This window comes from Bombina bombina, chromosome 3 (assembly GCF_027579735.1).
Source record: "Bombina bombina isolate aBomBom1 chromosome 3, aBomBom1.pri, whole genome shotgun sequence".
Classification (NCBI taxonomy): Eukaryota; Metazoa; Chordata; class Amphibia; order Anura; family Bombinatoridae; genus Bombina; species Bombina bombina.
Window position 1 is genome coordinate 772,206,563 of NC_069501.1, and position 72,089 is coordinate 772,278,651.

Genomic DNA, 72,089 nt, shown 5'->3' on the forward strand with positions numbered 1-72,089 from the left:
AGCTACAGCTCCAAGAATTTTTACAAAGGTTCTCGGTGCCCTGCTGTCTGTAATCAGAGAACAGGGTATTGTGGTATTTCCTTATTTGGACGATATCTTGGTACTTGCTCAGTCTTTACATTTAGCAGAATCTCATACGAATCGACTTGTGTTGTTTCTTCAAGATCATGGTTGTAGGATCAATTTACCAAAAAGTTCTTTGATTCCTCAGACAAGGGTAATCTTTCTGGGTTTCCAGATGGATTCAGTGTCCATGACTCTGTCTTTAACAGACAAGAGACGTCTAAAGTTGATTACAGCTTGTCGAAACCTTCAGTCACAATCATTCCCTTCGGTAGCCTTATGCATGGAAATTCTAGGTCTTATGACTGCTGCATCGGACGCGATCCCCTTTGCTCGTTTTCACATGCGACCTCTTCAGCTCTGTATGCTGAAGCAATGGTGCAAGGATTACACGAAGATATCTCAATTAATATCTTTAAAACCGATTGTTCGGCACTCTCTAACATGGTGGACAGATCACCATCGTTTAATTCAGGGGGCTTCTTTTGTGCTTCCGACCTGGACTGTAATTTCAACAGATGCAAGTCTCACAGGTTGGGGAGCTGTGTGGGGATCTCTGACGGCACAAGGAGTTTGGGAATCTCAGGAGGTGAGATTACCGATCAATATTTTGGAACTCCGTGCAATTTTCAGAGCTCTTCAGTTTTGGCCTCTTCTGAAGAGAGAATCGTTCATTTGTTTTCAGACAGACAATGTCACAACTGTGGCATACATCAATCATCAAGGAGGGACTCACAGTCCTCTGGCTATGAAAGAAGTATCTCGAATTTTGGTTTGGGCGGAATCCAGCTCCTGTCTAATCTCTGCGGTTCATATCCCAGGTGTAGACAATTGGGAAGCGGATTATCTCAGTCGCCAAACGTTGCATCCGGGCGAATGGTCTCTTCACCCAGAGGTATTTCTTCAGATTGTTCAAATGTGGGAACTTCCAGAAATAGATCTGATGGCGTCCCATCTAAACAAGAAACTTCCCAGGTATCTGTCCAGATCCCGGGATCCTCAGGCGGAGGCAGTGGATGCATTATCACTTACTTGGAAGTATCATCCTGCCTATATCTTTCCGCCTCTAGTTCTTCTTCCAAGGGTAATCTCCAAGATTCTGAAGGAATGCTCGTTTGTTCTGCTGGTAGCTCCGGCATGGCCTCACAGGTTTTGGTATGCAGATCTTGTCCGGATGGCCTCTTGCCAACCGTGGACTCTTCCGTTAAGACCAGACCTTCTGTCACAAGGTCCTTTTTTCCATCAGGATCTGAAATCCTTAAATTTAAAGGTATGGAGATTGAACGCTTGATTCTTGGTCAAAGAGGTTTCTCTGACTCTGTGATTAATACTATGTTACAGGCTCGTAAATCTGTATCTCGAGAGATATATTATAGAGTCTGGAAGACTTATATTTCTTGGTGTCTTTCTCATCATTTTTCCTGGCATTCTTTTAGAATACCGAGAATTTTACAGTTCCTTCAGGATGGTTTAGATAAGGGTTTGTCTGCAAGTTCTTTGAAAGGACAAATCTCTGCTCTTTCTGTTCTTTTTCACAGAAAGATTGCTATTCTTCCTGATATTCATTGTTTTGTACAAGCTTTGGTTCGTATAAAACCTGTCATTAAGTCAATTTCTCCTCCTTGGAGTTTGAATTTGGTTCTGGGAGCTCTTCAAGCTCCTCCGTTTGAACCTATGCATTCATTGGACATTAAATTACTTTCTTGGAAAGTTTTGTTCCTTTTGGCCATCTCTTCTGCCAGAAGAGTTTCTGAATTATCTGCTCTTTCTTGTGAGTCTCCTTTTCTGATTTTTCATCAGGATAAGGCGGTGTTGCGAACTTCTTTTGAATTTTTACCTAAAGTTGTGAATTCCAACAACATTAGTAGAGAAATTGTGGTTCCTTCATTATGTCCTAATCCTAAGAATTCTAAGGAGAAATCGTTGCATTCTTTGGATGTTGTTAGAGCTTTGAAATATTATGTTGAAGCTACGAAATCTTTTCGTAAGACTTCTAGTCTATTTGTTATCTTTTCCGGTTCTAGAAAAGGCCAGAAAGCTTCTGCCATTTCTTTGGCATCTTGGTTGAAATCTTTAATTCATCTTGCCTATGTTGAGTCGGGTAAAACTCCGCCTCAGAGAATTACAGCTCATTCTACTAGGTCAGTTTCTACTTCCTGGGCGTTTAGGAATGAAGCTTCGGTTGACCAGATCTGCAAAGCAGCAACTTGGTCCTCTTTGCATACTTTTACTAAATTCTATCATTTTGATGTATTTTCTTCTTCTGAAGCAGTTTTTGGTAGAAAAGTACTTCAGGCAGCGGTTTCAGTTTGAATCTTCTGCTTATGTTTTTCGTTAAACTTTATTTTGGGTGTGGATTATTTTCAGCAGGAATTGGCTGTCTTTATTTTATCCCTCCCTCTCTAGTGACTCTTGTGTGGAAAGATCCACATCTTGGGTAGTCATTATCCCATACGTCACTAGCTCATGGACTCTTGCTAATTACATGAAAGAAAACATAATTTATGTAAGAACTTACCTGATAAATTCATTTCTTTCATATTAGCAAGAGTCCATGAGGCCCGCCCTTTTTTGTGGTGGTTATGATTTTGTATAAAGCACAATTATTCCAATTCCTTATTTTATATGCTTTCGCACTTTTTTATCACCCCACTTCTTGGCTATTCGTTAAACTGAATTGTGGGTGTGGTGAGGGGTGTATTTATAGGCATTTTGAGGTTTGGGAAACTTTGCCCCTCTTGGTAGGAATGTATATCCCATACGTCACTAGCTCATGGACTCTTGCTAATATGAAAGAAATGAATTTATCAGGTAAGTTCTTACATAAATTATGTTATTTTAAATTTTTTGTAATGTAATATTTTTTTCAGTAATTGTAGTTTTTTTTTACGTAAGATTAGGTTTTAATTTAATTTTACAGGTAAGTTTTTATTTTATTTTAAGGTAGTTAGGATTTTTTAAAGTTAATTTATTGGTATTTTAATTTGGGTTAAGTTAGTGGGTGTTCGGTTAGGGGGATTAAATAACAGTTTATTACTTAGCGTTGTGAATGGATGGCGGTTTAGGGGATAATATTTCATTTAAGTAGTTTGCGATGTGGGGGGATGGCGGTTTAGGGGTTCATAGTATTATTAAGTGTTTGCAATGTGAGGGGATGGCGGTTTAGGGTTAACAGTTTATTTATGGGTGTAAGTGTACTTTGTAATCTATTTTTGTTGTGTTTTATTTTAGAAACACAGTTTACCACAGGTCTTAGATCGCGGTATGGATTGAAGCGGAAAAAGCTATTGCGCTGGCGCAATCACAATTTCTCCTGACTTGTAATATCAGAGGAAGAAAAATGGATTGCGAAATCGCAATTGTGCTAGTGCAAAACCGTTTGCGCCTCACTTGTAATCTATCCCTATATTTGGAATTTCCACAAAAATTTCTGCTAATATGGGATCACGTATGAGAATGCCCAATAATTATTTATAATGTCCCTAAGTTCTCTACCCTGAGTACTATGTTGAAATATCAAAGTATTTGCCTTATTACCCTCATGTTCTCTATTTCTTCCTCTTTTATTCTTATATAAAAGGAGTTATTTTCTATGTATCTCTGATACCTCCTCTATTGCTTTGTTTAAATCACATTCGGGATAATTCTTTTCCAATAAGCGATTTTTTAAGATATTGCTTTTTCCCCTATATTGATCAATTTCTTTACAATTTCTTCTCACACAGAGAAATTGTCCCTTATTATAGCTCCACTTCACATGAGTAGTAAATCGGCCAATGAGATACAAATTATTATCATTTGTCAGTATTGCACTATATTAACCCTTAGATACAGGCTAGTGTTTCGGAAATGCTACATTTTACCATCACTTTAAGCATAATGTATTCCAACCTTATTTCTAATCATTAGTTAGACAAAAAAGAGAAAGTATGGGGGCTTACAGCACTATTCCCTACTAATAAAACATAGCCTTTATAAACAAATTAAAATCATTGACAGAAGGTCACATCTAATCACCCTGCCCACATACCACCCTCTCACTGGGTAAGGTTATATAGTATAAAAAAAAGCAGGGTGAATAAGAAAATAAACAGAAAAAGTTAAAAAAGAAAGCATCACACTAATCCCAAAGAGTCCTGGCCGATATACTGGAACCTCAGCATCAGGTGGGATAGTAGAGAGGCAATTTAGAAAAGATAGGCAGCAAACAAGTTTCGGCCATACACTGACTTTTTCAATGCTAAAATTCCAGTATATCAGACAGGAATATTTTTTTGTGTCATTTAATTATTTTTGAGGATTAGCACCTTACGTCATAGAAATATTTTTATTTAATAAGTTTTTCCCACTCTTTTGAATTGTAGTGCCGGTCAGCTCTTATCTGTTAATTAAATCTTCTCATCAGAAGTATCTTTAGAAACAACATATGGGACACTTCCCAAAGATCCCAGCCTTTGATTTTTAGGCAGGGCTGTGACAGGAGGGGCATAGTCAAGGCATGTAAGGGGGGGTCGTGGGTTCTGTTGTTGGGGCCAAACATGTAGTGGGCAATTCTGGGAGGAGTTGGGGGACCTGGTGGAAAAACAAATAATGATCACTTTTGGAAATTGTCAAAGCATACAGAAGCCCCGTTTTTTTCCCAACAGATGTATGAAATGTGCAAATAAAAAATTTTATAGATACAAAAACTATTGACTAGATTACGAGTTGTGCGTTACGGTTTTAACGCTGAAAAAATGGCCATTTCAGCGTAAAAAAAGTAATGCAGCCATTACGAGTCTTGTCGGTATAGCTATAGCGCAAGCATTCCCGCACTCAAAAAAATGCTTGCGTTCCAGCCTATACCGACATGGTCCATTCCGCTATCTGAAAGCAGTAGTTATGAGTTTTGTGCCTCAAATTTTTTCACAAAACTCATAATTAAATTGTTACAAAGTACACTAACACTCATAAACTACCTATTCCCTCCCTATTCCGCCACCCTCCTGCATCACAAACACTATTTAAAACTTATTAACCCCTAATTTGCCACCCGCTCACATCCCCACCACTATAATAAAGTTATTAATCCCTATTCTGCTGCTCCCTGCCACCGCCGCCACTATAATAAAGCTATTAACCGTATCCCGCTGCTCTCCAACATCGGTGCCACTACAATAGTTATCAACCCCTATTCTGCCGCTCCCCGACATCGCTACCATTAATAAAAGTTATTAACCCCTAAGCCTCTGGCCTCCCACATCACCCACACTAAATATACCTATTAACCCCTAAACCACCAGCCCCCGCATCAAATAACTAAATTAAATTATTAACCCCTAAACCTAACAACCCCCTAACTTTATATTAAAATTACAATATCTCTATCTTAAAATAAATAAAAACTTACCTGTGAAATTAAAAAAAAACTAAGTTTAAACTAACAACCTAACATAACTATATTACTAAACTATTATACTGAAATTAAAATAAATACCAATAAAATAAAATAAATTACACATTAAAAAAACTAGCACTACTAGAAAAATTTAAGTCTAAAATTACAAAAAATAAAAAATACTAAATTACGAAAAATAACAAACACTAAATTACAAAAAATAACAAACAAAATTATCAAAAACAAAAACAATTACACCTAAGCTATTAGCCCTAAAAAATAACCCCCCAAAAAATTAAAAAAACACCCCCTAGCCTACAATAAACTACCAATATCCCTTAAAAGGGCCTTCTGTAGGGCATTGCCCTAAAGAAATCAGCTCTTTTACATGAAACGAAATACAAAGACTCCCCAACAGTAAAACCCATCACCCAACCAACCCCCCAAAATAAAAACCTAACTCTAACAAAAACCAAAGCAACCTTTGCCCTGAAAAGGGCATTTGTATAGGCATTGCCCTTAAAAGGGCATTCAGCTCTTTTACATTGCCCTTAAAAGGCCATTCAGCTCTTTTACATAAAGCCCAAACCCTAATCTAAAAAAAACCTAACACTAACCTCCAAAGATCCACTCACAGTTTCTGAAGTCCGGACATCAAGGCGGCGAGGTCTTCATCCATCCATCAAGGCATCGTCGTCTATCTTCATCTAGGCGGCATCTTCATCCTGGTGGCATCTTCTATCTTCATCCCAGCAGCGTGGAGCGAGTTCATCCTTGAAGACATCCGGTGCAGAGCGTTCTCTTCATATGGTCATCGCCGTACACTGAATCTTCAATGCAAGGGAGCCTTTTCAAAATGGCGTTCCCTGGACTCCTATTGGCTGATTTGATTTTTGAAATTCAAATCAGCCAACAGGATGAGAGCTACTGAAATCCTGAGAAAACAACAATATGAGGGAAACACTTCTAAGACTCAATATAAGCTACACCTAAAAATTACAACCTTCCTCAAGATGCAAATAATAATAATGAAAACAGACAATAAAGTGAGCGCTAAATTAATAGCAAATTGAGAAAATAAAATATGTGATAATCTATAAAAAAATGTATATGATACCTAACATATAAGGTGATCACTAAATGAGATAGTATAAAATGTAATAATGTATGAAAACAGTTATACTATATAAAGGACTAAAAGAGACCTAAAGCTATGTTTAAAAATGTAAACACTTTAATATGCAGGTGAGTAAATTCATATAAACATTAAAAACAGTAAACCCATGCAAGGTATTAGCTAACAACTAAAATGGCATTGAGTGAGATGCAATATGTCAGGAACAATATTTTGAGAACAATATGTGCAAACAATTAAACTAACAACAATATCTAAAAAATCTATAACATTAGAAGTGCGTTTCTTGATAGGAGTACAACGCAAGTCTAAAATAATGTCTCTTAGAACGGTGGTTAAATAACCGTAAACAGTACCTTAATAGACCAGGAGCCCAAACAATACTTTTGCGAGGATGAGCAGTTATATCTTTCAACAACCGCTAATGAAAGAACAAGGATAAAAAAGTGTTGATTTTGATGATTTTGCAGGTTAGGATGAGCAGTTATATCTTTCAACAATCGCTAATGAAAGAACAAGGCTAAACAAGTGTTGGTTTTGATGATTTTGCAGGTTAGGATGAGCAGTTATATCTTTCAACAAACGCTAATGAAAGAACAAGGCCAAAAAAGTGTTGATTTTGATGATTTTGCAGGTTAGGTGGAGAACGTAGATCGTGTAATTCACTCCAGAGTGTGTCATAGGAGGAAAGAGTGACAGCTGAGTCAGCTCACAATCCAAATCTTGGGATTGGTGGTTTACTATAAGCAATAGCTTCAACAGACAGCGTCTGTAATTGAGTGCTGCAATTCCAGCAGACAGCGTCCGTGTGTGTTTTGATATTCCAGAAAGACAGCGTTTGATTGATAGTTTCCCACAGGTGATGAAGCAATGCAGAGGCTGTAGTGACTTCTTACAGACAACGTCTGTGTAAAACAATGGATTTCCTGACAGACAGTGTCTGTTCTAAGTTCTAGTAAACTGCGAGATCCTGCCAATCACTAAGTTAAAGGTGATTTGCGCTGAGGACTCCTAAATGCAGGGTTATTTAAAAGTTCCAAACAAATGTCAAAGAACAATGAACTCTCTACCAAGACTAGCATTTAAATTGCCAAAAAGGAAATCTTATTGGTCCTTTTCAGAATACAGTAATTAACCTATCAACACATCTTTGATACAGCTTTGATTGACAGTCATAGTAGCCAATCTGAATAAATAACAAAGAACCACACAATGTTGCAATTTAGGAATGATACAAAGTAACATCATGGTTAATTAATGTAGTTCCTTATAAGGAAGAATTATTAATATAAAACTCTGATACAATATGGTTTATAAAATACATATGAATACCACCAATATGAACTAATTCTCGCTATTTATTTAGAAGATATATATGATAATCAAACATAGGTGAAAAGCAGCTTCTACTGATAAATAAACTCACTATGAAATAAACCTGTGTACTTAAGTGTCGTGAAATAATGTGTAAGAAATATATAAGTAAATGTGCTATTAATATAAACATATACACATATACGGCATAAACATGTAAACATACACCTATACCCACAAATATATAAAATATACAAAACATATGTGAGCAAGGGAATTAATATAGATGAATAAATAGTTGTGCTAAAAATGAACGGATGTGTTTAATGCACAAAATATTTATGTAAGAAACAGAGCTAGGGGTGACTGTGTTAATATATGTTTACGTTTACACAAAGAGAAATGAAAGAAAAAAAGATTATTTTAAGTGATTTACCTTAAATATATATGGTTATGTATATACACAAAAACATATATTCAAGGTATCTCATATTAAGAATGTATTAATTTTTATTTGTATTTTCATATTAAAAAATTCAAATCAAATTCGGTATTAAGACCTAAGGGATGTAAAGTTTTAAAATTAAAAATACACTCAGCTTCTTGTAATTGGGCCTCCATATTGCCACCTCTAGTGCTAGATTGTACTTTTTTTAAACCCCAAAATTTGAAATGTTTTGTGTCTCCATTATGGACTTCAGTGAAATGAATATTGTAGGTGGCAAGTGCATTGGATACAATAGGTTATGTTCTTGTCACTACACCTTATTACACCCCTGATTTTAATTGGTTTATCTGTATTATGAGATTTTATCTCCTTGATTTTATTGCTATGTTTGCAAGCTTTGCAAGTGTAACAAGGGTAAAAACCCACTAATTTTGTTCCTAAAAGAACAGTATCAAAATTTTTCTTTTTCTTTTTTTTTTTTTTTGATTCAATAAATTTTCATTGGGTATGTATGTTTCACATCAAGGTTACTTACAATACAGAGTTTTATAACAAACAGAAATAAGTCATAATAGTATTGTCATTAAGCCCAATAGTTTTTACTTTTTTTTTTTTTGAGAAAGTGAGCTGTTTAACAGAAATATCACAGCTAACAATAAATTGTAGAGTAAGAAGGAGAAAAAAGGGAAAGAGGGACGAAAGGAGTCATGAGGGAAGGGGGGAGGAAAGCAAAAACATAAAACATTAAAAACACAACTTTCTGTAAGGGTTTCGTCTGGATAGTAAGATATAGATCCTAAATATAACTAAGTATTACCTATTTAGAGAGGGGTATGTCATTGGTGTGTATCAATAGCTTAGATGCCCTGCTCCCAGAGAAATATAATGTCCACTATAAAGTCTTGTTTGTCATTGTAGCAATAATACATTTTCTCGAGTGCTAAAATATGTTCTACTTTGGACACCCACTGATCATGTGTAGGGGTTATCTGGGTCTTCCATAGTCTCGGGATTAATCTCTTTGCACCAGCCAACATTAGTTGGAGTAGTTTTGTTCGATAAATGCAATGAAGAGGTGGAATGAGATTGAGGAGAATGAGACAGGGGTTGAGAGTTATTTGAGTGCCTAGGATTCTATTAATACTTTGCTCTATCTGTATCCAAAAACCAGTAATGAGTGGGCAGGTCCACCAGATGTGGGTCATAGTTCCTGTATCCCCACAGCGTCTCCAGCAATTAGAAGATGCAGACGGGTATATGTGTCTGAGACGCTGTGGCGTCAGATACCAACGAGCTAAAATTTTATAGTTCATTTCAGACAGAAGCAAAGAGGTGGAAGTTGAGTGGGAGGCCCTAAAGCAGCAACTCCAGTTCTCATCACTAACGATATCTAGTATTTCCACATTCCATTTCCGCAAATATGTAGGTCGTTGATCTGGGAAAGTTCCCTTGAGCATTTTATATATTAATGAGAGATGTGCTCTCTTAAATTGAGGGTTTATACATATCCGCTCAAATGTCGTTAGCGGTCTAGTAACGTTAGATTTGTGTACCCTGTTGTAGAGTGCATGTCTAATCTGCAGGTATGAGTACCAATTATGAAAGGGGTAACCTAGATCATTATTTAATGTTACTCTGTCTTTAATCTTCCCTGATTCTAGTAGTAGGTAAATGGGCAGATCCTGTAAGCTATCTACTGCATTTGTGTGTGTAAAGGAGGCATGTTTTAGAAAAATCTGATTGTGTAGTAGTGGTGTCAGGGGAGAGATCGGAGTAGAAAATCCTTTGAAATGTGTGACCACATAATCCAAGACGTCAAGGTTAACTTTGGTATAGCTATTCAGATATGCTGAGGATGGTCTGTGAATTTTAGGGAGCCATGCAATATCTCTCATACATCTTATCTCCAGCAGAGAACTCTCAACCCCAACCCACAAAGATGAGTGTTGGGAGTGGTTCCATGCAATCACTCTTGCCAGGTGTACAGCCCTATAATAATTTAAGAGGTGTGGGACATTCAGTCCCCCATCTCCCTTGCTTAGGTAAAGCGTATCCTAAGATACCCTAGGTTTCTTATATGACCAAATAAAGGAATTGAGCATCCTCTGCTGAGCGCACAAATACCAGCTTGACAGGGCCATCGGCAGTGTCTGGAAAAGATATAAATACTTTGGTACTATCATCATTTTAATAGTATTTATCCTTCCCATCCAGGACAAATGTCCCTGCCTGTGCCAGTTCTCCAGTAAAATCTGTACTGAGCATTGGAAAGAGGCATAATTAGCTTGATAGAGATCTTGAGGATTTTTGGTAACCATTAATCCTAGGTATTTAAGTTTGTCAGAGACCTTAAATGCAGTGTGGTGCGTAATAAAGTCAATATCCTGAGGTGTTGTGTTTAGGAGCATTATTCCCGACTTTTCCATATTAATGGAAAAGTTAGATACTTGACCGTAATCTTTTAAGTTTGTATCATGGCAGGGAGAGTGGTAGAGGGGGATCAGAGGGTAAAGATCACATCATCCGCAAACATCAAGCATTTCTGGGTAAAAGTTTTGTATTGTATACCAAGAATATCTGCATTTCCCCTAATCTCTATTGCCAGAATTTCAATTGTTAATAGTAATGGTGACAATGGGCATCCTTGTCGGGTGCCATTCATTATGGGGAAAGATTGTGATACAGTGCCGTTCACTTGAACCCTTGCTCGGGGCCGCGAGTAAAGTGCCTGAATTCTGGAGACAAAGACTCTGGAAAAGCCAAACCTCAACAGGGTCCCCCACATAAAGTCCCAGTCAACCCTGTCAAAGGCCTTCTCTGCATCAGTTGATAGGAGAGTAAGACTGGTCTTATTGTCCTGTGCAGTCTGAAGGGAATGTAAAACTCTGATGGCATTGTCCTTTGCTTCTCTACTCTTGACAAATCCCACCTGATCTGGATCTATTATGCTTGGTATAATGTTGTTCATACGTTTTGCGAGAATTTTGGCATAGATCTTTATGTCAATATTTAACAGAGATATAGGCCTGTAGTTACCCGCTTGTTTGCTGGGTTTGTCAGTTTTCAGTATAACTGTAATGAGAGCTTCCAATAGTGGTTGGGAGAAAGCCTCACCATTGTCTATGAAGGTAAATAATGTATGTAATTGAGGGCTCAACTGGGATTGGAGAAGTTGGTAAAATTTTGCAGTTAGTCCGTCCGCTTCGGGGGACTTACCGCTCGGGAGTGTTTTAATAATGTCTTTGATTTCTTGCAGAGTTATAGGGGAATCTAATGAATGTCTGTCCTCATCTGTAAGCTTTGGAGTGTGTAAGCTATGCCAAGTTTATCATGAGTTACCTGTGGGTTTAGGTTATAGAGTTTGGAGTAGTAGGAGACAAAAGTGTCCGCTATTTCTTCATTTTTGTTAACTAACCTACCCAATGATTGCGAGAGAGATCTGATAAAGGAGGTGTATCTTTGTTTTTTGAGTGATCTGGCTAATAAACGATCTGCTTTATTGCCTTCAGCAAAAAATCTCGCCTTAGAAGTATTTTCTTTTTATTTTTATATTCACTGGGCGATAGGTAGTTTTTTAGATTTTTTGCTTTTTTAAAAATACTGAATATTTTTAAATACTGAAATCCTATTGGCTGTTCAAATCAGCCAGTAGGATGAGAGCTAATGAAATTCTATTGGCTATTCAAATCCGTGCCGCTGGAATGAAGATAGAAGACGCCGCTGGGATGAAGATAGAAGACGCTGCCTGGATGAAGATAGAAGATGCCACCTGGATGAAGATAGAAGACCTCGCCGCCTGGATGAAGACTTCTCGCCGCATGGATGTCCGGACTTCAGAAACTGTGAGTGGATCTTTGGGGGTTAGTGGTGTTTTTCTTAAGATTAGGGTTTAAGCTTTATGTAAAAGAGCTGAATGCCCTTTTCAGGGCAATGTAAAAGAGCTGAATGCCCTTTTAAGGGCAATTCCCATAAAAATGCCCTTTTCAGGGCAATGGGTAGCTTAGGTTTTTGTTAGAGTTAGTTTTTTTATTTTGGGGGGTTGGTTGGGTGGTGGCTTTTACTGTTGGGGCGTCTTTGTTTTTCAGGCAAAAGAGCTGATTTCTTTAGGGCAATGCCCAACAAAAGCAGGGTCGGCTCCAAGTGGGGGCATTGGGGGGCAATGCCTGCCCAAATGGAATGCTGTGCCCCCTCCCCAGCCCACTGGCACTGCTGACATACAAACACTTCATTAATGTTGTTCTGTTTTATTTATTTTTTAAGCCGGGTTGTGCCCGATCAGGCTGTATGACATCAGTCTGTCTCCGGAGTGAGTCTAAGCTCTGCCTACCATAGCGTGCGCCCCTAATAATAAACTTTTAATCCGCTGATGGTTATTTTTGTCCACACTGCTGGAGGGATTTCTATGGCTTACAAATAAGGAGTCTGTATTGGAATTCTTTTTTTTTTTTTTTTTACTTTAATTAAATTAAATTACTTTAATTTGAAGGTAAAATAGTAGGGGTGTGGTCTTTAGTTTTAATTAACAAAATTACATCTGTGGAATTGGTTTGGCAATTCCTTTGTTTTTTCACAATGATGATGGAAAGAAATGAGAACTTATGAAACCCATTTGTCATTAAATAATTCTGCAGCTCGAAATGCAATAAATGTAACATGAAATACAATGCACAGATAATGATTGATTTGGTGTCTGGAGTCATTCTAGGGCTGCATACAGTATATATGGGAACACTACCCAGATACACTACCCAGATACACATATATTACATGAAATCTTAGTGTACTTTATAAAGATATTTAAAAGGACATAAAGGATGAGTAATAGAATGCTTGCGGAGAACTATGCTGGATTGGCAATAAACTGCTATCCTGTGCCGATCATGTGGCTACACACATATCCCACCCCTGATTGGCTAGGGGGCTGTGCTCAGCTCAGGACCAGTAATGTGTAGTCAGTTTGAAGCAGATTTTAACCACGTGTTTAACACTTTTGCATGAATTAAACATTTAGTTCTCTTTAAAGAATTAGAGCATTTTATCATCACCTCTTTGGGTTAGATTTATCAAGCCCTATTCAACACTTTGACTGCAAGTTCGCACAAGAGACCCTGCAGTCAGGACTTATCATGCAGTGGTCATCAGGCCACTGCTTCCCAGCCCTATTCTCCACCTCTTAGGGGGCGTGGTTGAATGCGAGCGCAAAGGAGTGCTAGTCAGGGTCGGCCCACCCAAATGCCCCCCAGGCTCGGTGTTTGCAGCAAGCTAGGTAACCGCCTAATTGGAGAGCAGTGATTTTTTAAAAATTTTTTTTTTACATTTTAAAAGTGACGTAGCTTCCAGGGTCCCAAAGGTTGCATAAACCATTTGCGGCCACCAGAATCTGCAGAACCGCCACTTAGGAGGGCCCAGCACCACCGTTTCCTTTCCCTCTAAGGTGCCAGCAGTCAGTGCCGGTATAAGCTCCTCCTCCACCCTAAAGCACGCACTGCGCTCTGTCACCCACCAGCACTCATGGCCTGATCTCTCAACACCTGCACTGCCACAGATATGTCAGATATAACTCCTGCACCACCACCAGAGATATGTCAAATGTAACTCCTGTACAGCCAGACATCTAATAAATGTAACCCCTGTACTCCTTGAGATTTGATAAATGTAACCCCTGGACTGCCACAGTAGGTCTGCTCTTATTGTGACTCTTATAAATGCTTTGTAAATGCGTGCCCCCTCGTGAAAAAAAATGCCCCCCCATTTCATTCATTCTGGAGCCGACCCTGTACAAAAGGCCCATTTAAGGTCTATTGGTAGTTTATTGTAGGCTAGGGGGTGTTTTTATTTGGGAGGGGCTTTTTTATTTTTATAGGGCTATTAGATTAGGTGTAAATGTTTTTATTTTTGATAATTTCGTTTGTTATTTATCGTAATTTAGTGTTTGTTATTTTTCGTAATTTAGTATTTTTAATTTTTTGTAATCTTAGACTTAATTTTTTTTAGCAGTGTTAGTTTTTTTATGTGTAATTTAGTTTTATTAATTGGTAGTTATTTTAAATTTAGTATAATAGTTTATTATAATAGTTATGTTAGGTTAATTGTTACTTTAAACTTACACCTAAATTTAGAGTTTTGCGGCCAAAGGGGTGCGTTAGCTACAGCGTGTTTTTTTTTCTATCGCTGCTTCTAAACAACGCTGGTATTTAGAATTCTCTGAAGGGCTGCGTTAGGCTCCAAAAAGGGAGCATACAGGCATATTTACCGCCACTTCAACTCTCAATACCAGCGTTGCTTACGGTAGCTGCTAGCTGGAAAAACGTGCTCGTGCACGATTCCCCCATAGGAAACAATGGGGCAGTTTGGGCAGAAAAAAAACCTAACACCAGCAAAAAAGCAGCGTTCAGCTCCTAACGCAGCCCCATTGTTTCCTATGGGGAAACACTTTCTAAGTCTGCACCTAACACCCTAACATGAACCCCGAGTCTAAACACCCCTAACCTTACACTTATTAACCCCTAATCTGCCGCCCCCGCTATCACTGACCCCTGCATTACACTATTAACCCCTAATCTGCCGCTCCAGACACCGCCGCAACCTACATTATACCTATGTACCCCTAATCTGCTGCCCCTAACATCGCCGACCCCTATATTAATTATATTTATTAACCCCTAATCTGCCCCCCCAACATCACCACTACCTTACCTACACTTATTAACCCCTAATCTTACGACCGGACCTCGCCGCCACTCTAATAAATGTATTAACCCCTAAACCGCTGCACTCCCGCCTCGCAAACCCTATAATAAATAGTATTAACCCCTAATCTGCCCTCCCTAACATTGCAGCCACCTAACTTCAAGTATTAACCCCTAATCTGCCGACCGGACCTCGTCACTACTATAATAAATGTATTAACCCCTAAAGCTAAGTCTAACCCTAACCCTAACACCCCCCTAAGTTAAATATCATTTTATTCTAATGAAATAAATTAACTCTTATTAAATAAAGTATTCCTATTTAAAGCTAAATACTTACCTGTAAAATAAACCCTTATATAGCTACAATATAACGAATAATTATATTGTAGCTATTTTAGGATTTATATTTATTTTACAGGCAACTTTGTATTTATTTTAATTAGGTACAATAGCAATTAAATAGTTATTTACTATTTAATAGCTACCTAGTTAAAATAATTATAAAATTACCTGTAAAATAAATCCTAACCTAAGTTACAATTAAACCTAACACTACACTATCAATAAATTAATTAAATAAAGTAACTACAATTACATACAATTAAATAAACTAAACTAAATTACAAAAACAAACAAACACTAAATTACAAAAAATAAAAAAAAGAATACTAGAATTTTAAGCTAATTACACCTACTCTAAGCCCCCTAATAAAATAACAAAGCCCCCCAAGATAAAAAAAAATCCCTACCCTAATCTCAATTAAAAAAGTTAACAGCTCTATTACCTTACCAGCCCTTAAAAGGGCTTTTTGTGGGGCATACCCCAAAGAAATCAGCTCTTTTGCCTGTAAAAAACAACACAATACCACCCCCCAACATTACAACCCACCACCCACATACCCCTACTCTAACCCAAACCCCCCTTAAATAAACCTAACACTACCCCCCTGAAGATCTCCCTACCTTGAGCCGTGTTCACCCAGCCGGGCACCGATGGACCAAAAGAAGACATCCGGAGCGGCAGAAGTCTTCATCCTCTCCGGCCAGAAGAGGACATCCGGACCGGCAGACATCTTCATCCAAGCGGCATCTTCTATCTTCATCCATCCGACCAGGAGCAGCTTCATCTTTAAGACCTCCGGCGCGGAAAATCCTTCTTCAAGGACGACTACCCGACGAATGAAGTTTCCTTTAAGTGACGTCATCCAAGATGGCGTCCCTCGAATTCTGATTGGCTGATAGGATTCTATCAGCCAATCGGAATTAAGGTAGGAAAAATCTGATTGGCTGATTGAATCAGCCAATCAGATTCAAGTTCAATCGGATTGGCTGATCCAATCAGCCAATCAGATTGAACTTGCACTCTATTGGCTGTTCAGAAAAGCCCTTAACGCTGCTTTTGACGGCTACCGCAGAACTCTAAATCTAGGCGTTAGTTTTTTTTTTTTAATTCACAGGCAAGTTTTTATTTATTTTAAGATAGGGATATTGTAATTTTAATATAAAGTTAGGGGGTTGTTAGGTTTAGGGGTTAATAGTTCAATTTATTTTTTTGCGATGTGGGGGGCTGGCGGTTTAGGGGTTAATAAGTTTATTTAGTGGTGGTAATGTGGGAGGCCAGCGGTTTAGGGGTTAATAACTTTATTTAGTGGAGGCGATGTTGGTGAACGGCAGAATAAGGGTTAATAGCTTTATTATAGTGTCGGCGATGTTGGGGTGAAGGGGAATAGGGGTTAATAGCTTTTATTAGTGGCGGTGATGTCGGGAGCGGCAGATTAGGGGTTAATAACTTTATTTAGGTGTCGGCGATGTCGGGGGTGGCAGAATAGGGGTGTTTAGACTTGGGGTTTATGTTAAGGTGTTTTTTTTCCCCATAGACATCAATGGGGCTGTGTTACGGAGCTTTTCATTCCGCGATTACAGGTGTTCATTTTTTTTCTCACACTCTCTCCCCATTGATGTCTATGGAGGAAAGCGTGCATGAGCATGTCAAAGCATCCCTTGAATTTTGTGCGGTATGGAGCTTATCACCATCATACTGCACGCACAAGGCGGCTTTTTAGAAACTTGTAATGGCAACGCTATGGAGGGCGAAATAACGCAACTTTTTGTTGCGTTAGTTTCGCAACCCTCTATAGCGCAAAACTCTTAATCTAGGCATATGATTTTAATTTACAAATGTAAAAATTAATTTAAAATTGTGTTTCTATCTTTTTCAGATATAAAAATGTCTTCTAACAAATATTAATTTATTAAGCCTGAACAGACCTGGCCTGGCTTATGGAAAGCCTTCTGATACTTATTAGATGGGTTGTGGAAGCTGTTTTAATTGCAACCAATTTATATCCAGTTCCATCCCAACCCCACAATAAACCATTTAAAGGGATAGTCTAGTCAAAATTAAACTTTCATGATTCAGATAGAGCATGTAATTTTAAGCAACTTTCTAATATTCTCCTATAATCAATTTTTCTTAATTCTTTTGGTATCTTTATTTGAAAAAGCACGAATGTAAGCATAGGAGCGATGGTGCCAATCGTTGGTGACGTGGGAGGTATAGGCAATATTTAGACACCAATCAGAAAGTGCTACCCAGCTGCTGAACCAGTCAGTAGTTTTATTTAGCTGTTTCTAACATTTTTTTAAATAATTAGTTTTTTCATTTTTCACCTTCCAGCTGTTGAAAACAATTATAAGTGAAAATGATGTAAAGTTCTTGTGCATGCTCGATAGGAATCACCTTTGCTAAAAAAAGATTGTGTTCCAACCAGTGTTCAAGGTGCATTTTAATATTAAAATGCATTTGTTTCTGCATTTCATTTTTAACTAGAATGTTCCTTTAACGTAAAGTACCTGCTCAATTTTAACTCTGCTGTATTCATCATATCATTTCACATTTGTAATCTATACATTTTGAAAATGCTCTTGGAATATGATCATTTTAGCAACATATATTTAGCAATAATGTAAGCATTAAAATATCATTATAATGCAGTGATTGAACATACAGTTGCAAGAAAAAGTTTGTGAACCCTTTGGAATTACCTGCAGCATTTATTTCACATATAAAGTGATAATAAATGTGATATAATACATAGTAGATGTCAAGGGTAAAATAAAGGATATGTCCATCAAAATAGCGATGACAAATAAAGTTATCTAATGATCTGAATAATTTTCAAAGGAAAAGAAACACAATACGTGAAGTGTAGCTATAATAAGCTCTCTGATACGCACACCTACTTTAATACTGGTAGGCAAACAGTTTCCCACAACATTTATTTTAAAAGCATTATACAATGTATATAAATGTAAAATGCTCAGTGTATACAAATACAAAATATACAAACACTGTTCAGAGCTAACCTCCGATATGGATGAAAGTGGATTGAAGGCAGTTAGAATTCTGCTCCAAACACTGCTGCAACCAACCAGCGAGGTTACGCTCCGCCGCTGATGTCACTGGCACTTAGTGACGTATTGCATGGGTAATAATCTGACATATGTTTCCCCATGTACTAGCGGATTTTTCCAGGAATGAAGTGCACATGTGTTGTTCATCTTTTATATCTCCTAATGGGTGTCATAACAGGAAGTCCCTTCATCTATGTCAGCCACATTTCATTTCCATATCACCCAGCGTATTCTCAACATCTCCTCCTCTCCAATTTTTATCCAATATCCCCATAAATTCCAAATCTGCAACATTTCTATTGTGTGTCTTGTTAAAAATGAGCAGATACAGAATGATTAAGGAAACCCCTCTCTATATTATAGAGAAAGAGAGTGTGGAGTGATATGTAGATAAGACTCAACTGGCTTCCCCAAATCTGATATGCTCCCAATATCAGATATGTTGAAATGTGCAAAAAAGTGGGTGTGGGGAGCGCTCTAAAAGAGCTGTGAGTATAAACTGTGATTAGAATATGTATAAACTGTGATTAGAATATGTATAAATATTCCAAAATTATAATATCTCACAAATTTGTGTTATATATATAATTTTCTTTATATAATTTTCTTTAAAGCGTGTTGGGAGTGTATTGATTCAGATGCAATTTTACAATGTGTCGGTTTGTTGAAAAAAAGTGCGTGACTCGTGGTGTTAATAAGTGTCTCTTCAAAATTCTTAAGTGTATAAAATAAATAAATAAATAAATAAACAAAAGCTAACTTGCAAAAATCTTCAAAGGCTAACTTGCAAAAATCTTCTATTTCTTAGAGATATATATTGGTAACAGGTGTGTATCCACCGTGTATTATCACTATACTTCTAAATGGATTAATCAACAAAATAGTACTTCTAAATGAATAAATAAACAAAATTGTTATAGGTTTAAAAGATGTTTACTTAGATATTTAAAAAGACAATATTAAAATCGTATCTACTTTCATATATGATAGTACCATACAGGCAAGTGTATCTGTTTAGAGCATATAGGGGTACATCCTTATCATAAAAAATTGCTGAGAGTTCGGATTTGTAATCCTTGTGATTCCCTTAAGTTGTGGCCACAACTAATTCTGAAGCAGTTAAAATCCAAATGCAGTACTTTGCTGGTGGAAGTTTACAGTTTATTCTCCCCCTAACCGGACCTCTGATATTCCTTACCTTCGTGTTTGTATTCTTTGTTTTACCTTGGGTTCTGGGAAGAGTGCTTGTGTAAATAGGTTGAGTTCTCCAAGCGGCTTTACCGCTGTTTGAATTTCCTCCGCAGCTACTTCCTACCCTGGTGTGCGTGTGACGTTGACGTTGTACACGGAGGACCTATCAGGCAACCGGATCGTGGGGGGAGTGTTTCTTGTACTGGAGCCAATCTTTCCACACTCGATGTCAGGTTTTCTACGCGTTTAAGCGCTGTAACTTGCGCCTTTATCAAGATACAGTCTTGATAAAGGCGCAAGTTACGGTGCTGAAACGCGTAGAAAACCTGACATAGAGTGTGGAAAGATTGGCTCCAGTACAAGAAACACTCCCCCCACGATCCGGTTGCCTGATAGGTCCTCCGTGTACAACGTCAACGTCACACGCACACCAGGGTAGGAAGTAGCTGCGGAGGAAATTCAAACAGCGGTAAAGCCGCTTGGAGAACTCGACCTATTTACACAAGCACTCTTCCCAGAACCCAAGGTAAAACAAAGAATACAAACACGGAGGTAAGGAATATCAGAGGTCCGGTTAGGGGGAGAATAAACTGTAAACTTCCACCAGCACAGTACTGCATTTGGATTTTAACTGCTTCAGAATTAGTTGTGGCCACAACTTAAGGGAATCACAAGGATTACAAATCCGAACTCTCAGCAATTTTTTATGATAAGGATGTACCCCTATATGCTCTAAACAGATACACTTGCCTGTATGGTACTATCATATATGAAAGTAGATACGATTTTTAATATTGTCTTTTTAAATATCTAAGTAAACATCTTTTAAACCTATAATGATTTTGTTTATTTATTCATTTAGAAGTACTATTTTGTTGATTAATCCATTTAGAAGTATAGTGATAATACACGGTGGATACACACCTGTTACCAATATATATCTCTAAGAAATAGAAGATTTTTGCAAGTTAGCCTTTGAAGATTTTTGCAAGTTAGCTTTTGTTTATTTATTTATTTATTTATTTTATACACTTAAGAATTTTGAAGAGACACTTATTAACACCACGAGTCACGCACTTTTTTTCAACAAACCGACACATTGTAAAATTGCATCTGAATCAATACACTCCCAACACGCTTTAAAGAAAATTATATAAAGAAAATTATATATATATAACACAAATTTGTGAGATATTATAATTTTGGAATATTTATACATATTCTAATCACAGTTTATACATATTCTAATCACAGTTTATACTCACAGCTCTTTTAGAGCGCTCCCCACACCCACTTTTTTGCCCTCTCTATATTATACCATATGTTCATTCAATCTGGTCTTTAATAGTCTAGAGCAGGGGTGCCCACACTTTTTTGTGTTGGGATCTACTTTTCAAATGACCAGCTTAACGAGATCTACCCACTAAAAATGGGCCAGCTCCTAAGCTTACATTCCTGTTTTTTCAAATAAAGATACCAAGAGAATGAAGAAAAAATGATAATAGGAGTAAATTAGAAAGTTTTTTTTTAAAATTGCATGGTCTATATCTGAATCATGGAAAAAAACTGTTTCATATCCCTTTAAGGTTGCATGATTTAGCAACACATGGATGTGCAAAAGCATAAAGATACAACAGATTAACCCTGACGACAAAAGTAGCACTGACTTTAATTCAGATTATCTGGAGCAACCCCTTGTGCCATGTTACAAAACACTGCATTCAAATTACTGCCACTGACCCCCTTTACTTTGCGCTACGGGCTTGGCCTCATATGACCCAGTTAGGCTTACACAAATATATTTCAATAGCGCGCCATGCAGACCATTTCTTACTGGTAAACATGTTAATTTGCCAGACGTCAATCAGACTTGTTGCTTTAGCATAGCACAGCAGCCTCCGTCTTTTTCTATCTATTGAAGCTTATCCTCCTATATAAGGCTCCTATAGCCTTATATCCCCTAATTCGCCATTCCCCCACATTGCAAACACTAAGTAAAAGTATTAACCCCTAAACCGCCATCCCCCTACATAGCAAAGTATCTAATCTATTAACCCCTAAACCGCCATCCCCCTACATAGCAAAGTATCGAAATAATCTATTAACCCCTAAACCGCCATCCCCCTACATCGCAAAGTATCTAAATAATATATTAACCCCTAAACTGCCAACCCCTCACAACACAAAATAATAAACTATCTAAGCTTCTAACTTAACCCAAATTAAATCCTACCATTTACAAAAAAACAACTTCCATTTACCAAAAAAATAAACTACAATTACAAAAAATAAAAAACCTACCATTACTAAAAATAGCAAACAAAATTACCAAAATAAAAAAATGTAATCCTTTCTTTCCTGTAATTGGCAAGAGTCCATGAGCTAGTGATGTATGGGATATACAATCCTATCAGGAGGGGCAAAGTTTCCCAAACCTCAAAATGCCTATAAATACACCCCTCACCACACCCACAATTCAGTTTTACTAACTTTGCCTCCTATGGAGGTGGTGAAGTAAGTTTGTGCTAAGATTTCTACGCTGATATGCACTTCTCAACATTTTGAAGCCTGATTCCTCTCAGAGTACATTGAATGTCAGAGGGATGTGAAGGGTGTATCACCTATTGAATGCAATGGTTTTCCTCACGGGAGATCTATTTCATAGGTTGTCTGTTATTGGTCGTAGAGATTCATCTCCTACCTCCCTTTTCAGATCGACGATATACTCTCATATTCCATTACCTCTACTAATAACTGTTTCAGTACTGGTTTGGCTGTTATATGTGGATGGGTGTCTTTTGGTAAGTATGTTTTTATTTCTTATAGATCAGCTATGGTTTGGCACTTTATGTATTAATGTAAAGTTCTATGTATATGTATTGTATTTATATTTGCCATGAGTCAGGTTTCAGTATATTTCCTTTTGCAGACTATCAGTTTAAAAACTGGGAAAAACATATTTAGGAAGTTATTTTTTCTTACCTTGGGTATAGTCTTTTCTTCAAAATTGACTGTTTTCATTAATTTTAGCATGCAAAATTTAGGCTCATGAGGCCGCAAAATGCTGATATTTATTGCGTCATTCTTGGCGTGAGAATTTTTTTGGCGTGAAGGTACGTTTGGTGACGCAAATTCGCCATTTAAAGCGTCTTAGTTGATGTCAGGTTTCCTTGCACAGGGTTGCGCCTGCCATGATGCGAGTTGCGTCATTTCCGGATGTTGTTAGCACCAAAAAAATGTGTTTTGCGTTGCGATTCATACTTGGCGCCAAATAATTTTATTATTTAAACCCCACTTCCTATATGCTTCTTGCCTTTTTTTTATACTCAGAGGGCTATGCTGTTTGCATTTTTTCCCCATTCCTGAAACTGCCATATAAGGAAATTGATCATTTTGCTTTATATGTTGTTTTTTTCGCTTACATTTGCAAGATGTCTGAATCTGATCCTGTCTCAGAAACCACTGTTGGATTCCTGCTGCCTGATAAACAGTTCTACCAAAGATAAGTGTATCTGTTGTAAGTTAGCGGAGATTATATCTCCAGCTTTAGTATGTAATAGTTGTCATGATAAGCTTTTACATGCAGAGAATGTATCTATCAGTACTAGTACAATGCCTGTTGTTCCTTCAACATCTAATGTACATGATGTCCCTGTGAATATAAAAGATTTTTATTGCTGATGCGATTCACAAGGCTTTGTCTGCCATTCCGTCTTCTAATAAACGTAAAAGTTCTTTTAAAACTTCTCATAAAGATGATGAATTTTCAAATGACCAAAAACATACTGAATTATCCTCCTCTGATGAGGATCTATCTAATTTAGAAGATCCTACCTCCGATATTGACACCGACAAATCTACTTATCTCTTTAAGATGGAGTATATTCGTTCCTTGTTGAAAGAAGTGTTAATTACTTTGGATATTGAGGAAACTAGTCCTCTTGATATTAAAACTAGTAAACATTTAAATTCTGTTTATAAACCTCCTTTGGTTACTCCAGAGGTTTTTCCAGTTCCTGATGCTATTTCTGATATGATTTCAAAGGAATGGAATAGGCCTGGTACTTCTTTTATTCCTTCTTCTAGGTTTAAAAAGTTGTATCCTTTGCCAGCAGCCAGATTGGAGTTTTACGAAAAAATCCCCAAAGTTGATGGGGCTATTTCTACTCTTGCCAAATGTACTACTATCCCTATGGAAGATAGTACTTCCTTTAAGGATCCTTTAGATAGGAAACTTGCATCTTATCTACGGAAAGCTTATTTATTTTCTGGCTAGCCTGCAATTTCTATAGCTGCTGTTGCAGCTGCATCAACCTTCTGGTTGGAAAGCTTAGCGCAACAGGAAACAGATTCTGATTTTTATAGCATTGTTTGCTTGCTTCCACATGCTAATCATTTTATCTGTGATGTTATTTTTGATATCAACAAAATTGATTTTAAGTCTATGTCTTTAGCTATTTTAGCTAAAAGAGCTTTGTGGCTCAATTATTGGAATGCTGACATGGTATCTAAGTCTAGATTATTATCTCTTTCTTTCCAAGGTAACAATTTATTTTGTTCTCAGTTGGATTCCATTATTTCAACTGTCACTGGGGGAAGGGAGTTTCTTTACCTCAGTATAAAAATTCTAAAGGTAAATCTAAAGCTTCTAATCGTTTTCGTTCTTTTCGACAGAATAAGGAACAGAAACCAAATCCTTCCCCCCCCCCCCCCCCGGAATCTGGTTCCAATTGGAAGCCATCTTCATGTTGGAATAAATCCAACATGAAGAAGAAACCAAAGCCAGCCCCCAAGTCTGCATGATGGTGGGGCCCTCATTCCAGTTCAGATGGTGGGGGGCAGATTACTTTTTTTCCAGAACATTTGAGCAGATTCTGTCCAAAAATGATTGGATTCATTGCATTGTCTCTCAAGGGTATCGAATAGGATTCAGAATAAGACCTCCTGTGAGAAGATTTTTTCTCTCACGCGTTCCAGCAAATCCAGTGAAGGCTCACACTTTTCTGAAGTGTGTTTCAGATCTAGAGCTTTCAGGGGTAATTATACCAGTTCCGTTTCAGGAACAGGGTCTGGGGTATTATTCAAATCTATTCATTGTCCCAAAGAAAGAAAATGTATTCAGGACTATTCTGACTTTTGTTCAGCAAGGTCATTATATCTCCACGATAGACTTACAGGATGCATATCTTCGATTTCCGATTCATGCAGATCACTATCAGTTTCTGAGATTCTATTTTCTAGACAAGCATTACCAATTTGTCACTCTTCCATTTGGCCTAGCGACAGCTCCAAGAATTTTTTCAAAGGTTCTCGGTGCCCTACTCTCTGTAATCAGAGAACAGGGTATTGCGGTGTTTCCTTATTTGGACGATATCTTGGTACTAGCACAGTCTTTACATTCTGCAGAATCTCACACAAATCAACTAGTGTTGTTTCTTCAAAGACATGGTTGGAGGATCAATTTACCAAAATGTTCCTTGATTCCTCAGACAAGGGTCACCTTTTTAGGTTTCCAGATAGATTCAGTGTCCATGACTCTGTCTCTAACAGACAAGAGATGAATAAAATTGGTTTCAGCTTGTCAGAACCTTCAGTCTCAGTCATTTCCTTCAGTGGCTTTGTGCATGGAAGTTTTATGTCTCATGACTGCAGCATCGGACGCGATCCCCTTTGCTCGTTTTCATATGAGACCTCTCCAGCTTTGTTTGCTGAATCATTGGTGCAGGGATTATACAAAGATAGCACAATTAATATCCTTAAATTCCAATTTTCGACTCTCTTTGACTTGGTGGTTAGACCACCATCGTATAGTTCAAGGGGCCTCCTTTGTTCGTCCAAACTGGACAACAGATGGAAGTCTTTCAGGTTGGGGAGCTGTCTGGGGATCTCTGACAGCACAAGGGGTTTGGAAATCTCTGTGCTATTTTCGGGGCTCTTCAAGTTTGGCCTCTATTGAAGAGAGAACCATTCATTTATTTTCAGATGGACAATGTCACAACTGTGGCATATGTCAATCATCAGGGTGGGACTCGCAGTCCCCTAGCTATGAAAGAAGTATCTCGGATACTTGCTTGGGTGGAATCCAGCTCTTGTCTAATTTCTGTGGTACATGTCAACCTTGGCCACTTCCTGTAAGACCAGATCTTCTGTCTCAAGGCCCATTTTTCCATCAGGATCTCAAATCATTAAATTTGAAGGTATTGAAATTGAATGCTTAGTCATAGAGGTTTCTCTGACTCAGTGATTGATATTTTGTTACAGGTTCGTAAATCTGTTTCTAGGAAGATTTATTATCGAGTTTGGAAGACTTATATTTCATGGTGTTCTTTTCATAAATTCTCCTGGCATTCTTTTTAGAATTCCTAGAATTTTACAGTTTCTTCAGGATGGTTTGGATAAAGATTTGTCTGCAAGTTCCTTGAAGGGACAAATCTCTGCTCTTTCTGTTTTATTTCACAGAAAGATTGCTAAACTTCCTGATATTCACTGTTTTGTTCAGGCTTTGGTCCATATCAAGCCTGTCATTAAATCAATCTCTCCTCCTTGGAGTCTTAAGTTGGTCCTGAGAGCTTTACATGCTCCTCCTTTTGCATTCTTTGGATATTAAACTACTTTCTTGGAAAGTGTTGTTCCTTTTTAGCTATCTCTTCTTCTAGAAGAGTTTCTGAATTATCTGCTCTTTCTTGTGAGTCACCTTTTCTGATTTTTCATCAAGATAAGGCAGTTTTGCAGACTTCATTTAAATTTTTACCTAAAGTTGTGAATTCTAACAACATTAATAGGAAAATTGTTGTCCCCTCTTTGTGTCCTAATTCTAAGAATTCTTTGGAGAGATCCTTACATTCTCTGGATGTTGTAAGAGCTTTGAAATATTATGTTGAAGCTACTAAAGATTTCAGGAAGACTTCTAGTCTATTTGTTGTCGTTTCTGGTTCTAGGAAAGGTCAGAAAACTTCTGCCATTTCCTTGGCATCTTGGTTAAAGCTTTTGATTCATAAGGCTTATGTGGAGTCGGGTCAGGCCCCGCCTCAGGGAATCACAGCTCATTCTACTAGATAAGTCTCCACTTTGTGGGCTTTTAAGAATGAAGCTTCAGTTGACCAGATTTGCAAAGCAGCGACTTGGTCTTCTTTGCATACATTTACTAAATTCTACCGTTTTTATGTATTTGCCTCTTCGGAAGCAGTTTTTTGTAGAAAAGTTTTTCAGGTAGCTGTTTCAGTTTGTTTCCTCTGCTTATGTTTTAAGTTTTTTTTCCTTTTCAATTATAAGAAAAACATATTCTTTTGGTTGTGGATTTAATTTTTCAGTGGAAAATGTCTGTTTTTATTTTATCCCTCCCTCTCTAGTGACTCTTCTGTGGAGTTCCACATCTTGGGTATTACTATCCCATACATCTCTAGCTTATGGACTCTTGCCAATTACATGAAAAAAACATAATTTATGTAAGAACTTACCTGATAAATTCATTTCTTTCATCTTGGCAAGAGTCCATGAGACCCACCCTTTTTATGGTGGTTATGTTTTTTTTTGTATAAAGCACAATTATATTTCAAAATCCTTTTTTTATGCTTTTTACTCCTTTTTTTTCTATCACCCCACTACTTGGCTATTCGTCAAACTAAATTGTTGGTGTGGTGAGGGGTGTATTTATAGGCATTTTGAGGTTTGGGAAACTTTGCCCCTCCTGGTAGGATTGTATATCCCATACGTCACTAGCTCATGGACTCTTGCCAATATGAAAGAATTTAATTTATCAGGTAAGTTATTACATAAATTATGTTTTTCTATGCTGCACTACCACTGTCTGATTTGTTATGCAGCACTACCACTGTCTGATTTGCTATGCTGCACAACCACTGCCTGATTTGCTATGCTGCACAACTACTGTCTGATTTGAATTTAGCCACCAATCAGCAAGCGCTACCCAGGTTCTAAACCAAAGCTCCTAGGCTTACATTCCTGCTTTTTAAATACAGATACCAAGAGAACAAAGAAAAATTGATAATATGAGTTAACCGGATAGTAAAGTCCAAATTAAGCTTTCATAATTCAGAAAGGGCATGCAATTTTAAACAACTTTCTAATTTACTTTTATCATCAAATTTGTTTTGCTCTCTTGGTATTCTTAGTTGAAAGCTAAACCTAGGTAAGCTCATATGCTAATTTCTTAGCCCTTGAAGGCCGCCTCTTATTTGAATTCATTTGAAAGTTTTTCATAGCTAGATGGCGTTTGTTCATGTGTTTCATATAAATAACATTGTGCTCACGCACGTAAAGTTATTTAAGAGTCAGCACTAATTGCCTTAAATGCAAGTCTGTCAAAAGATCTGAGATAAGGAGGCAGTCTGCAGAAGCTTAGATAGAAGGTAATTACAGAATTAAAAAGTATATTTCTATAACAGTGTTGGTTATGCAAAATAATGGTAAATATAGGCATTATCTATCTTTTTTAAACAATAATATTTTTGGTGTTTACTATCCCTTTAATTAGAAAGATGCTTAAAATGTCATGCTCTATCTGAATTATGATAGAAAGAATTTGGCTTTCATATCCCTTTAACTAGCAATGGGATGGTATGTAATCGGGGCGGGGGGCAAAATGTATCTTCGCCTGTGTGTCCAAAAATCCTAGCACTGGCCCTGTGTGTGTGTGAGAGTATGTATGTTTGTTTGTATGTGTATACAGGTAGCCCTCAGTTTACGACGGGGTTAGGTTCCAGAAGGAATGGTTGTAAATCGAAACCGTTGTAAATTGAAATCCAGTTTATAATGTAAGTCAATGGGAAGTGAGGGAGTTAGGTTCCAAACCCCTCTCAAAATTGTCAAAAGTAACACCTAATACATTATTTTTAAAGCTTTGAAATGAAGACAATGAGGTTGAATTATGAAAGGTCTTGCGGACCTAATCCGACAGTGCGGATCAGGTCCGCAAGAACTCGCTGAATGCGGAGAACAATACGCTCACTGTGTTCAGCATTGCACCAACAGCTCACAAGAGCTGCTGGTGCAACGCCGCCCCCTGCTGACTCGCGGCCAATCAGCCGCCAGCAGGGAGGTGCCAATCAACCCGATCGTATTCGATCGGGTTGAATTGTGGCGATTCCTGTCCGCCTCATCAGAGCAGCGGTCTTTAAGCTCCATACGGAGCTTTATAAATGGGTCTCATTAAATGCTAAACAGCATTATAAAAAGTATCAAATAATCACACAACACAGAATATATAATTAAACTAAGTTAAATGAACAAAAACATTTGCTAAACTGCATTATAAACCTGATGAAATAATCACACAACACAGATTTTACTTGCAATTTTTTTTGCAAACAGTTCTTTCTATGCATTCCAATCTGGACTGATTTTTTTTTTAAAATAGGTTTTTTTATTGAGGGGAAAAAAAACAATTACAAAGATACCAAACAGTTTGCTCAAGTAAACTTATGACGTGCAGTAAATGCAAAAACAAATCATATACACAAGAAGTACATAAGAACATATTTAGGGATAGATCCCTTATCATAACAGTTGCATAGTGTACCCAAGTTGAAACATAACTCAAATGAATAGGGACTGGGGAGCAAACCTAAAAGCGCCCTCTTTTTATCCTCAAAGACACCTGAGGCCACTTATGGACCCCAATAAATTTAATTTGCTAATCAGAAGGTCTTTGAGTAGCACAGGCCCAGTTAAGGTCTGCACTTGCAAGCTCCTTCATATGTCTACTAGGACCACGGGTAGATCCTGAAAACTAGTAGTAAAATTGAAGGAGATGGTAAACTTAAACATAACAACATTAAATATTCTCATACTAAACATTATATCAGAAAAATAAAGCTGCAGAAACTGCTTCACCAATAAGTCTGTACACTAAGAGGTAGAGGAATACAATTAATCACAGTCACGTTTAGTTACTTTATGCTAAAAAACGAGCAAATATTTCACCCAAAGGTAATAATATATATCCAGCTTATAGTTAAGATTTAACCAATGGCTCTATTGATCATCAGTCGCCCCAACAGGGTCCTATGCTGTGAAGAACGCGGGAAATACTTATGTAGATTACCTTAGGCCCTCTAACCCCTAATCATCTTACCAATGAATCTATTGCATACATTAAGTGCATACAGAGACTGATATGTATACAAAAATTATAGGGATGGACAGTTTGCAGACTTTAGTACATAGAATAATAGTCATAATAGAACGTTCAATAATAAGATCCGGAGAGCCATTCTTATACACATGCGGGTACAAACCAAAGCAAAGGCTCTACGAATAGGACAGAGACTACATAACTCTGTCAAAAGGGGAGTATGGAGGGTAAACCATTCATCCTTTACCACACAGTGAGGGGGGGGGGGCAGACTCAGGGCTGGAGATAAAGTCCCCTTCCTTGGGTAGGCCATGTAACCTAAATTATATGTGGCGTAAATGCTCTCAACAACACAACATATATTATTAGAAGGGGACTGCTGTAATTTTAAAGTAAGTGACAATATTAACCTCCTATCTGGTATAAGGCACTTTAGTGAGGGCAATGTCTACTAAGTTTACTACTAGGGACATAGAGTTAAAACAGTAGCAGTGCATGGCAGGTGCATTATAATAATCAGAAGAAGTAGCATACTGTATGAATCAAAGTAGACCCTGGCAGTTCCCTTAGTTAAATTCTTACACAACTATTTTTAAGCACAAACGGAATAAAAATATACCTTACACTGTGCCAAAAGATAAGTTAGGTACATATGTTTGCTAAACGACCATATTATGAGCTCATCCAGATAAGAGAATTCATATTTGTACACTCAGGGACTAGGAAAAAGTACAATATCAGGTTTGATAGGTGGAGTACCAGTGCTTACTAAAACGGCCATAATGTAAGCTCATCCATATAGTAGTATATGCATTTGTGTACACAGGTACAAAGAAAAGGTACAATATCAGGTCCTGTATGGTACGGGACAATAGAGCAGAGGGGGACCTCAAGATGTAAGGCTATCCAGGTGGGTTTAGCACGCCCAAAGTCTCTTTCCCACCCGTGTATCCTGCCTATCCCGTTTGCATGCGGGAAAAGTTGTCACATAGAAGGGTAGTTGTCCAGACCTGTATGTGCAGTCTGGCCGCAATGGACTGTGCATGAATGGGCGGTCTATGGGAGAGTCGCTCTTCCCCGCGGTCCTCAGCCACCAGCTTTATGCGGGAGATATTAGGTGGTCCTTGGTGGCAACTGGATCCGGCTTGCTTGAGGGGGAGCCAAGTGTTGTTGAGACTCACCCCAGACCTTATTTGAGCTGGAAAAATTGGCTGTCTGGAGATGTGATCCTCTGAGAATTCTGTGATCACAGCAGCCACCAAGAGTGATCCACCAGTCTCTTGCCAGATATCGGCCGCACCTCCCATGGTGTAGGCGGAGGCAGGTGATGTGGACTCCGCATAACTATGTTGTGCTTCATCAATAACCTCATCCTCACTTGCTTGTTCACTTGACTGAACTTCTTTCCTCTGCTCGTTGGGCCCGGTAAAAGTCCCTGTGACAAGTCGGGCCGTCTCCATGTGTGTGTCTCTTAGCTTAGACACAAGGCCATCAATTCTCTCACATATGGACTGTTCAAATTTGAATACATCAGCCTTAGTCTCCTCCATGCTCAGAGTTGTATAATCCCTGCCTCTGTATATAGGAAAGTCATTAATGATTACCAGCTCCACTGCCTTCAGATTGTTGCGTGGTCTGGAAAATGCCTGCTTCCAGGGATGCCTAATGTAGATAGTCGCGTTCAGAGAATATGTAAAAATTATTTTCTCGCTGGGAATTCTTAGTCTCTGGGTTTCCAGCAATAACTCTACAGGTCTATAGGCATCCTAATATTATATTTGAAGCCAGGCTGAGCGGTCAAATATTTAGTTAAAGATAAAATATAGCCGGAGCTATACTGACACACAACCGCTCAGCTCCAGAGATTGCTCCGCCCCCCAATCTGGACTGATTTATAGACAGGAAGATCTTGTTCCTATGAAACCTGCTCGGTAGCTCATGTCTAGCTAGCTACACTGATTCATTTCAGCCTTCTTGTGTGTAATCTTTGCTGCAACACAAGCGGACAGCTCCACCTGCTGACAATTTTAATCAATGCAATGCTTATCAATGCTTTCCAATAGCAGTCACATGACTGAAAAAAAAGGTTGTTATTCTGAAACAGCGCAAATTGAACCAGCATAAATCGAGGCCACCTGTATATCTATCTGCGTATAGGAGTGTTTGTGTGTATGTATGTATCTGTGTGTATGTATATATCTGTGTGTTATGTGTTTGAATGTATGTATCTGTGTGTATGTTTGTCAGTGTGTGTGTATGTATCTGCGTATATGTGCGTCTGTGTATCTGTGTGTGTATTTGTATGTACATATGTGTATATTTCTGTGTATGTATGTTTGTGTGTGTTTATCTGAGACTGTATGTGTGGCATAGTGCATTCTCCCTTTTCCTTCTTTTCCTTGATGTAATATTTTTCTGAGAAAGGCCCCATACTCTTATACTGCCTTGGGGGCTAGGGCCAGTTCTGGTCATGGATATTTAATAGAATTTTACTCATTCAGAACTTGCAGTATTGCCCAAAATTCTTCACTTATATTTATATTTTATTTTAATACACATAAATAAGATTTGACTCAAATAATTTAAGCGATCTGTGTTCCATTCAAACTGAGCACTTATAAAAAATATAGTTTTCTTTTTGCACAATTTTACTTAACTGTTATTTAAAGTTGAAAAATACCTTAACCTATTAAGGACAAATACTTAAGGCTCGATTATAAATCAGTTTTAAACAACTGAAATCTTCAGAGACTATAATGTTTTTTTTACTATTTGTAAACCTTGCAACCAGTATATGATCTACACATTTTTTAGAAATAGATACAAAGGAAAGTTATTTTTCTGTTAGTAAAATTGTCATTAGAAACAGGTCTTGCATAATCTTAAATGCAAAACCACAACTGCTCTTTCAAAAGAGCACATTTGTCACTTCCTTTTATTCTGCATTGTTATAAACGTCAACACACATGACAAAAATGTTTTAAGATGTTGTAAGTTATATTTCATTCATAAATAGAAAATATTCATACGTGAACACCCCGAGAAACTGAGTAATACTGGATATAAATAAAATAAAACTTTCTTTTAAAAAAGTGACATAAAAGAGCAAAAAGAAAATGTTCCAGTGTGTTACAGCATTTTACTTTTGCACTTTTTCTTGCATATAACCTCTACCAACAGGTTAAACACATTGTTAAAGTCAGCTCCAGAACAACAATTCTCTACTGGGACCTAGATGAACACATCTGGTGAGCCAATGACAAAAGGCATTTGTGTGTCACTGCTAATCAGCAGTTAGCTTCCAGTAGTGCATTGCTGCACCTGAGCCTACCCCGGTATGTTTGTTTTCAACCAAGACACTTATGTAAAAAAAGTAAATTTGCTAACCGAAGCAAGTTGAATAGTCTAGGTCAGGGGTCGGCAACCCGCGGCTCCGGAGCTGCATGTGGCTCTTTTACACCTTTGCCGCGGCTCCCGGGCGGATACTAGCGAGGGGAGAAGGCGCATTGTGTGCCCCGACACTCCCCACTGTGGCGGGCGCTGTACTGGCTGTGACGTCGCATGGGGCGGTACGTGTGTTAGTCACGCACCGTCCCGACGTCACCTTCCCGCCCGCTGTCAGATCGGAGGGCAGCGGCGCGCATGCAGGTCTACGACTGCGAGGAGGAAGATGACGTCCGACCAGACTCCCGTCAGCAGCAGCGTGCCAGGCACCAGTGTGAGGTAAGTGAAGTGATGCCTCAGGGGGGGGGGGGAGCCCGGCCCACACACTGCATTGAAGGGGGCATGTATGGTGGTCTCTGCATATTCAGGGGGCATGGAAGTGAAGTGATGCCTGGGGGGGGGGGGAGCCCGGCCCACACACTGCATGTATGGTGGTCACTACATTGAAAGGGGGCATGTATGGTGGTCACTACATTGTAAGGGACATGTATGGTGGTCACTACACTGTAAGGGACATGTATGGTGGTCACTACATTGAAAGGGGCATGTATGGTGGTCACTACATTGTAAGGGGCATGTATGGTGGTCACTACTACATTGTAAGGGGCATGTTTGGTGGTCACTACTACATTGTAAGGGTCATGTATGCTGGTCACTACATTGTAAGGGGCATGTACACTGGTCACTGCATTGAAAGGGGGCATGTACGCTGGTCACTGTTTTGAAGGGGAGTGAAGAACACACACACAAAAAAGGTAACTTGTTAATTTAACGTTTATTTCTATGAGGAGGAGTAATTCTGAGGGATCAACCAAAGAAATAATAAAAAGGAGCAAAAGTCCCATTAACCAGGTAAATTAAATATTTTAATTAGCTATTAATTTGCAAAAATATATTTTACATTGTTAAGTGAAAGTCCTTTTTTTCTTCAGATTGACAGCTGACTGCACGATCCTGCATATATAGCATTAAGGTAAGAAACAATATATGCAGTGTTATATTTGTTTTAAATGTCTCAATGGTTTTGCGGCTCCCAGTTTTTTTTTTCTTCGGTAACGGGTCCAAGTGGCTCTTTTTGTCTTAAAGGTTGCAGACCCCTGGTCTAGGTGATGCTGAGGGCCTGATATTCAAAACCTCACCAGCATGAGAGAAATCACACCAAATCTATGGGATTTTTTAGACCTTGTATTGTAATGTAGGATTCTCTGTATCACATAAAGAACACTACATAGCAACAGAAACCTTTCTCAATATAAAATTTGCGTTTCTACATTTTTTCTAAGGTCCTCACTGTACTGACGAGACTTCTTAGAATATCTCACCTGAAAGGTGAGGTTTAGAATATATGGCCCACTATCCGAACCATAAAATATTAATTTTGACTTTCATGTCAATGTCATTGCTGCTGCTACAAAGCTCTCACAACATTATTTTATCTGCCAATTGAATCAGCAACACATAACATAGCAACAGTTTTTTTTTTTCGTTTTTTTTTTTCATTTTCAAAAAAGCTTTATTGAAAAGACTTTCAAAGATACAAACTGGGCTCCTATTACAATTTGAGCCGCTTTCTTTTTTAACATCCAAAACATTTATTGTATACATTACAAGGCTCCAACTATAGAAGTAATCAAGTCCCGATTAAGTCTGCATCTCCAAATAAAGTGTGAAGGGATCCCACTTTCCTTGCCCATTGTTGTGATGATTTGCCTCTTTTGGGCCAGAGTCTATATGTCCATAATATGATACTAGGCGGGTGGGATGGAAGACTATCATCATGTACATATGAGCTCAATATACAATACTTATGCATGCTTTGTGAAATGGTACAGTCCCATTGTGGGCCATCTATTTGTAGTTTATCAATTATTTAAACCTTTTTATTCAGACCATTCCACGTCTACTAACTTAAATATTACATGAGTTTGTGATCCCTACCAATTTTAGAAAGAAACATATATACACGTATGTGGGGTAAAGGGAAGGGGAAGGAAGGGAAGGGGGGGGTTAGTCTACATATACCAGGCTAACGAGTATGCTTGTTCAGCAGTTTTCCAGAGGTCTGCTTGGATTTTGTCAACACCTATGTATTGTGCATCTCCAACTACTAGGATTTTAGTGTAAAGTTAGGTTGTGGTTCTGTATTAACGGACAAAGGGAGCTGCTATTGTGTCTGTCCCTTGTATCAGCCACTGTCCCTATTTGCGTTCCACCTTAATGTCATGTATTCATGCGTATCTATTTTGCCTAATTTAAGAAAGCGATATCTTTCCATGACAAGTTGTTGTTCTACCTGTTGCTTCCATGTTGATAGATCTGGAATCTCTGTAGATTTCCAGTTTAGGGGAATAAGTGCTTTCACGCTGTTGAGCATGATGAATAGCAATGTTTGCTTTATCTCATCTTTAAAATTTGGCATGTTGTGGTATATTAATAGGCTTGGACTGTCAGGGATGTTCGTGTCCAGCGTGCTGTTGATATGTTTAATTACGCCTTCCCAGAAGGGCCTAATTCTGTTGCAGCCCCACCACACATGATGCATATCAGCTACCTCCCCACACCCTCTCCAACATAAGTTCAAGGCTTGCTTGTACATTGGAGTCTCACCGGAGTGAGGTACCAGCGGGCTAGATATTTAAAGTTTGTCTCTTGTGTTTTAGCCGAGACTGATGCTTTTTTATGATTTCTAAATATCTTTAACCACTCTGTGTTGTCTATGTCTATGTGTAGTTCCCTTTGCCATTTATGGCAAAAAGAAGGGAGCTGTTCCCCTTCAGTGTTGAGAAGCAGTTTGTATAGCTTTGAGACTATATGCCGGGGGTACAAGGATGACATACACAATGTTTCAAACTGGGTTAGCTGTCTCGTCATGTTTGGTCTCTGTTTGTGCGTTGCTATGTAATGTGACATTTGGGCTTGCATAAACCAATTTAGAGGTGTGTTTCCTGTTATTTCCGCTAGCTCTTCACTTGTGACTACCTTATCTCCTGATAGGATACTTTTAATGATATATTCCTTTAAATGCGGGGCTTTTCCAGCTTCTGCAGTGACCTGCAGTGAGATGGGCAGCTCTGGATTCACTATTAATGGTGTAAGTGGGGCTGGTTTGGTAGTGAAACTTGTGTTTGTGTTTATCATTGCATCCCACTGGGTGAAGATTTCGTCCAGTAATGGAAACTTTTGGATAATGCTTGGTCTGAATTTCGCCTGAAGCCAGGCCAGCCAGCCTACATTCTCCGTTTGTAATATTTCTCTGTCTATCTGGATCCATTGTTTGTATTCAGAGTTATGGCTCCAATCTATTATCCTCTGTATTAGTATGGCTAGTCTATATTTGGTTATGTCTGGGAGTCCTAAACCCCCATTATCTCTAGTCATATATAATGTTTTCCTAGGAACCCTTGGCTTAATTCCGTTCCATATGAATTGATCTATGTTATGTTGTATTTGGGTAAGATATTCTTTTGTTAGAGCGATTGGTAAGGTCTGTAGTATATAAAGTATTCGGGGAAGTACATTCATTTTTATAACATGTATCCTTCCTATCCATGAGATAGTCTTATTCTTCCATCTAGAAAGGTCATTTGTTATATCTTTTAATAGTGTTCTGTAGTTTGCTGTGAATAAGTCTTGTGGTTTGCGTGTGATCTGTATTCCTAAATATTTTATTTGTGTCGGTTGGTATTTGATGGGACATGTTTGTCTTACTTTGTTTATTATATGTGTCGGGACGTTGATATTAAGCAACTCCGATTTGTTTAGGTTTAAGTGGAAGTTTGATAGTCTGCCATACTCCTCCAGAGTCTTCAGGAGGGCTGGTAAAGACTTATCTAAGTTTGTTAAAGTTAGCAACACATCGTCTGCATACATTGCCAATTTGTATTCACTCTCTTTGGTGCGTACCCCTTGGATGTCACTATTGTTTCTAATTCTGCACGCAAGCGCTTCTATTGAGATTGCGAATAATATAGGTGAAAGGGGGCAGCCCTGTCTCGTGCCATTGTTTATTTTAAAGGGTCTGGAGAGGGCCGAATTTGCTTTAACTCTAGCCGTTGGGTTAATGTATAGTGAGAAGATTTTTCCTATGAAATTAGCGCCTATGTTCATGCCCCGCAGGGTGGCCCTGAGAAAGCCCCAGTCCACGCTGTCAAAGGCCTTTTCTGCATCTGTTGAGACTAATGCTAGTTCTTGGTGTGTATTTTGGGCTAGGGCGGTTAATTGTAGTATTTTGAGGGTGTTATCCCTTGCTTCCCTGCCTGGTATAAACCCTACCTGGTCTGTAGCTATCAATTGTGGTAAGAAGTTGTTCAGCCTATTTGCCAGTATTCTGGCATAGATCTTTACATCAGTATTCAGCAATGAGATAGGTCTGAAATTCTCTGGCATGTCTGGTGTTTTACCGGGTTTTGGCAGTACCGTTATGTGGGCTTCAAGCATCGAGGCTGGAAAGCCTTTCATGCTGTCTATAGAATCGAATAGATATACCAGTTTAGGGGCTAGAATATGCATGTATTTCTTATAGTATTTTGTGCTGAACCCATCTGGGTCTGGGCTTTTCCCGGTGGGTAGCGATTTGATTGCTATTTTGACTTCTGTGATACTAATTGGCGCATCGAGTGCTTCTGATTGAGTTTTGTCTAGTTTAGGTAATTGTGTTTTAGCAATATAATCATTTATAATTTGGCTTTTGTTGGCTAAGGTTTCATTCTCATTTGTGCTAGCTGAGATGTTGTAAAGAGATGTGTAGTATGCGTTGAACTCCTCCACCATTGAGAGGCTGTCATGTTTGTGCTGACCTGACTTGGTTTTTATTCTGCGTATATGGGTTTTTAAGCGTTTACGCTTCAACATTCTGGCTAGTAACCTCCCCGCTTTATTTCCCTGTTCATAGTATCTTTGTTGCATTTTTAATGTTTTATTCTGCTGTTCTTTTTGTAATACTGTGTTTAGTTCTGACCATACTTCTTTTAGCCGTATACAAAGTCCGTTGTCTTTTGGGTTTTGTTTGTGGGAAGTTTCTAAGTGTTGCAGTTCTGTAAGAAGGGCATCATATTTTATTCTGTGTTGTCTAAGAAGATTCACTTTGTGTTTTAATAGTTCCCCTCTTATCACACATTTATGTGCTTCCCATATGTTGACCCAGGTTGTATCCAATGTTGTGTTTAGTTGGAAATATTCCTTCAAGGCTTTTTCTATGTTAATTTGAATGAGGGGATGATCTAATAGTCCTTCCTCTAATCTCCATATATATGGTGTTACTGGGACATTAGGCCATACAATTTTGCACACCACCGGTGCGTGATCCGACCATGTAGAGGAGTGTATTGTCACGTCTTTTATGAGCGTGAGTCTCACAGAATCTGTCAAAATGTAAAAGATTCTGGAGTATATTTTGTGCGGGAAAGAGTAGAAGGTGTAATCTTTTGTTGTAGGATTCAATGTGCGCCACGTGTCGTGCAATGTTAGAGATTGTATTTGGGCATTGATTTGTTTAATGTCTCTTTTGGTATGCTAGTAGAGCCTTCAGATGTATCCATCTTTGGGTCGAGAGGGGTATTAAAGTCTCCTCCCAGAAACACCACTCCTTTAGCTACATCTAATATTTTGCCTGAGAGTTTGCGCATAAAAGTGGCTTGTTGTTTATTTGGGAAATAGGCACTAACAATGGTAATGGGTTGTCCATATAGAAGTCCTATTAATATAAGTGACCTCCCTTCTGTATCTTTTTCTGTTTGCTTTATTTCTATTGGAATGCTTTGTCTAATCAATATCCCTACTCCATTCTTTTTGGCTGGACCCGAAGAAAAAAAGGCTGTATTGTAAGTGTTGTGATGCCATTTTGGTTCTGCTCCTTTTTTAAAATGTGTCTCCTGTAGCAGGATTATGTCACCTTTTTGTTTGTGAAGGTCATTTAGTATTATTGAGCGTTTATGTGGTATGTTGAACCCTTTCACATTGATAGTGATAAGATTTATAGGATGTGTTAGATTTGTCTTATTCATTTTCCTTTAATGAGTCGTGTATTATAGGTTTTAGTGCTATTATGTTAGTGTGATTAGTTGGTTAGCGCAGGTCTCTGGTTGATATAGTTTTCTCCTACTCTGTTGTAAGAAATTGTTGTCGGTATAATGAGTCTATGGTAGGGTTAGGAGAGGAGGAGGGTACAAGTGTGCAAATAAAAAACTCAATAACAATAACTGATTATAAATCACTGTACTTGAAAAATAATAAGAAAATAGAATATATAAAGACAAAGGGAAGAGGAAAAAAAAAGTAGATAAAATATATATATTCGAAGTGATTAGAACAATCTGTATTATATAAAAACAAATCAATAGTACAGTATCCTGTATTTTCAATTCTAGTTCAAAACTTGAGGGCTGTGGCCATATCCTCCAGTGGCACTTAGATAAAACTGAAACATTAAGTATAACAGCAAGGTGTCATAAAGGGTCAAACTTAGTGTAACTTTTTTTTTTTCTTTAAACTCTATGTTATATATTTAGCTTTTACTGTCTCAGTCATCAATTTTCTACTATCATACAGATAACTTTGCTTCTTGAGGGTGGAAACCTATATGGGGACACATTTTGCAGATAACAAACAGTCAATGTCTTTATTATACTTATCTGTCCGTTGCAAGTGATTTCCACCACATATGTTAGGGTCCTCTATGGCATGGCGGGTCTTGTTGATGAAGTTGCTTGAGATATTGTGTTCTTAAGAGTTTCTTCTTCTCTTTGACCCACTTGTCTTTGCGTTCTTGTGTTTGCTTGATCTGTGGGGGTTGGAATTTGTATCTGTAGTATTTCACAGAATGATGAGAGGTCCTCTATGTGGCGAAGCGTTGCTGACTTGTCTCCTTTCGTGGCTGTGAGGCTCACCAGGAACCCCCAGCGATATGGTATTTTCTGGGATCTCAATACCGACGTCACAAATTGTAGGTCTCTGCGTTTTTGCAATGTGGTGGGGCTTAGGTCAGTAAATATTTGAATCGCTATTCCAGCATGTGTGAGTTGGTTTTTCTGCCTGGCATGTTTTAGTATTTCTTCTTTATCCAAGAAGTTGAGGAATTTTACAATTATGTCCCTTGGTGGCGCTTTGGAGGGTGGTTTTGGTCTTAGTGCCCTATGGGCCCGTTCTAGTATGACGTCAGGTGATGTGTTGTTACCTTTTACTGTTCTAAAAAGATCTTGCAGGTAGCCAGGGATTGCCGGTGGTTGTATGCTTTCAGGTACACCTCTGATTCTTAGGTTGTTTCGGCGCCCCCTGTTGTCCAGATCTTCTACTTTTTCCATGAGGTTCTGTATGATTTCATCTTGATTGTATGACAGTTGAGATAGATGCTGGATATCTTGCGTTGCAATATTATGGCCTTCCTCTAGTGTGGAGACTTTGCGCTCAACCTTCTTGATATCCTTTTTTATTTCGTTGAACATGTCACGCATGTCGGTCATTGCTGTTTTAATATCATCTTTTGTTGCTAAGAGCATTAAGTCAGCTTTTGTGATTTCTCCCGTTTTACTTTCCTGCTGTGAGCTTACTGCCTGATAGTTTATTTGCGCCATCTCTTCCGCTTGTCCGTTACTCTGTGCAGAGCTGTCTATTGGTTTTAGATATTGGTTGATTTTCTTCGCTTTTGTTGTAGTTTCTGTCTTTGTTTTTTTTTGCTGGCATGCCCACTATTCAAATCCTTTCTTGTCTTGTGATCTAGTGAGATATTGTGTAGGTGTTTTATGTTCTGCTGTTTTTATTCTGCTTAGAATATTTTTTATTTTTAGCTTTATTGCAGGTGATGATTATTTGTCTTATGCAATGCTGTGCTGTATCTTGCAGCCAGATTCTTTCAGTCAAGGTTGTGCCTTTTTAGGTTTCCCTTCTAACTTCCTGTTCTTTATCTGTGTTCAGCAGTTGTCTTGTTAATTTATAGGAATTTTATGTCACTTTTCCCCTCCCCCCCCCCCTTCTGTTCTTGTATTTTTTTTTATTTTTATTTTTTTTGTTGTCATTTTCTAACATTTTTTTTTTTTTTTTTTTTTTTCCAAAGAGCTTTATTGTCATCCAAATAAAAGAAAAATATACAGGACATGGAAGAAAAAAAAATGAATGTCATCAAATACATAAAATACATAAATATAATCTTTTACAATCTTCTCCAAATGTGTTGGCTTGGATGAAATTAACATATGGATGCGTAAATTTGTTGCTCAAAAAAATTGTTTTTTCCTTTTTTTTTTTTTTTTTTTTAATCATAACTTTATAACTGTAAACTTAACCATAAACTTTGGAACCACCATTCCTTCCAGGGGGGAGATCCCCAGAAATAAGTGTCAGCAAGAGAAGTAGGAGGAAACGGAGAGAGGGTTAGGTAGGTAGAGACAGGAGGTACTCTATGTTATTGACCCAAGTAAGGGAGTCTATCGTGTAGTTAGTTCTTCCCAAAGAAATTTGATGTCTGCAAAAGTGCCAATCTGTTTCCTTTTGTAGTAGCCATATTCCTCAAGTGTTAGCATGTCCGTGACCTTATTAATCCATTCTAATAGTGTTGGCCTGTGCTGTGTTTTCCAGTGATATGCTATTATGGATTTAGCGCTTGTAATGCCTATTTGTAATAGTCTAAGTCTCAATTTGCAAGGGAACGGGGGGAGGTCATTTAATAGCGCTATTCTGGGTGTCAGCACAAATTTCTCGGTCAGTATCTGCCTATAAAAAATTTCTATTTCGCACCAGAGTGGTCTAATTACATCACAATCCCACCACATATGTAAGTATTGGCCTCTAGTAGGGCAACCTCTCCAACAATTGCTGCCTGCCTCTGGGTAGATGGAGTGTATGCGTGAAGGGGTTAAGTACCATCTCATTAGCACTTTAAAATTAAGTTCTAGCATTTGGGGTGAGCATGACGACTTTTTTGTGTTTTGAAAGATCTTCTTCCATTCTTTCCCATTCGGATCACATCCTAATTCCTCGTGCCATTTGGTTGTGTATGAGGGGAGTGTGAGTGTGTGTTCTATTTGTAGAAGTTTGCGTGTCAAGGACAGCGAGTGCCGTAGCGGGGTTGTATTTGTGCAAAGAGTTTCGAACGGGGTCAGTTCCCTCAGAAAGTCTTTCTGGTGTGGTGAGGTGTATATAAAATGGTGTAATTGAGAATATTTTAGCCAGTTAGAATATCGTCCCCCTGCTACTGTACTCAGATTTTCTCTCCCCACCAACTTCCCATGAAGCGTGAATTCTTTTAATGGCACTGTGTATCCCCATTCAGTTAGTCTCTGTTGTCCTTTATCTAACCCTCCTATCATCTCAGCATTCAGTGGTATGGGAAAAAGAGGAGAGCGAGCTCCAGTAAGATACGTCTGGTGAAGATTAATATTATCCCATGAGTCAAAAACATGCTTATGAATCGTTAAATCGTAACACTGTGGGGGCCGTAATGATTTAGGCACCCAGCAAAGAGCGCCCACTGAAGGGACTCTAAGAATGTTAGAGTCTAGGGATACCCAGGCTTTCGAGTCACCTGCTCTGTGCCAGTCTAGGATTCTTTGTAGGGTGACTGCGTTATAATATACTGTTATGTCTGGTAGCCCCAGTCCTCCATTTATTGTGGCTCTGTACATGTTGGATTTGTTAATCCTAGGTTTACCTTTTCCCCAGATAAAGGTGTTTATATGTCTTTGGAGTTGAGCTAAGTACCATTTGGGAAGAGCTATGGGCACCGCCTGAAGTAGGTACAATATCCTGGGTAAAGTGGTCATTTTAATGCATTGTGTGCGTCCCCACCAGGAAATTGGTTTTAAAGACCAAGTGAGAAGATCTTGTTGCATTGTTAATAAAAGTTTGGTGTAATTTTCTTTAAATAGTTGTGTGTGGTTGGGGGAGATATGTATCCCTAAGTATTTTATGGATCTGTCCCGGGCAATCATTGGGCAAGTGTTTGAAATATTAAGGAAATCAGCCTGGGTCATGGAGACATTTAGTATCTCTGATTTCTGCGGGTTTATCAAGAAACCCGAGTACCAGCCAAAGGTGTTAATTTCCTGTAAGATCATAGGTACTGTGTGATGTGGGTCGGTGATTGTGAATAGTACGTCGTCCGCGTATAATGCAATTTTAAAATCGTGAGGGCCTATCTTTACACCATGTATCTCATTGTTACTTCGAATATGGGCTGCAAAGACCTCCATTGTTAAGATAAACAGTATGGGTGACAAGGGGCAACCCTGACGTGTGCCGTTTCAGATTTGGAAGGGATCTGACAGCATTCCATTTGCCTTAACTTTAGCAGTGGGACTAGTATATAAGCTAAGTATGCGTAAAATCATGTGTGGCCCAAATCCTATCGCCTTTAGTGTCTCTTCAAGGAATCTCCAATTTATGCGGTCAAACGCCTTCTCGGCGTCCACCGCCAGGAGGGCTGATGGAATTTTGTTATGTTTTGCGTATGATATTAAAGTCAGAGCTCTTATTGTATTGTCCCTCGCCTCCCGTCCCGGGACAAATCCCACTTGGTCCGTGTGTATTAGGGACTGCAGTACTACATTGATTCTTTTTGCTAGGATTTTGCCTAAAATTTTTATATCCGTGTTTAGGAGGGATATCGGCCTGTAACTACTGGGGTCTGTTGGATTTTTCTGGGGTTTAGGTATTACAGAAATATGTGCCGACAACATGTCTTGCGGGAAAGAGCCCTCAGTCTCCAATGTGTGGAATAAATTGAGTAGGTGTGGGGCTAGTATGTGTTTATAAGTCTTATAATATATATTTGTGAAACCGTCTGGTCCCGGGCTTTTACCTGTAGGTAAATCCTTTATTGCAGACAGTACCTCTAACAGGCTTATTGGGTTTTCTAGTGTTTTGCGTTGCTCTGGAAGTAAAGAAGGAAGGTCTGCTTTGTTAATGTATGCCCGCATCTGCGCTAGGTGTTCGGGTGTGTCGTCTTTGCTAAGGTTATATAACTTAGCGTAATATTCTTTAAAGTGGTTAGCTATACCTTCACTGTCTAGTATATCCCGCTTGTCAGGGGTTGTTAACTTATGTATCTGTGCTTTTAGTGTCTGGGTTTTTAGGGCTCTGGCTAGGAGCGAACCTGCTCTATTGCCCTCGAAAAAGTAGATTTTTTTAAGATTTAATGCTCGTCTCTGGGCCTCTTTCAAGAGTATTTTATTGAGTTCTTGTCTGATATCTGTCACCCTTTTTAGTAATGTATTGTCTTTCGGAGAGTTTTTGTGGGAGAGTTCCAAGCCGGCTAATTGTGTGGTCAGGGCATCTATTGTCTGGTTGTACCTCTTCTTCCTATAGGAAGTATGTTTAATGCAATGGCCTCTGAGTACCGCTTTGTGAGCCTCCCATAACGTGTGTGGAGAGGTGTCTGGTGTAGCGTTAATACTAAAGTATTCCTTTAGTGAGGCTGCCAAAGCGTCAGTTGTGTCTGGTTGATGTAATAACGAGTCGCCCATTCTCCAAATATAGGGGGTCGTTGGGTGAACGGGCCATTGTAGTTGGGCACTAACTTGAGAATGATCTGACCAAGGGGTTGGCTGGATGTCTGCGTCTTTAAGTAAAGAGAGATGGTTTCTATCTATGAAGATATAATCGATTCTAGTGTACACTGACCAGGGGAAGGAAAAAAAGGTGTAGTTGCGTTGTGATGGGTGTTTTAATCTCCATGTATCGAAGTAAGCCTAAATGCGTTAAGAATTTGTATACTATATTAGGAGGTCGTGTTTGGGCTGTTGGTCTGTGAGAGGAGGCGTCCAGTGTAGGGTTTAGAGCGATGTTTAAATCTCCTCCTAAAATGAGGGTACCGATTTTATTTTCTACTACTAGGTTCTGTAGTGTCTGTAAGAATTGGGCTTTCTTGCCATTGGGGGCATAAGCATTTACTAACGTCACGGGTTGGTGGAACAGTAAACCTGTTAGGATCAGTATTCTGCCTTCTGTATCAGCTATCTGTTTGCTAAGTTGGAATTGTATGTTTTTATGTATTAAGGTGCATACCCCATTTTTTTTAACTTTGTCTGAGCTGTAATAACTTGCTGTGAATTCTTTTGAGTGGAATTTAGGTTCTGACTCTCTTATGAAATGTGTCTCCTGTAAGAATATTATTGCATTTTTATGCTTAGCTAAGCTGCGTAGTGCAATCGCTCTCTTCGTAGGTGAGTTGAGGCCCTTCACATTCTGAGATATAATGTTTACTACTGGGTCAGCCATGTTGGAGTATGTGTATTAGTGCACAATGTGATCTTACCCTCAAGAGGATCATCTGTGGCTTGGGTTGTAATATTCTACTAGCACAGCATAGGTAAAAGTGAAGGAGAGTTGTAGATGAGAGGGCTGTTTTCCGTTCTCCGAAAGTGACACAGAAAGAAGAGAAAGAGTGGATGGTGGTTCCAAAACTGAAATAAATAAGCAAAACATGTAAGCAAAACAACAATGATAAAAGTATCGAACTACAATAACAATAACATTCCAGGTGTTGTAGAGTACTATGTACTATCATCGTGGAGTTGGGGGGGGGCACGATAATGGGGGGTTAGGGTAATGGATTTCCTTATTTCCATTGAGAGGGGATGGGAGAAAAGAGTAGTAGGGGGAGAAAGGCATCTATTATGCCTATCCGTTCTTGATATTATGTTAGGGTACTTGTTGTGATCATGGGGGCTAGCTTATAAATTGGAGGGGGGGTATAGGGCTGAGAAGGCGGAGAAGGGGGGGATCTCCGCAAGTCGCTAAGCAATCTATTGGGGCTTTGTGCTAAATACTAGAGTCTTTAGGCTTGGGTGGACATTTCCACAGCAGTCCTTGTTCAAAACTCAAATGGGGGGTTATATCAAGTGAAAGTCACATATATAAGGAAATAAAGTACTCCCTTCATGTTGGTTCAGAGTCAGCTTCCGATTGGGCCTGTGAAGCTGTGGTGTTGTTTCTTCTTCTCTTCGGTACTGTTGACCAATCTGACTGTTGATTATTTTTCGGAGTTTTCTTTTGTGAAGGTTTATCCGTGATGAGATCTTTTATTGAAGGCAACTTGGGTTGCGGGATATCAAGCTGTTGGCAGAATGATTCTAGATCTTCAGGATCTTTATATGTGTAGGTTTTATTGTCCTTAATGACTTTTATAGCAAAGGGAAAACCCCATCTGTAGGGTATATTTAAGTCTGTTAAATGCAATGTAAGGTATCTCGCTTCCTTCCTCTTTGCTAATGTTAGTGGGCTCAAATCTGAGAAGATCTGTAGAGAGTCCTCCCCGAATCTAAGTGGGGAACTTTTCATTGCCGCCAGCATGATTCTTTCCTTATCTGCAAACTTGTGGCAACATAATATTATATCTCTAGGGGGTGCCGATGGCGTTGGTTTGGGTCTGAGGGCACGGTGTGCTCTGTCCAAAGATATCATGTCATCTTTGCCTAGGCCTAGTAGAAATTTGAAAAGGTTTTGTAAGTATGATGGAATTTGTGGTGGTGTAATTTCCTCTGGCACTCCCCTAATTCTCAGGTTTTGGCGTCTGCCTCTATTATCAAGGTCTTCGACTTGGGATTGCAGTTGCAATATTGTTGTGTTCTGTTGTTGTAGTGCTATAGTCATGTCATCAGTGGTTCTGATGTATTCCTCTGCTTGCTCCTCCAAATGCAATACTCTGTGGCCCAGTGCATTAACATCTCTCTTAACTTCAGCTAAACCGTCCTTTATTGCCTTGCTGACATGAGTCATAAATGTGCTTAGGTCATCTTTGGTGGGTAATAGGGTAAGGTCTGCCCGTGTTATAGGTGTGTTGTCAGTAGCGTGATCCGTGAGATCTGACATGTCTAATTGTGCAGTTTCCACAGAAAGTCCATTTACATTATCGAATGGCTTAAAGAATGCATTTAATTTCCCCCCACCAGGGGTTGTAGTTTTCAGTTGCTTGTCAGGCTTCTGTTTTCTGGTAGCCATATGGTAATATTAACATAAAGTGTTAACAATAATGTTGACCTTAGCGGGGGTCCTTACGATGTCTTTTCTTTGAAGTTCTCGGACCTTTCCTCTATATATCCCTTAGAGTATAGTATTGATGTGTCTCTGCGGAGATTATATCCCCAGGGCCTAGTTTCTTGTGCGTGTGACGACTACCTCCGTCTGTGTTGTGTAGTTTAGATTTATGCCCCTTTAACTAGTAGTGCGGTCAGTGTGCAGGGCCTCTCTCTTTGCATATGAAGCTAATAGACTAATATGGAGTTAGGATGTTCGACTTACTGAGTTTTTGGTGTCGCTGCTGCTCTCTCCTGTTTATTACAGAGCTGTTTCTGTACCTGCGTTACCATGCGGTTCGTTCCCTGTATCGGGTTCTGTGGCATCGTGACAGCAATCCGGCTGGCGACCGCAATCACTATCTTGAAAGCCGGTGTTTGAGGGTACCCTCGTAAGTGCACTGCTCTGTCCGTTCCAAGTTGTCGGTCTTTCTCTATCTCTGAGAGGTTGCTCGCCACGTGGGTACTTCCGAGAGGCCTCTGCTAGGGACCGTTGCAGTTTGGGTTTCTCCGCCGATTATACGGCTGCTTTCAGTCTCCGCACTGGTCCCCCTGTTGTAGAGGTTATGGCACGCTATTTCATGCCCATTTACTATGCTTTAGCCCCCTGAGCTGTGCTTATATCAAGTGGATGTAGCCGGAGCTTCAGTTAGTTGCGGCCATGTTCTTTCCCGGCTGGCTCCGCCCCCCCTGTTCTTGTATTTTAATGAACACCTTTGATTGTGGCTTTCTGTGAATAGAGGGCTTGTGTGTAACTGTCTCTGTTTTATATTGCAGTTGCCTTTGAAAGGAATATGTATATAAAGAGCAATGTACCTTATTTTAGACTGTTTTTTGCTTTTGACCTGTGTTTTACTCTGCAGATTTGTGAGCTTGTTAGTGTGGTAGCTGAGAGATCTAAGCCTGTCTGCACACTGTATTATTCTTATGCAGCCGTTCTTATTGCACCTTAGATCCTTTTTACTGCCTATTGACTCAGCCCTCCTCTGCTCTCACTCCCGATCTGCTCTATTTTAGACCGCGGTTACCAGCGGGGTGCCAGCTCCTGACCACACTTCAATTTTACCTGCTTGTTTCTTCTCCCGGCATCTGCCCACGTGACTGTCGCGGGTCTCCGGGCTCAATACTAGCGCTAGCAAGGCATGTGCCTCTCCGCTACTCCGAATCTATGGTGGTATGTTGTAAGTTTTGTGGGGATGTATAGCCACCTGTTATATGCCAGCTGCTGACCGTATTCCAATCTGACCCCGCTATCCACTTTACTCGGCAAACTTCCACGTGGCAGCCACTCTGTTCTTCTGCGGCCTACACGTATCTTTCTGGGGTTCTGGCATTGCGGCAATGGGCTTTCTGAGCTTTCCAAATATGCTCTCTTGTTTGGGTCCCTTTCCGGTTGCTTTGTAGTTATAGTGATCCTGCTTGATGACTATTAAGTTCCTTGCTGGAGGATCTTGGCCTAAGAGCTATGCTACTCTGCGGCCATTACCCTGTGCGGCCAAGCTTCGCCCCCCATAGCAACAGTTTTTATCCCCCAATTGTTAAATGGCTAGACAGAAATGATCATATGAACAGGCTTAGCATTACTAAAAAATGCAATCTATTCACGCTAAATTGGACTCTGTCGCCCAAGTACTATTAACCAAATACGTGACCCTGTCCCCTACCGCTTTTGACCTTATAGGCATCTCTGTTGCCTATTGCAAACATCTCTTCTTTCTAATACTCTGTTGATATAAAACCAAAGAAAATACATTTACACTGAATCATTATGCACTTCTAATGATGATAAAATTATTATTAATTAATTATATATATTTACTATTCTTGTGTGTTGTACTATAACTTGTATGTTTTAGTAGTAAGTTTAATTTACTTATGATATATGGAGGAAGACACTGACCTCCTGGTCTTTCTTTTTCTTTTTTCTTTTCTTAACGTACTGTATGTGTTTAGACCTCCTTTACCCAGAATAAATCTACTCCCTTTCGTAAAGAAGACACAATATAATTGGTCTATTAACAGAAGAATGTTGGCCTGTTGATTCAGATATCTTACGATTATTAGCGGAGCTGACATCTCTTTAGCATAAACATCGCTGAAATGACAAATAAACGCATCACCTAACAGTGCTAAAATTTATACACAACTGGATACCTGAAGTAAAGTTTTAAGGCTAAAATAAAAGTATAAAATTTCCACATGTGAAACATATTTAATTAAAGTATATCACATATATAAATACATAAATACATAATAAAAGTAATATACATGTTTATTATTTAAATACATCTATAAAACTTGTTCAGTTTACTGGACGTACACAAGATGGCTGCCTCACCCTTTCACTACCCCTGAAATTCTAAAGTAAATAACTTAAAATAATAAGCTACCTCAAAAGGCAACAAACTAACAATTCAATTATTTTTTTCCTTTGATTGTGTGCCACAAATCTCTTTGCAAAGTCAACAAATTGCATCCCTATTTTGAAATACAGGGGTCTATTTATCAAAGCGTCAACCAAAAATACGCTTGAATTCCACGTCGTATTTGTCGTAAGATTGATCCGCCGCAGTTATCGAAGCGGCAAGATCGGCAAATGTTGTGACATAACATACGATCCCGCAATCTCAATCCGACTCAGATCGATACTTGCGTCATTACAGATGTTTCGAATTCAGATTCGACTCTATTTGAACCTTTTCCAAATGTATCAAACATTTAACAGGTACGCTCGCCTCTATTCCGATGCAGCGTACCTAGTTTTCAATCCGCCACCCTTCAGGTCGCGGATGCCATAGAAGTCAATAGGAGTCTTAAAACACAGAAAGCTTATGTTCGATGCAGCAAGAGAATGAAGTATATTACATAATAAAAGTAAATTAGAAACTTTATTAAAATTGTATTCCCTTTCTAAATCAAACAATGTTAAAGCTACACATTTGGTGCACTAGTAGATATAGGTATAAACAGGAAAAATACATTACTACTTATGGATTATGCTACAAATTTGTCTCTCATTACAGAGCAAGGGGACAATATTTCTACAAATTTGTTGAAAAGTTTTGCCCAAACTTGTCGCACTAATAGATATAGAGATACAAATGAAATAAATACACAACATAATATAGCTAACTTCCTTTTTATTTTTTTGTGAAAAATCTATGTGCACCATGTTTAAGCCATGTAATACAAGTCACACTCTCTACTTCGCAAGAATTTTGACTCAACACTTTTCGCACCAATTATGACGCAAACTCCTAAACAACCCACACACTAGTGAATTTTTCAACCACTTTTGATTGGAATATGCATAATCACATGATTTATGACATCAGCGAATCTGATTCAAATATACATTTTAAACTATCACCAACGAATCAAATTGCTCGATACTTGTGTCATTGATCACTCATCAGAACTTGTAAGTGCATTTGTTAGATTGTGTACTATACTTTGAAAGTATGTATGTGAATTTAGAATTAATATTTTAGACAAAGATTTTAAAATTCTAATTGATGTTTGATTCAATATAATCTGATAGCTCAAAAGGGTAGCCCACCTAACATTAAACTGTCATGATTCAGATACAGCAGAAATTAAAATCACCTCTTTACTATCATGCTATTTTCAGTGTATTTCTTCCTTCTCTTGAATTTCTTTTTTTCTTTTTCATCATATCTTATAATTTACTATAATTTTTTTTTTTTTATAAAATATGAGGAAAAAATGGAAAAAACACACTTTTTCTAACTTTGACCCCCAAAATCTGTTACACATCTACAACCACCAAAAAACACCCATGCTAAATTGTTTCTAAATTTTGTCCTGAGTTTAGAAATTCCAAATGTGTACATCTTCTTTGCTTTTTTTGCAAGTTATAGGGCAATAAATACAACAAGCACTTTTCTATTTCCAAACCACTTTTTTTTTTTAAATTAGCGCTAGTTACATTGGAACACTGATATCTTTCATGAATCCCTGAATATCCCTTGACATGTATATATTTTATTTTAGAAGACATCCCAAAGTATTGATCTAGGCCCATTTTGGTATATTTCATGACACCATATCACCGCCAAATGCGATCAATTAAAAAAATTGTTCATTTATTCACAATTTTTTTCACAAACTTTCGGCTAGATTACGAGTTTTGTCGGTAAGGCTGTGCGGTGCTAAAGAGCAGTTTATGCTCACTGCTTACCTACAGACAACGCTGTTATTACGGGTTTTTACAAACCCGGCGTTAGCCGCAGAAAAGTGAGCGGAGAGCAAAATTTAGCTCCACATCTCATCTCAATTCCAGCGCTGCTTACGGTAGCGGTGAGCTGGCTAAACGTGCTCGTGCACGATTTCCCCATAGGGATCAATGGGGGAGAGCTGGCTGAAAAAAAACCTAACACCTGCAAAAAAGCAGCGTTCAGCTCCTAACGCAGCCCCATTGATTCCAATGGGAAAATAATTATTAACCCCTAATCTGCCGCTCAGGACACCGCCGCCACCTACATTATATGTATTAACCCCTAATCTGCCGCTCAGGACACCGCCGCCACCTACATTATATGTATTAACCCCTAATCTGCCGCCCCCAACATCGCCAAACCCTACATTATATTTATTAACCCCTAATCTTCCGTCCCTAACATCGCCACCACCTACCTACACTTATTAACCCCTAATCTGCCGCCCCCAACGTCGCTGCCACTATATTAAAGTTATTAACCCCTAAACCTAAGTCTAACCCTACCCCCTAACTTATATATAATTTAAAATAATCTAAATAAAATAACTACAATTAACTAAATTATTCCTATTTAAAACTAAATACTTACCTATAAAATAAACCCTAAGCTAGCTACAATATAACTAATAGTTACATTGTAGCTAGCTTAGGATTTATTTTTATTTTACAGGCAACTTTGTATTTATTTTAACTAGGTACAATAGTTATTAACTATTTAATAGCTACCTAGCTAAAATAAATACAAATATACCTGTAAAATAAAACCTAACCTAAGTTACAATTACACTACACTATAATTAAATTAATTCCCTACATTAACTACAATTAAATACAATTATCTAAAGTACGAAACCCCCCACTAAATTACAGAAAATAATAAAATAATTACAAGTTTTTTAAACTAACTACACCTAGTCTAATCCCCCTAATAAAATAAAAAGCCCCCCAAAATAATAAAAGCCTTACCCTATACTAAATTACAAATAGCCCTTAAAAGGGCCTTTTGCGGGGCATTGCCCCAAAGTAATCAGCTCTTTTACCTGTAAAAAAAAGTACAATACCCCCCAACATTAAAACCCACCACCCACACACCCAACCCTACTCTAAAACCCACCCAATCCCCCTTAATAAAACCTAACACTAGCCCCTTGAAGATCACCCTACCTTGAGACGTCTTCACCCAGCCGGGCCGAAGTCCTCAACGAAGCCGGGCGAAGTGGTCCTCCAGACGGGCAGAAGTCTTCATCCAAGCCAGGAAGAAGAGGTCCTCCAGACAGGCAGAAGTCTTCATCCAGGCGGCATCTTCTATCTTCATCCATCCGGCTCGGAGCGGCTTCATCTTCAAGACATCCGACTCGGAGCATCCTCTTCAAACGACGTCCAACTGAAGAATGAAAGTTCCTTTAAATGACGTCATCAAAGATGGCGTCCCTTCAATTCCGATTGGCTGATCAGCCAATCGGAATTAAGGTAGGAAAAATCCTATTGGCTGATCCAATCAGCCAATAGGATTGAGCTCGCATTCTATTGGCTAATTGGATCAGCCAATAGAATGCAAGCTCAATCCTATTGGCTGATTGGATCAGCCAATAGAATGTGAGCTCAATCCTATTGGCTGATTGGATCAGCCAATAGGATTGAAGTTCAATCCTATTGGCTGATTGCATCAGCCAATATAATTTTTTCAACCTTAATTCCGATTGGCTGATAGAATTCTATCAGCCAATCGGAATCTAAGGGACGCCATCTTGGATGACGTCACTTAAAGGTACCTTCATTCAGCAAGAAGACGTCGGAAGAAGAGGATGCTCCGCCCTGGATGTCTTGAAGATGGACCCCCTCCGCGTCGGAAGGATGAAGATAGAAGATGCCATCTGGGTGAAGACTTCTGCCTGTTTGGAGGACCACTTCTGCCCGTCTGGAGGACCACTTCTGCTGGCTTCGTTGAGGACATCTTGCCACTTGGATGAAGACTTCTCCCGGTAAGTGAATCTTTGGGGGTTAGTGTTAGGATTTTTTAAGGCTGTATTGGGTTTATTTTTAGGTTAGGGCTTTGGGCAGCAATAGAGCTAAATGCCCTTTTAAGGGCAATGCCCATCCAAATGCCCTTTTCAGGGCAATGGGGAGATTAGGTTTTTTAGTTAGGGTTTTATTTGGGGGGTTGTTGTATGGGTGGTGGGTTTTATTGTTGGGGGGTTGTTTGTATTTTTCTTTACAGGTAAAAGAGCTGATTTCTTTAGGGCAATGCCCCGCAAAAGGCCCTTTTAAGGGCTATTGATAGTTTAGTTTAGGCTAGGTTTTTTTTGTTTTTTTTTGATAGGGCTATTAGATTAGGTGTAATTAGTTTAAATATCTTGTAATTTGTTTTTTATTTTCTGTAATTTAGTGTTTTTTGTTGTTGTGTTATTTAGCTAATTGTATTTAATTTATTTAATTGTAGTGTAGTTTTAGGTGTTAGTGTAACTTAGGTTAGGTTTTATTTTACAGGTAAATTTGTATTTATTTTAGCTAGGTAGTTAGTAAATAGTTAATAACTATTTAATAACTATTCTACCTAGTTAAAATAAATACAAACTTGCCTGTAAAATAAAAATAAACCCTAAGCTAGATACAATGTAACTATTAGTTATATTGTAGCTAGCTTAGGGTTTATTTTACAGGTAAGTATTTAGTTTTAAATAGGAATAATTTAGGTAATGATAGGAATTTTATTTAGATTTATTTTAATTATATTTAAGTTAGGGGGTGTTAGGATAAATTTAGAATAGTGGTGGCGGCGTTGGGGACGGCATGTCGTATATACCTCTCTTGTCCATATTAGGGGTTAATAAGTATAATGTAGGTGGCGGTGATGTTAGGGCGACAGATTAGGGCTTAATAATATTTAACTAGTGTTTGCGAGGCTGGAGTGCTGCAATTTAGGGGTTAATATGTTTATTATAGTGGCGGCGATGTCCGGAGCGGCAGATTCAGGGTTAATAATTTTATTTTAGTGTTTGCAATGCGGGAGGGCCTCGGTTTAGGGGTTAATAGGTAGTTTATGGGTGTTAGTGTACTTTTTAACACTTTAGTTATGAGTTTTATGCTACAGCTTTGTGACGTAAAACTCATAATACTGGCTTTAAAATGCATTAGGAATCTTGGCGGTAGAGGGTGTACCGCTCACTTTTTGGCCTCCCAGGACAAACTGGTAATACCGGCGCTATGGAAGTCCCATAGAAAAAAGCCTTTATGAAATTTACGTAAATTGGTTTGCGGTAATGCCAAAAAAGTGTGCGGTGCCCCTAAACCTGCAAGGCGTGAAAAAGCAGCGTTAGGACCTGTTAATGCTGCTTTTTCACCTTCCCACAAAGCTCGTAATCTAGCCGACAGTTATTAACCACTAAACTACCAAACACAAAGATCGTAATGTATAATTTATAAATTAACTCCTAATCCGCCATTTAAATAAAACGCAAATACACTGATTACATATTAAATATTAAACCACAAAACACGCAAAATTCTAATTTAAACAATTAATTAAGTCGCCAACCCACACCCAGAATGCAAAGTATTTTTTCTAATAACTATTCCCCCTAACCTAACACCCCCATATTTTAACCCTAATTAAGTATAATTTTAAAATAATTAAAAACCTAAATTATTTTAACAAATACCTAAAATTACAAAAAATAAAAAAGCTAAGATTACAGAAAAAAACAAACTGCATTATCCAAAATAAAAAATAAATATTCCTAATCTAATACCCCCCTTTTTTTAAACTAATTAAAACTACCAATAGCCCTTAAAAAGGCCTTTTGTAGGGCATTGCCTTAAGTTAAACAGCTTGTTTTCCTAAAAATATACTAAGCCCCCCCTTTAACATTAAAAGCGGCCATCCACCAAACCCCCCAAAATAAAAAAACTAACACTAATAAACCTAAACTACCCATTGCCCCTAAAGCACTAAAACCCCAAATGCACTAAAAAAAAGCACTAAAACCCCAAGGGCTCGATCCGATAAAAATCGTCGCCCGCAAAAGCTGGCGACGCCAATATTTGCGCTGGTTTGGTATCACATATACGGCGTAACCTAGAAGTTACGTGCGTATATTTCTGCCGTCGCCTGTAGTTTTTTGGGCCATAGGCAGGTATACCAAACCCGCGCAGTTTGGTATCCAATATACAGCGTAAGGACTTACGTGGCAAAAATGGAGAAATCTTACTCCATTTTCACCTCGCCACAAAAAGCAGCCGTAAGAAGCCTTACGCTGACTATTGGAGCCCCGTAACTCCCTAAACTAGCTGCTAAATAAACCTAACACCTAACGCATGCGCAATGTCTATCTACCTGTCAACCGCGATCTGCTAAATAAAACCTAACACCTAACGCATGCGCATTGTCTATCTACCTGTCAACCGCGATCCCCCGCCTCAATCCCTAATAAAGTATTTAACCCCTAAACCGCCGCCATCTACATAAACTAACCCCCTACTGTGAGCCCCTAAAACTGCCACCATCTAACTGATCTATCCCCTACTGTGAGCCCCTAAAACCGCCACCATCTAACTGATCTATCCCCTAATGTGAGCCCCTAAAACCGCCACCATCTAACTGATCTATCCCCTAATGTGAACCCCTAAAACCGCCGCCATCTACCTGATCTATCCCCTAATCTGACCCCTTACACCGCCGCCAGCTATATTAATATTATTAACCCCTAATCTAATATCCATAAAGTAATAAGCTCTATTACCAGCCCTTAAAAGGGCCTTTTGCGGGGCTTTGCCCCAAAGTTAACAGCTCTTTTGCCCTATAACCTGCCCTCCCTACACCGCCGCCACTTATATTAATGGTATTAACCCCTAATGTAAGCCCCTTACACCGCCGCCATCTATATTAAAATTATTAACCCCTAATTTAATATACCTACCCCGCCGCCAGCTATATTATCTATATTAACCCTAAGTATATTATAGTTAATATAGTTATTACATTATATATATATTAACTATATTAACCCTAATTATATTAGGGTTAATATAGTTAATATAGTTACTATAGTATTTATATTAACTATATTAACTCTATCTAACCCTAACACCCCTAATTAAATTCTTATTAAATACATCTAATTTATATTATAAACTAAAATATTCCTATTTAAATCTAAATACTTACCTATAAAATAAACCCTAAGATAGCTACAATATAATTAATAATTACATTGTAGCTATGTTAGGGTTTATATTTATTTTACAGGTAAATTGTTGATTATTTTAACTAGGTATAATAGCTATTAAATAGTTATTAACTATTTAATAGCTACCTAGTTAAAATAATTACCCAATTACCTGTAAAATAAATCCTAACCTAAGTTACAAATACACCTACACTATCAATAAATTAAATAAACTACAAATATATATCTAAAAATACAATTAAATAAACTAAACTAAATTACAAAAACAAACAAACACTAAATTACAAAAAATAAAAAAAGATTACAAGATTTTTAAGCTAATTACACCTATTCTAAGCCCCCTTATAAAATAATAAAGCCCCCCAAAATAAAAAAAATTCCCTACCCTATTCTAAATTAAAAAAAGTTCAAAGCTCTTTTACCTTACCAGCCCTTAAAAGGGCCTTTTGTGGGGGCATGCCCCAAAGAAAACTGCTCTTTTGCCTGAAAAAAAAAACACAATACCACCCCCCAACATTACAACCCACCACCCACATACCCCTAATCTAACCCAAACCCCCCTTAAATAAACCTAACACTACCCCCCTGAAGATCTCCCTACCTTGTCTTCACCACACCGGGCCGAACTCCTCATCCGATCCGGGCAATGTTTTTATCCAAGCGGCAGCAAAGTCTTCTTCCATCCGGCAGCATCTTCCATCAAGCGGCATCTTCAATCTTCATTCTTCGCTCCTCCGACGTGGAGCATCCATCCCGGCCGATGACTGAACGACGAATGAGGTACCTTTAAATGACGTCATCCAAAATGGCGTCCGTCGAATTCCGATTGGCTGATAGGATTCTATCAGCCAATCGGAATTAAGGTAGAAAAATCTGATTGGCTGATTGCATCAGCCAATCAGATTCAAGTTCAATCCGATTGGCTGAACCAATCAGCCAATCAGATTGAACTTGAATCTGATTGGCTGATTCAATCAGCCAATCAGATTTTTCTACCTTAATTCCGATTGGCTGATAGAATCCTATAAGCCAATCGGAATTCGACGGACGCCATCTTGGATGACGTCATTTAAAGGTACCTCATTCGACGTTCAGTCGTCGGCCGGGATGGATGCTCCGCGTCGGAGGAGCGACGAATGAAGATTGAAGATGCTGTTTGATGGAAGATGCTGCCGGATGGAAGAAGACTTTGCTGCCGCCTGGATAAAGACATCGCCCGGATCGGATGAGGAGTTCGGCCCGGTGTGGTGAAGACAAGGTAGGGAGATCTTCAGGGGGGTAGTGTTAGGTTTATTTAAGGGGGGTTTGGGTTAGATTAGGGGTATGTGGGTGGTGGGTTGTAATGTTGGGGGTGGTATTGTGTTTTTTTTTTCAGGCAAAAGAGCAGTTTTCTTTGGGGCATGCCCCCACAAAAGGCCCTTTTAAGGGCTGGTAAGGTAAAAGAGCTTTGAACTTTTTTTAATTTAGAATAGGGTAGGGAATTTTTTTTATTTTGGGGGTTTATTATTTTATTAGGGGGCTTAGAATAGGTGTATTTAGCTTAAAAATCTTGTAATCTTTTTTTTATTTTTTGTAATTTAGTGTTTTTTTTTTTTTGTAATTTAGTTTAGTTTATTTAATTGTATTTTTAGATAGATATTTGTAGTTTATTTAATTTATTGATAGTGTAGGTGTATTTGTAACTTAGGTTAGGATTTATTTTACAGGTAATTGGGTAATTATTTTAACTAGGTAGCTATTAAATAGTTAATAACTATTTAATAGCTATTATACCTAGTTAAAATAATCAACAATTTACCTGTAAAATAAATATAAACCCTAACATAGCTACAATGTAATTATTAATTATATTGTAGCTATCTTAGGGTTTATTTTATAGGTAAGTATTTAGATTTAAATAGGAATATTTTAATTAATAATATTAATATTAGATTTATTTTAATAAGAGTTTAGTTAGGGATGTTAGAGTTAGATAGGGTTATTATACTTAATATATATATAATATAATAACGATATTAACTATATTAACCCTAATATAATTAGGGTTAATATAGTTAATATATATAATATAATAATTATATTAACTATATTAACCCTAATATAATTAGGGTTAATATAGTTAATATAGCTGGCGGCGGTGTAGGGGGATTAGATTAGGGGTTAATGTATTTAATATAGCTGGCGGCGGTGTAGGGGGATTAGATTAGGGGTTAATAATTTTAAAATAGATGGCGGCGGGGTAGGGTCTCACTTTAGGGCGTTATAGATTTAATATAGCTGGCGGGGGGTCCGGGAGCGGCGGTTTAGGGGTTAATAACTTTATTAGGTTGCGGCGGGGTTTGGGAGCGGCGGTTTAGGGGTTAATACATATTTTATTGTTAGGCTAGTGAGGGGGGATAGCGGATAGAGGGTTAGACGTGTCGGGCTATGTTACGGAGGCGTGTTAGACGTGTCGGGCTATGTTAGGGAGGCGTGTTAGACAGTGCGGGTGATTTCATACTTTAGTCAGGTTTTGTAGGCGCCGGCAGTTTCTAACGTGGCGCAAGTCACTGGCGACGCCAGAAATTTGTACTTGCGCAGATTTCTGGACATCGCTGGTTTATCAGACTTACGGTACGTTAGCAACTGACGGCGCCATATATTGGATAGCTCGAGTTGCGAGCTGAAACTGCGGGCGACGCGGGTTCCCTCGCTTGCGCCGCAAACTACGCCGTATATCGGATTGCGCCCCAAATGGCTACTCACGGTTCCTGAAGTCCAATATACACTGGAAACAGCAACTTCTGGAGTAAGTGCTTGTGAAAACTGGGAATCTGCCTATTCCCCCAATTCACATAAAGCAACATCAAATGTCCACAGCACTTATTAATTTCTTATAATCTTTATTCCAAAACCATACAAAAAGCCTGAAGTCCGGCAGAGTTTGGACAGACTTTACCTAAAATCTGTGGATTCAGAATATAATTTCTCAGGGTTATCGAATAGGATTCAGAATAAGACCTCCGTAGGGAAGATTCTTTCTTATCCATGTACCAAAAAACCCAGTAAAAGCTCAAGTCTTTTTTAAATATGTTTCAGATCTAGAACTTTCAGAGGAATATATCCCAGTTCCACAGCAGGAACATGGATTGGGGTTTTTATTCAAATCTATTCATTGTACGAAAGAAGACAAATTCTTTCAGACCAATTTTAGATCTGAAAACTTTGAATCGTTTTGTAAGAAGATGGTGACTATAAGGACTATTCTGCCTTTTCTTCAGCAAGGTCACTTCATGTCCACAATAGACTTACAGGACGCTTACCTTCACAATCAGATTCATCCAGATCACTATCGATTTCTGAGATTCTCTTTTCTAAACAAGCATTACCAATTTCTTGCTCTTCCATTTGGCCTTGCAACAGCACCAAGAATATTCTCAATAATTCTAGGTGCCCTTCTGTCTGTAAGCAGAGAGAAGGGTATTGCGGTGTTTCCTTATTTGGATGATATCTTGGTACTAGCTCAATCTTTTCGATTAGCAAAATCTCACACAAAACAATTTCTGTTGTTTCTACATGTTTGGAGGATCAATTTATTAAAAGCATTTCTTGATTCCTTAGATAAAGGTAACCTTTTTAGGTTTCCAGATATATTCAGTGTGCATGACACTATCACTAACAGAAAAGAAACGTTTGAGATTGCTTTGAGCTTGTCTAAACCTTCAGTCTCTTATCGTTTCCTTCAGTGGCTATGTGCATGGAAGTTTTAGGTCTCATATTTGCAGCATCGGACATGGTCCCTTTTGCTTTTTTTCATATGAGACCTCTACAGCTTTGCATGTTGCACCAATGGTGCAGGGCTTATACTCAGTTATCACAACTGATATACTTAAATCCCATCAATCATTATATTGTTTGAGGGCCTCCTTTGTTCGTCCTACCTGGACTCTGATCACAATAGATGCAAGTCTCACAGGTTGGGGAGCTGTATGGGAGTCTCTGACAGCACAAGGAGTTTGGAATCCTCGAGAGGTGAGGTTACTAATCAATATTAGAGCTCCATGCTATTTTCAGAGCTTTTCAGGCTTGGTCTCTATTAAAGAAAGAACCGTATATTCAGTTTCAAACAGACAATGTCACAACAGTGGCATATGTCAATCATCAAGGTGGGACTCACAGTCCCCTAGAAATGAAAGAATTGTCTCTAATACTTTCTAGGGCAGAACAACTCTTGTCTAATCACTGCGATTCATATACCACGTGTAGACAATTGGGAAGCGGATTATCTCAGCTGGCAATCTCTACATCCAGGGAGTTGACTCTCCATCCAGATGTGTTCTATCAGATTATCCAGACATAGATCTGATGGCTTCTCGTCTAAACAAGAAACTTCCCAGATACCTCTCCAGGTCCAGGGATCCTCAGGCGGAATTGATGGATGTTATAGCAGTTCGATGGTTTTAACAACCTTCTTACATTTTTCCATCTCTGGTTCTTCTTCCAAGAGTGATCTCAAAGATCATAATGGAACAATCTTATGTGGAACCAACACCAGCATGGCCTCACAGGTTCTGGTATGCAGACCTTGTCTGAATGTCCAGTTGCCAACCTTGGTCACTTCCTCTAAGACCAGACCTTCTGTCTCAAAGGCCTTTTTTTCCATCCCAATCTCAAATCTCTAAATTTGAAGGCATGGAAATTAAAAGCTTAGTCCTTAGTCATAGAGGTTTCTCTTACTCTGTGATTCACACTATGATGTAGGCTTGTAAGCCAGTTTCAAGGAAAATATATCACAAGGTTTGGAAAACCTATATTTCTTGTTGTTCCACTCTGGATTATTCTTGGCATTCTTTAGAATTCTTCAGTTTCTTCAGGATGGTTTGGATAAAGGTTTGTCTGCCAATACTTTGAAAGGACAAAACTCTGCTCTTTCTGTTTTATTTCACAGAAAGATTGCTAATCTTCCTTATGTTCACTGTTTTGTACAGGCTTTGACTCGTATCAAACCTGTTATTAAATCTATTTCTCCTCCTTGGAGTCGAAATTTGGTATTAAAGACTTTGCAGGCTCCTCCTTTTGAGCATATGCATTCTTTGGACATTAAACAACTTTCTTGGAAAGTGTTATTTATCTTGGCTATCTCTTCTGCTAGAAGAGTTTCTGAATTGTCTACTCTCTCTTTCGAGTCTCCTTATCTGTTTTTCCATCAAGATAAAGCTGTTTTGCGGACTTCGTTTACATTTTTGCCTAAAGTTGTGAATTCTAACAACATTAATAGGGAAATTATTGTTCCTTCCTTGTGTCCTAATCCTAATAATACTCTTCAAAGATCTTTACATTCTTTGGATGTTATAAGAGCTTTGAAATATTATGTTGGTGCTACTAAATATTTCAGAAAGACTTCTAGTCTATTTGTTATTTTTTTCTGGTTCAAGAAAAGGTCAGAAAGTCTCTGACATTTCTTTGGCATCTTGGTTAAAACTTGTGATTCACAAAGCGTGTTTGGAGGCGGGGCAGTCCACCTCAGATAATAACAGCTCATTCTACAAAATCAGTTGCCACATCTTGGGCTTTCAAAAATGAAGCTTCAGCTGATCAAATTTGCAAAGCAACCACTTGGTCTTATTTGCATACCTTTTACTAAATTTTAACATTTTTACGTTTTTGCAAATTCTGAAGCAGCTTTTAGTAGAAAAGTTCTTCAGGCAGCTGTTTCAGTTTGATTGTAGTGCCTATGATTTAAGTTTTTTTGATCCTCCCTCTATAGTTAATCATAGACTTCCACATCTTGGGTATTATATCCCATCAGTACACATATATTTACATCTTTGAGCCCTTCCCAGTCCAACACCATGTCATATACCATATCCTTTAAGAAACTATTTATACATTGAATTGATTAATTATCTTTACATTCAATTCAGTTTTACATTCAATATACAGGTATATACATATGAGTGTGGTACTTTATTTTAATATGTTTTACATGCATTTTGTTATTCATTTTATTGTAACCCTAACACTTTACTTTAGGCCTCAAGTCTTGCTAATTTAGTGCTGTTATATATTCATTTGAGCATAACACATAACTTTAAACTTCTAATATGAACCATGTTTAGAGTGGCTGCGCTATCCCTTGAAGTATAGGGCAAGCTAAAAGGATGTTGGCCGTGCTAAACATTCTCTGGTCTGTTTTAATATTGACTTGTAATGCCCGATTGCGTTCTAATCTTAGCATGATCCTGCAAAATTGATAGCTCTCCAATTGTAATCTTGGCCTTAAAGGGACAGTAAACACCTTGTAATTACAAGTCTTAATGTTTTTAAAATGAATTAAAATATTTTTTTCTGCAATTATTTTTCTGCAGCCAAACTCCACCTACCATTTGCCTTATTTGGAGGAGCCAAACAAAGCTAGTCACTGTCATAAAGTTATCATAAAGTGAATTGTTTTGCAGTTGTTCAGTTAAAGTCAATTAGTAACAGATATGTAGCAGGGTTATAGCCTTGAGGAATGCATTTCAAGGTCCGATAGGTAGAAATTACTCTATTTTCAGATCTAAATTACTTAAAAGGGAACAAAATAAATGATGAAAATATATTGCAAAATTGTTTCATTATGCAGAATTAAATATTTTATATAAACATTTTAACGGTTGTTGATTTTTAAATTTCTTTTATTATACAGATACAGAATAACATCACATCAATATAGCATGAAAGAACATAATAAGAACCAGCTTTAGGGATTGTGCAGAATCTGGAAATATCCAATATTATATACAAAACTCTTATATGACCATATGTATCTTTTCAAGCAATCTGAATTTGTCTAACGAAGCAAAAAATAAAATAAAATAAAAAATAAAACCAAAACAAATAATATAATAGCAAAATAACAGTGAGCTGAGCTGTGTTTTGTTTCTTCCACATTTAACTCCTCCTAAATACCAAGCCACTCTTGTCTTCAATCTGCATTAAACTTAACTTTTACACAGAGACTTTTTTTTCACATATCTTGATAGCTATACCGGTATAAAAATATTCATCACCTATTTTCTCCTCTTCCCCTCTGTATTTTCTGTACTCTCCTACTCTCTCCTCCTCGCCTGATCATTGCTTTTATTATGGGAGAAAAAAAGGGGGGGGAAGAGGGGGGCAGCTCTGTTAATCTGTATTGTTTTATCCTCATCCTCTTCCCCTTTCCCCTTGCCCCCCTGCCCCCTCCATCTCAGTCCTCCCAAGTTCTGGTTAATCTTCCTGTTAGCAATGCCATGCTGAAAAAAAAAATCAGATTTCTTAAATGGATAAAAAAAAATTTTTTTCCCTTTTTAACTTTTATTGTACAAAAACAAGAAAAACACAAACATAACACGCACTTCTCCATACATTGGAGATTACAACATAAAAGAGAAATATAAAAAAAAAAGCTCAAAACATACAAATCAGAAACTTCTACTCATCTCAAGTATAATAGCATAACCATTCCCGGACAGTCCCCAAAAAAAAAAATTAAAAAAAATTCCCTTCTTATCCTCTCCCCCCCCCCCACTCATGTATCCCTCAACCCCTCTCTAGTTTAGTTTGATGTTAATAATTTGTTCTATGTAATGTACAAAGTCAGTTCCCTGAAAACACACAAAAACCTTCCACTTTCTGCAGAATTTTTCTCTTGAGAACCCCCCTAGTTTTAATTCATAAGCAGCCTTAATTGATGAGTCTAGTAATACTTTCCTCACTTCTGAAATGGGGGGTGTCTTATAAGAGATCCAATATTTGAAAAAAAGTGTTCTAATAATTATTACTGCTACTAATATAAAGTTAACATCTTTGTCCCAAGAAGCATGGGATCTTAAGAAAAAGATAGAATATCTTGTTAGCTGAATCTTCTTCTTTATTATATTAGAGAGAAAATATTCCACCTTCATCCAGAATTGGTTTGCCTTAGGGCATCCCCAGAATAAATGATTCAAGTCAGGATCCTGAAAGTGGCATTTAGAACAGATATTAAGCACATTCTTATTCCACTTAGCCACTCTCCGTGGGGTTAAGTAATCTCTGTGTATCACCCCGAATTTAATTTCCCTATAGTAAGAAGAGGAAAACAGCTTCTGAGCAGTCTTCAAACTATTTAAAAGTATTGTATCAAGATCACGTAGATCGACCATTGTTGTCCAACGGGAAGTCAAATCTAATACAACCGATGTTTCTTCTAAAGACAATAAATTTTTTTAAATAAAAGATAACAGTCCCTTCCACACCTTTACCACATCAACCAGCGGATGTTGTTCCCACATCTGGGGATCCAGATTAGCTAATCTAAGAATATAGCTTTTCGCTTGTAAAAAATAGAATATATGTTTTTTCTGTGTTTCCGGAAAAATCTCTTGAAATCTATCAAATGAATATACTTTATTTAAATTAAAATCATAGAAGTCTTTCACTATCAATGGTCTCTCTGGTGACCATTTTTTAAAAATGTCCACCATATTGCCAAAAGGAAAGTGTTTATTACCAATTATCGGCAACCATTTTGAAATATTCTGCCTCATTCCAACAGATTTAGATAGCCTTCTCCAAACTATTATTATATCTCTATATAGAGGATGTTCCAATAATCTCTTTCCTAATTCTTTATTTGAGGCAAATAGAACATAGTTTAAGGAGAGCGGGGCACAAACCTGATTCTCAAGAGTCTCTTCAGAGTATACAAAAGACCTTGTTAACCAGTCCATAGGAAATCGTAGAATAGCGGCCTGATTATAGTTTTCTAAATTGGGTAAAGCAAGCCCGCCTTTAACATAAGGCTGATATAGCTTGGCTAATTTCAGTCTCGGTTTTCTCCCACTCCATAGAAACACTCTTAGTGCTTGATTAAAGAGCCGTCTTAAATGGATACATTATCTGCTTTTAGACTCTGTCAGGGAGTGACATTATGGGTGTGGAGTGCCCAGATAGGCAAGGAGCACAATAAGGGTATGGGGCAATGGGGGAAGCACAAGAAGCCTTCATCTCTCCAATCTCTGCCAATGTGTGTGGGGGCGGGATCGGGGGAGCTGCAGACAAAAGAAGTAGGCAGGGATAGGGGAGGATAGGATTATGTCTTGGGGAGGGTCTAGAAGAGAGTTAGGGATATCAGGACTTACCCAGGTAGACAGCAGCAGTTCACAACTTTTTTTCTTTCTTCACAGGTCGCAAGAGCACCTTCTCTTCTTTCTACGAAGATCGCAGGAACATGGAGCGTGGAAGCAGAAAGCGTGTCCCATCTAGAAGACTGCAGGACAGCGTGCTGCAGATACAGTTACCTAGAAGGAAGAAAATGTTAGTAGGTGAGTACAACCCCTCCAAATCTCCTCCCTTAAGTCCCTGCTTCTCCCCCCCCTTCTTCCCCATTTTCTTCTTCCTCTGATTCTGAGGAGGGTATTTATCAACCTCAACCATTGTTGGAAAAAAGAACTGATCCTTTTCTCCTGTCTTTTAACACTCAGAACAAAGTAAATATCTTGTGAGCAACAGGTCATTGTCCTCATTCTGCTCTTCATAGCGAATCTTTGTTTATTTATTTTTCAGTGTATTCCCTATTTGCCTTTTCTAAGGTTATCAACATAATATTTTGCCTCCTGATATGTGTTGTTAGTAATTCTGAGTTTTGCTCTGTAATCAATGGTATTTTGTATGCCCATATTAATCAGTTGTGAACATAATGGAGAGATTTGACGCCTTTTATTAGAGGTGTCCATGGAAAAATCTTGAAATAGTAAGATATTTTTATCTCCTATTTTGAAGGGGACTGTTTTTCTATATTGTCTGAGTACATTAGTTTTATCTTGGAAATCCAAATATTTAACACTGTTCTCTTCTTGTCTTAATCTCTCCCTTCATCTCTAGGAAAACCTAGTCTATGTGCTTGTTACAGAAGCATTAGTTATTTTGTTGTGAAGAAACTTATTTCCCAGCAGCAATGCCTGAACCAGCCAAGCCAGCGCCTAAGAAGGGCTCCAAGAAAACTGTAACAAGTATCATTTCATAAAGGGTTAACTCTGTTCAGTTTTGAGAAAACTATTTCTGAGGCAGGTTTCCTAGCATATTGTGTACTGTAATTAAGTTTGTGATAAGCATTCACTGCTAGGTGATAAGAAGGACTCAATTGTTTTCTTGTGTGTACTTGTTATCTGCGGTGGCCTGTCCAAGGGCTTTGTCTAAATGTGTGATGGGGGATTTTATGCTTCCCCCCCTGGGAGTGCCCTGTGTGCATGTAACCTAAATAAAAAGCAGGCTGGGCATCCCAGTCCTCAGTTCTTGGTTGTCCCTCAATCGCAGCGTTGACTCGTTTTTGTGGGCAGAAGGGTATCCTAGCTGTACTACAGCTAAGGGGGATTATTCTACATTTGCGAGACTCATATAGAATACTATGGAAAGCAGTTTCTCCCCTCTTCAGCAATAGGAATCCAGGCTACTAAGCGGTCCATCTCTCAGCGAGACTAAGGGTAACCGTAACATTTGGCGGCAGCGGTGGGATTTTTCCTGGATTTCCTAGGAGAGGTACAGAACGGATGGAGAGCGCTTACGAAAAATTGAAGCGTACAACCCTAAAGGATTTACTTGAAAGCAGAGGGGGGTACGCCAGCAACCGGCCGAGGAGAGAGCTGATCGCAGAATTGACCGAACGGGATCAGAGCTTCACAATGGCGGAAACACCGACCACGATTAGTGACGAAAAAACCAGGATTGTTCGGGAGAGGCTCTCACTGTACGGGCCGAACCCCTCCATGGAATTGGTACAGCAGTTGATGGCGGAAGCGGACAAGGATATACGAGAGACTCGAGCCCACGAACTCAACCTAGCGAACGCACACCGCAATGCTGAAGCCCCGCAGGTAATCATCCCTGTCGAAAATGCTGGGAGGCCCAAGATACCCTATGCGGCATTTCGACCCTTCCTAGAGAGCGAGACAGGGATTGATGAATATTTGGTGGACTTCGAAAGGCAATGTGCCCTGCACCAGATTCCCAACAGGGAGTGGCCCACGATATTGTCTGGGAAACTATCCGGGCGAGCCCTGGAAGCCTTTCGTACTCTGGGTGCTGAGGAAGTGACACAGTATGAGCTAGTTAAGGAGACACTGTTGCGACGGTACGCAGTAACTCCGGACGCGTATCGCCGACAGTTTCGGGGCACGAAAAAGAAGCCTAACGATACCCATATGGAATGGGGCGCACCGAATGCGGAGAGCGGCAAATCACTGGATGAGCGGAAGTAAAGCGGTGACTGGTGAGGAAATTTTACAATTGTTTCTCTTAGAACATTTTTATAATGGCATGGAACAGCAAGGGAAGGAATGGCTGCGAGACAGGCGACCTTCTACCTTAGAAGAAGCAGCCAAATTGGCCGATGAACATTATGACTCCCGTCTTCACGAACCCAGAGAGGTTTACCGTGCACCCCCTCGTGCTGAATTCCGAGCCCCCGGTGCCCGCAGGGCCCGCCCGACACTCAGGACCACCCAATAACAGCTCTGAGCGTCCCAGACCGACTTGCCACCGATGCAAGCAACCAGGGCATTTCATGGCTAGCTGCCCCCTTAATACGCACCAGACACCCAGGAATTACAATTACCCCTCTGGGGCATATCGTCCGGCCCGGACCCTCTGTGTTAACCAAGAGGCCCCTATGGAGGAATATTTGGGGCCGCTTCACGAGGCGGACCCTGTATATGCTGCCTCAGATAACCGCCAGCACCATCGGCAGAAGGTATGGCTCGAGGGGCGATCTACCGAGGGATTGAGAGACACAGGGGCTACTATCACGCTGGTACAGAGTCATTTGGTGCCGGAGCACAAGCGATCTGGACAGACTGTGGCCGTTAGAGTGGCGGGGGGGGGATGTGTACAAAATTCCAACAGCTAAAGTGCATCTTGATTGGGGAGCGGGAAAGGGGGCTGTGAACGTGGGCATAATGGATAATTTACCTGCCGAAGTACTACTGGGCAATGATTTGGGCCCCATGACTTCTGCCTATGCTCCAGTATGCAACAACGAGGCGGACCCAGTGACTACACGGGCCCAAGCCCGGACGGAGCGAGAACTCTCACCAGTGCGGGAGACACAGGTAAGACCTACCCCGACATTGCCTGACATGTTAGGCCCCATACCCTGGGACACCCCAGATGCTTTCGAGACAGAGTCTAAGACTGACCCGACCTTACAAAAGTACCGGGAACGAGCAGAGACCGGAGGGGGCGGGGCAGATAATGAAACATTCTTATGGGAAAAAAGGGAAACTATACCGCTGGACAGAGAAAAGGGGACAGCGTAGGCGACAGCTGGTAGTGCCCCACAAATACCGTCAAGAAATCCTCAAGATAGGCCATGACATCCCCTTAGCAGGCCACCTAGCTGTAACCCGTACCCTACACCGCATTACTCACACGTTCTTTTGGCCAGGGGTACACGCCGACGTTAGAACTTACTGTAACACCTGCGATGTGTGTCAACGAGTAGGAAGGCGAGGCGATCACCCTAAAGCCCATCTAGTAAATATGCCCATTGTAGAGGAACCCTTCATACCGGGTTGCTATTGACCTAGTGGGACCACTGGCTACCCCTAGTCCCTCCGGTAAGCGCTACATTCTTACCGTAGTGGACTACGCTACCAGGTACCCAGAGGCTGTCGCCCTATCCAACATACAAGCGGATACGGTAGCGAATGCACTAGTACAGGTGTTCTCCCGGGTAGGATTTCCAAAAGAAATCCTATCCGACCGAGGCACCCAATTTACGGCTGAATTGACCCAACAACTCTGGCAGGTTTGCAAAATTAAGTCCCTCCTGAGCTCCCCATACCACCCCCAGACGAACGGGCTGTGTGAGAGGTTCAATGGGACCCTCAAGCAAATGCTCAAGACGTTCACCTCAGGAATACCGAGACTGGGAACGCTTCCTGCCGCACCTCCTTTTTGCTTATCGGGAGGTGCCCCAGGAAACGACAGGGTTCTCTCCCTTCGAGTTGCTCTACGGAAGAAAGGTACGGGGACCCCTAAACCTGATCCGGGAGCACTGGGAGGGAGAGATGGAGACTGACGGTGTCCCCATTGTGCCATACGTGCTGGAACTCAGGGACCGAATGGAGCAATTAGCCAAATCCGTGCGGGCTAATCTCCAGTCGGCCCAGAGAAGACAGAAAGTATGGTACGATCGGGGGGCCCGAAAGAGAATCTTTTACCATAGGACAAAAGGTGTTAGTACTAAGCCGGTGAAGACAGACAAATTGCAGGCGTCCTGGCAGGGGCCCCTACCAGATCGTAGAGAAAAGGGGAGACACCACTTATGTGATAGCTAGCTGCCACGACAACAATCTTAGAAAGACATTCCATGTAAACATGCTCAAGGAATATTTTGAGCGACCAGAGAACGTGACGGCCATATGTTGTTCCCCTCAGGAAGGCCCCGACAGTCTACCCATTCCAGACCTATTAGAAAAGAGTCTCCCCACAGGTATAGTGGCTCAGGTTCAGATAGGAGACCGACTTAGCCCCACTGAAAGGGAGCAGCTCAACCAACTCCTACAGTCCAAACACCTCACCTTCTCCCCGAAGCCAGGGTACACTACTTTAACCACCCACCAGGTAGATACTCCGGGACAAGCTCCCTTGCGCCAGGCTCCGTACCGAATCCCCGAAGCAGTTAGGATAGGAATGAAGAAGGAGATCGATGAGATGCTCCAACTCGGGGTAATTGAGCCCTCCGATAGTCCCTGGGCCTCCCCAGTTGTCTTGGTGCCCAAGAAAGATGGGACCACCCGGTTCTGCGTAGACTATCGGAGGCTCAATGAAAAGACCGTGACGGACGCTTACCCTATGCCCAGGGTAGACGAGCTACTCGATCGTATAGCCAGGGGAAATTACCTGACCACTATTGACCTCTGCAAAGGTTACTGGCAGATTCCCCTGGCCCCGGAGGCTATCCCCAAGTCGGCATTCGTCACCCCCATTCGGCTTATATCAGTTTAGGGTAATGCCGTTTGGGATGAAGAATGCCCCAGCTACATTCCAGCGCTTGGTGGATAGGCTCCTGGATGGCTTCCAGAGTTTTGCTTGCGCCTACCTGGACGACATAGCGATCCACAGTGAGTCATGGGAGGACCACTTAGCTCACATAGGAATGGTTCTGGATCAGATCCGGGCTGCTGGCCTGACTCTGAAGCCAGAAAAATGCCACTTTGGGATGGCCGAGGTACAGTACCTGGGTCACCGGGTGGGGTGTGGAAAGCAGCGACCAGAGCCGGCCAAGATAGAAGCTGTCGCCAATTGGCCCACCCCCATCACTAAGACTCAGGTCCTAGCCTTCCTGGGCACGGCAGGGTACTATAGACGGTTCGTACCAGACTACAGCACACTTGCCAAACCCCTGACTGACTTGACCAAGAAGAACTTACCTCGACAGGTCCTGTGGTCTCCCCACTGTGAAACGGCTTTCCAGGCTCTCAAAAATGCTCTAATTAACGCTCCTGTCTTGGCGGCTCCAGCCCTTAACAAACGTTTTATCGTCCACACAGATGCTTCCATGTTCGGGCTGGGAGCCGTCCTCAGCCAAGTAGGCGAAGATGGAGGGGAGCATCCAGTTGCCTACATCAGCCGGAAGCTCCTGCCCCGCGAAGTCAGCTATGCAGCGGTCGAAAAGGAGTGTTTGGCTTTGGTGTGGGCATTAAAGAAATTGACTCCCTATTTATATGGGCAGGAGTTCACTCTGGTCACCGACCATAACCCGTTGGTGTGGCTGAACCGGGTCTCTGGAGATAATGGCAGGCTATTTACGTTGGAGTTTATCGTTGCAACCCTTCAATTTCACCATTACTTACAGACCTGGGAAACAGAATGGCAACGCCGACGGGTTGTCCAGACAAACCGACCTCAGCCCCGCATAACCAGCGGTCTGGACAGCCTTAGTCTGCCCCGAAAAGGGGTCAGACCGTGTCTGCCAGAGTGTTCCACAGAAAGGGAGCACTGTTACAGAAGCATTAGTTATTTTGTTGTGAAGAAACTTATTTCCCAGCAGCAATGCCTGAACCAGCCAAGCCAGCGCCTAAGAAGGGCTCCAAGAAAACTGTAACAAGTATCATTTCATAAAGGGTTAACTCTGTTCAGTTTTGAGGAAAACTATTTTCTGAGGCAGGTTTCCTAGCATATTGTGTACTGTAATTAAGTTTGTGATAAGCATTCACTGCTAGGTGATAAGAAGGACTCAATTGTTTTCTTGTGTGTACTTGTTATCTGCGGTGGCCTGTCCAAGGGCTTTGTCTAAATGTGTGATGGGGGATTTTATGCTTCCCCCCCTGGGAGTGCCCTGTGTGCATGTAACCTAAATAAAAAGCAGGCTGGGCATCCCAGTCCTCAGTTCTTGGTTGTCCCTCAATCGCAGCGTTGACTCGTTTTTGTGGGCAGAAGGGTATCCTAGCTGTACTACAGCTAAGGGGGATTATTCTACATTTGCGAGACTCATATAGAATACTA